Here is a 62,500-nt window from a genome sequence, read left to right on the forward strand (position 1 = left end):
CCTCTTTCACATCTTTACTCATCTCTCATCTCTATCCACTCTCATCTTTCATATCTATTCATTTCTCTCAACTCTCATCTGTCATGTCTATTCATTATCATCTCTAATCATCTTTCACCTATGATCTCTTTTCATCTCTCTCATCTCTTTTCATCTTTATTCATCTGTCATCTCTCTCATCTCTATTTATTTATTTCAGTTCTCTCATATCTGTCATTTCTAGTTATCTCTCATCTCTGTTCATCACTCATTTCTATTCTCTATCATCTATATTCATCTTTCTCAGCTCTATTCATTTCTCATCTTTATTTCATCTTTCTCATCTCTATTCATCTCTCACCTCTTTTTCATCTCTGTTCATGTCTCTCACCTCTCTCTTCATTTCTCTCCTCTCTCACTTTTATTCATCTATTCATCTCTCTTACCTCTCTATCTCTCTTCATCTCTCTCACCTCTCATCTCTTCATGTCTCTCTATTCATCTCTCTCATCTCTGTTCATCTGTCTCACCTCTCTCACATCTCTGTTCATCTCTCCCACCTCTCTCTCACTTTTTTCCCGTATCCATTCATCTCACTCAGCTCTGTTCATCTCTCTCATCTCTATTCATCTTTGTCAAGACTATTCATCTCTCTCATCTCTGTTCATCTGTCTCACTTCTCTCTCATCTCTCTCCATCTCTCCCACCTCTCTCTCACATCTTTCCCATAGCCATTCATCTCACTCACCTCTGTTCATCTCTTATCTCTATTCATCTTTGTCAAGACTATTCATCTCTCTCATCTCTATTCATCTGTCTCACCTCTCTCTCATCTCTCTCTCATCTCTCCCACCTCTCTCTCTCATCTGTTCATCTTTCCTAACTCATTTTTATCTCTATTCATCTTTCTCAACTCTCACATCTCTATTCATCTTTCTCAACTCTCTCATCTTTATTCATCTTTCTCATTTCTGTTCAACTCTTCAGTAATTTTACTCTGAAGATGTTGATGTGTGTTGCCTCCACGAAGTCAGAAGTGATGCTTGTTATGCAAAAATTACAGGATACACATATCTTGACAAACCTAATATTGCTAATCCTTCTGCAAGAGGACTTGGTATTTACATTAAGAATACTATTCCATCAAAGGTGATTGATGACAAACGTGACAACACATGCTGAATATCTTGGTGTTAAAATATTTCTTGATGGTAAAACTATGACCATCATTAATGTATATAACCCACATGATAGTGAAGTGGTACCTAAGTCTCCTGACAGTATGATACATATTGATACTGTCTTATTGTGCTGTCCATTAATGCTCATCATCCTCTCCTGGGCTCTAAGGGAAGCAGCACGGGCAAAAAGGGTAAGGTTTATTATGACTATCTCCAAAACACTAGTGACACTGTACACCTTGTATGCCCCATAGAACAGACTCATTACCAAGGTGGCAATTTAGATTATATGGTTCTATACAATCAGCACACAATCTTAAGCACTGCAGAAGTCATCACATTCTTGGTGATCCTCCCATTTTGCATAAGAAGCCCACCCCAGCCATACCTTCGATATGATCTTGCTGCTAAACATTGTCATGAGTTTATTAAAGGGTTGGCTGCTGGTATGAAGGCTATACTCCTACTAGCCTTGATCATTTTAATGAAACTTTCTGTCAAACATAGGTCTCCATCTTCCAGAGGCAAATGAGCACATCACCTGAAAAAAGATCCTGATATAAAGCTACTAAGAAAGCTTATAAGGTCTACAGTAAATCAGCTAAAGCACTTGGGAAGAAACCCTTACTTAGCTAGGGACCTTGTATTCTATAATAAAGAGCTTAATGAGGTAACGCAAAAAACGTGAAGGGAGATCTTGAGCCTGGGCAGAATCAAATCGACTCCACAACTATGAGTAATATGTGGTGGGAAATCAACAAGGGGCAATAGATACAATGTGACCCCACCCTCATCCAGAAAGGGTAGCTTTGTCACACCTCAGTAAAAGCTGCCAAAAATTCCCCATTATCCATACCCAGGTTCTCCTTTAAGTTAAAAACACAAAAATGAACTTGATTGTCAGTGCTAACTTTTAGATGAGGCTGATGCACCATTGACAAGTCATGAGCTTCTTGCAACCATTAAGACCAGCAAATCCACTGCACTTGGGGATGATGGAGTTACTTATGACATCATCCGACTCCTTGCACTGGCACAGGTAAAGGAAAGAAATCCTCTTCTTGATCTCTTCAACTTAATATATATTTCAGGTATCTTGTCCACTGCCTGGAAACAATCTACCATTATTCCCATCCCAAAATCAGGATCCCCTGATGAATTTAGACCTATTTCTCTGACATCCTGTCTCTCAAAAACTGTGAAATGATTCTTCTCACTCGTCTGCTCCACCAGATCAAAGATCAAATATATCCATCAGTCTTTGGTTTACAAAAAAAGGAAAGGAACACAAATGTGTTTAGCCCGGTACCTAAATGAAAGTAACACACAGACTTCTTACTTCATAAATTTCAAAGGAGCATTCGACAGAGCCTCTCCTACTGCAATCCTCCATGAGTTAACTCTTCTAGGAGTTATGGGCAAACTTCTGCTATGAATAAAGAGAAGAGCAAAGGTATGGTACCAAGGAACCTACAGTGCTTATGGTGAACTAGAGTTAGGCACTCCACAAGGTGGTGTTTTGTCCCCTTCATTATTTAACATACGTATACACTCTTTGCAGTCTCAACAGTGAGTTAGGAGACCTATGCAGCATCACATCCTGTGCTGATGACATTCTCATTCAGGTCTTTGATGGGGGGGATATGTTATCCAGAGGTTCAGCAAAAGTGTGCTTCCCTTAGACACATAATCAATCCTATCAAGACTAAGTACATTTCTAAATCTCATAAACTGGCGTACATTCCAAGGTTAGGTGGACAAGTTATTGCAAAAACTAACTCCTATATGTATCTTGGTGATTGCTCCCCACCTCATGTTCCACAATTCTCGCTTCAATTGTTCAAAACATCAGGGAACATTGCTTGGAACGTTTAAGACCCTTACAATACATAAGTAACAGATACATAGGTGCCTCCCTGAGTCCTAAAGCTGATGTACATTCGCTAAAAAAAAAAAAAAAAAAAAAAAAAAAAAAACTCTTTTACTTTTTTAGACTTAAAAATATGATGCGACGACGAAAACGGTTGGAAAAAGTGTTGTGAGCTCGACCTAATAATGGTATCCCTGAGAGGGGCGTCATTTAGGAGAGGGGGCAGGGGGGCATTTGTCACCCCCCTCCAAGGGCCCCAAGTTTTAACTTTTTCTACTAATTACACCTACAAAGACCTGATTATAGCTTAAAATGCCCCTCATTTTTCTAAATCTTTGTTTTCTTAGCTCTGCTACATTTAAAAATTTAGGGTTTTAAAATGCACAATACTATTAATATTTGTGTTGCCGCTACCAGCTTGGCGAACGCTGGCAAGAATACTGACATGTATGCCCCTAACGCCGCCGTTAACTGGCATCCGTCTGCCTTTTAATTGCTTGGGCAACGACAATATGACGACTGCAGGTATGATCTTGGGGAGAGTCTCTGCTCGTGGCTGCCCAAACATTCTCAATGAGACTAAAATCAGTAATCTCGGGGTGTTGCCGAAATCACGCCATCACGACAGTGCTCGTGTGGATAGGGCTGTTATCCTGGACGAGGTAAAATGGCTCCGACTCGGTGAAGAACATAGTCCTCACCGATGATAGAAATACCTCGTCCAGGATTTCCACATAGGTATACCCAATAAATCTGCCGGGCCCGACATTCGTCGGCTCTCCAACTCCGCTGCTGTGCATCTACTCCAACTGCTCGACGATTTCTGACAGTCTGCGTGCTGCAGACAGCAGAACAAAAGGGGTTCGCATCCCTTGTAGTAGTTATGGATTGTTAAAAAAAAATATATATATATATATATAATGAGAGTAAATAACTAAGAAGAAAATGGCTAACAATAAGGGGACAGGGCAACTAATTACCTACCACGCCCCCTTTTCGAACTCAGTAAGGGGTGTTGCCACTGAGTATCAAAGGGTTTTTACTAACTCATTATATTCATGCACTTCAATGCAGGCTTCCTATTTGTCTTTCATAGAGCACATTGAATTGTAGTTTTGAAAGACACTTGATCATCTTCCTCCGTCGTGTGTATAGGGTGCCCTCTTCTGGCCTTGTCTCTGGTGGATCCAGTTGCTTGGTGTCGTTGGGTCCACAAACGATACGGTTGGCTTCGAAATAACTAATCTCGATGTCTCGGAACCTGATAGTCTCTCAGAGTAAAGCGTAACTGTGACACTACAAATGGTCTACGAGGTCTCCATTGCTAATATGGGCATGATACGATGAACTTGTTATATCAACTCCGAATCACTATTCGAACACATTATGAAGCTTCATTTGTTCCACATCCGAATCAACTCTTAGTGATCGTTTCAGTTTCATCTACTCCCGAGTAAAGATACTTTCTTTCTTTCTTTCTTTTTTTTTTTTTTTTTTTTTTTTTTTTTTTTTATATATATATACATACATATCCTTTGTCAGATCCACGTTAGACTATGCGAGCCCAGTTTTTAGTATGTGGCCAAAGAATGGTCTCAAACCCCTTGAAGTCTTACAAAGCAAGACCATTAGAGTCATTCTTGGTTGCCTAATGACTGTTAAAGTTCTTTTCACGAGGAAAGAAGACCTCCCTTCAATTCACAGTTGTATCACCAGGTCAATACCATACTCGGCATCAGAGTTCTGCAGCTTCAATCCAGACCACAAATTTCCCTTGCTCTGTCTAATGAGATTAATTACAGAGTACGGCATGCCCAGCGCCCTCAATACTTCAGTCTGATACAGTCAAACCTAGAATGGAAGGCCAGAAATGTTCAAACTATTCACAGCTGCAATATGTGGAATATTGATGCTACTAACATTCCAGAAGCAACATTTACTGCACCATGGCATATATCGCATGTATATGTTCATATTGACAAATTAACAGGGCCTAAATCCATGACTTCAGTAAGAGAATTAAAAAGGCCATTACCTGAAACATATAGATGAAATTCTCCATCCCCCTCATAATACACCCTTACTTGCAATTTACTGTGATGCCTATACCGATTCTCACGGAGAAGCAGGGATTGGTTTAATAACCAAACCACACCAGTCAGTAGCCATGTCATCAAAATGGCAGTTTTGGAGGCAAAGTCAATCTCATATCATTGCAAAATGGGCAAGGCGCCCAGGTCACATAATATTACACATAACTTACTTTGTTGCTTGAAAACTGTATCCTATCGATCAAATATCATTGTCCAGAGACCAGCACTTATTGATTTCCTTAATATTATTATAGACACGGGTCTTGTCTTTAATATGATTAGTAATATATATATTTTCTTTACTTTTTATTTATTTATTATTAGTTTATAATTATTATTATTATTATCATTATTATTATTGTTATTATTACCAACTAGATGATATGTAAATAATGTAAGCACAATGGCACAGCCCTTCAGGAATGTATAACCAATGTTTGATTGACAACCCTCTACAAAAATAGAAGCACAGCCAGTCTGGATAGATGCTATAGTGTCTTACCCTAGCATTTTTGAGGGCATGTACACTGCTCTGTAAAAAAAAAAAATCTTATCAAATCAATCTCTATTCTCATCTCTAAACATCTCTCCCATCTATTAATCTCTCATTTCTATTCATCTCTATTCATCTCACTCATCTCTGTTCATCTTTCTTATCTCAACTCTCATCTTTGTTCATTTCCCTCACATTTCTCTCATCTCCATTAATTTCTCACATCTCTATTTATATCTCTCACCTCTCGTACATTCATATCTCTGAACCTTCTATTCATCTCCCTTATCTCTATTCATCTATCTCATCTCTATCTCTCTCATCCCTATTCATCTCTCATCTCTATTCATCTCATCTTTCTTCGTCTCTTTCATCTCTATGGGTCTCTCTCATCTCTATTCATTTCTCTTATCTCTATTCATTTTTCTCATCTCTGTTCGTCTCTCATATCTATTCATCTCTCATCTCTATTCGTGTCTCTTATCCCTATTCATCTCTCTCATCTCTATTCATCTCTCTCATCCCTATTCATCTCTCTCATCTCTATTCACCTCTCATCTTTATTCATCTCTTTCATCTCTATTCATCTCTCTCATCTCTCTCATCTCTCTTGGACTATATAGCTCTATACAATCAGCACACACTACCAAGTATTGCGAAAGTCATCCCATTCTTAGTTAGTGATCACTGGGCATTAGGTATAACCCTCCCTTTTTGCAAAAGAACCCCACCCCAGCCGCGCCTTAGATACCACCTTGCTGCTCAATATCATGATGAATTCATTGAAAGAATTGCCTGCTGGTATGAAGAGTTTACTCCTACCAGCCTGGATCACTTTAATGAAACTCTCTGTCAGCAAGTTGGCAATATCATTACTCAAATACAGCCCAAAAGCCCTGCCAAGCACAGATCTTTATCCTCCAGAGGTAGACCCTGAGATAAAACTTCTTAGGAGGCTCATACGATCTACAGTAAGTCAGCTACGACACTTGGGGAATAAGCCTTATTTAGCTAGGGATCTTGTGTTTTTTAGTAAAAAGATCAATGAGATAATAACACGGAAACGGGAGGAAAAATGTTATGCCTGGGCAGAATCAATTGACTCCATGACAACCATGAGTAATGTATGGAAGGAAATCAGCAAGATTAAAGGCAATACATGCAGTATAACACCCCACCCACATCCAGAAAGGGTAGCCTCATCTCTCCTCAATAAATGGTGTGAGGATTCTTCTCTTGATAGTCTTCCGTTATCCATACGCAGGTGCTCCCTTAAATTAGGCCATAAAAACGAAATTGACTATCAGTGCCACCTCTTAGATAAGGCTGATGCACCATTTACAAGGGGGGAACCCCTTGCAGCCATTAAGACTAGCAAAGCCACTACACCTGGGGATGATGGAATCACTTACGATCATCCGACTTCTTGCAAAGGTACAGGTTAAGGAAAAAAAACCTCTTCTTGATCTCTTCAACTTAACCTACATGGCAGGCATCTTGCCTACCACTTGGAAACAGGCATCCATCATTCCCATTCCAAAACTGAATATAGGCCGATTTCTCTGACGCCCTGCCTGTCTAAAACCTGTGAAAGAATTCTCCTTACTCGTTTACTCCACCAGATCAAAGACATGATCCATCCATCTGTCTTTGGCTTTCGAAAAGGGAGGGGAACACAAATGTGTCTAGCACAGTACCTAAATAAACGTAATGCACAGTCTTCTTACTTCATAGATTTTAAGGGAGCATTCGACAGAGCCTCTTTGTCTCTCTCTCATCTCACTTTGTCTCTCTCTCTCTCATCTCTCTTCGTCTCTCTCATCTCTCTTCATCTCTCTCATCTCTCTTCGTCTCTCATCTTTCTTCATCTCTCTTCGTCTCTCATCTTTCTTCATCTCTCTTCGTCTCTTTCATCTCTCTTCGTCTCTCTCATCTCTCTTCTCTCTTCATCTCTCTTCGTCTCTCTCTCTCATCTCTCTTTGTCTCTTTCATCTCTCTTCATCTCTCTCCTCTCTTCATCTCTCTCATCTTTCTTCATCTCTCTCATCTTTCTTCGTCTCTCTCATCTCTCTTTGTCTCTCTCTCTCATCTCTCTTTGTCTCTCTCTCTCATCTCTCTTCATCTCTCTCATCTCTCTTCATCTCTCTTCATCTCTCTCATCTCTCTTCGTCTCTCTTCATCTCTCATTTCTCTTCGTCTCTCTCATCTCTCTCAACTCTTTTCGTCTCTCTTCATCTCTCGCATCTCTCTTCATCTCTTTCATCTTTCTTCATCTCTCTCATCTCTCTCATCTTTCTTCATCTCTCTCATCTCTCTTCGTCTCTCTCATCTCTCTTCGTCTCTCTCATCTCTCTTCGTCTCTCATTTCTCTTCGTCTTTTATCTCTCTTCATCTTTCTTGTTTCTCTTCATCTCTCATATCTCTCTTCGTCTCTCTCATCTCTCTTCGCCTCTCCCATCTCAATTCGTCTCTCTCATCTCTCTTTGTTTGTCTCATCTCTCTTTGCCTCTCCCATCTCAATTCGTCTCTCTCATCTCTCTTTGTCTGTCTCATCTCTCTTTGCCTCTCCCACCTCAGTTCGTCTCTCTCACCTCTCTTCGTCTCTCGCATCTCTCTTTGCCTCTCCCATCTCAATTCGTCTCTCTCACCTCTCTTCGTCTCTCTCATCTCTCTCATCCTTCTTCATCTCTCTCATCTTTCTTCATCTCTCTCATCTCTCTTCGTCTCTCTCATCTCTCTTCGTCTCTCTTCGTCTCTCTCATCTCTCTCATCTCTCTTCGTCTCTCTCATCTCTCTTCGCCTCTCCCATCTCAATTCGTCTCTCTCATCTCTCTTTGTTTGTCTCATCTCTCTTTGCCTCTCCCATCTCAATTCGTCTCTCTCATCTCTCTTTGTCTGTCTCATCTCTCTTTGTCTGTCTCATCTCTCTTTGCCTCTCCCACCTCAGTTCGTCTCTCTCACCTCTCTTCGTCTCTCGCATCTCTCTTTGCCTCTCCCATCTCAATTCGTCTCTCTCACCTCTCTTCGTCTCTCTCATCTCTCTTTGCCTCTATCACCTCTATTCGTCTCTCTCATCTCTATTCATCTCTCTCAACTCTCATATTATTTTTATATTCTATCTCTATTCATCTCTCTCACCTCCCTCTCCTCTCTCTTCATATCTCTCAACTCTATCATTAATAATTATTCTTTCTGCCTCATGGGAACCAAAGGCACTTGAGCTTGTGTCTACTGCATGTCCATAATTTTCTGGCCAAAACTGAAGGGATTCCATTCTAAACTTACTCCTTTGCAACTCTTCTGCATTTATGTTGTGGTTTGTAAGACAAATTACTACTGAAATATTAAGCATATCTCAAGAATCATCCTTTTCCATGTGCAAAGACAAGTAGAGAGAAAGAGAGAGAGTGCTTGTATAGTTTCCAAGTGCTTTTGTTTAGCCCTTTCAAGTCAAACCAAAGGCAGAAGAGCACGCAACTTTACAACTGAAGATATCAAGTTTAAACGTTATATCTCTGTGGTCAGATATTTTTTAATGGCATCTACTAGTTCACTAACAGAGTTCTTTTCTGATGATTATAATCGCAAATTCCTACAGATAATGCAGAAATGCTTACAAACTAAAAAATCAATAAAGATTTATCATATACAGTCTGCTCAAAATAAAGCTCCATCATAAACCACACAAAATTCATGTCCTTTGATTTGAAGTAATGCAACCAAGGAATAAATGTTATCAATAACAAGGTCAATTAAATACAGATATCTGTGTTTATTGTATTGTGTAAAATGAGTGAGGCGAGGCTGGGGTCACCCTTTATCACAGACACAACTAATCTTCTATCCACATACCCCAGCCTACCACACTTTGTTCCATAGTAATCATAAAATAATTGATAAATGTACATTATATAATTATTCTTCATCCAATATGACAGACATTTACTAAGTGTGAAGGTATGACCAACTCTATCTAGTAATTGTGACAAGATTCCTTTGCAAGATTCCCACTTAGGGTATTAATGACACTATTTTCTTATGTGGAACATATGGAAAGAGAACCCAAGGAAATGTTTTACCAAAACTCATTTTTAACCACAATACTGAAGCAAACGTGCAGGTCTTGGTTGAGTATGCAGTGATGCCTACCTACCATATCCTCAAACTTTACATATGTACAGGGGGATATAGCCAATACCTTGTAGGGACAATTGACCTACAAAGCTATAAGTCCAATGATATGACAGTAAATGAATCATTGGCCAATCTATAAGGCAGGTCAACAACAATGCATTCCTATAAAGGCTTGGTTTAGTATATAGGTAAACTATGTGGGTCCTCCGTTTGGTCCACATGAGGCGGGGAGATGACTGATGAAGTTCCCTGGGTACTGGCAACACCTCAGGAGGTGGCCAGCTGCCCTGACAGTTGCTGGAGGGAGATGCTCCACTTCTGTACACTTTGTACTCGTGCTGATATGTGGGTATGAAATGCTAGCTACTATATTACAGGAACACAAAAGGTCTTATCCTCCCCAACAAGCTGCCAATAATATACATTTATGTCCTTTAGCTCATTTGAAATAAAATGTTTGCAGCAATCTAAAATAACAACATACTAACTTTTGACTTGCATCAAATGGTCAGCTATACATAAAATAGAGTAAAAGAAATATAAAATATATATATATAACAACTGGTCTCGGTTTGCTGAATATTACAGCAATTACGAAACGAAGTCAGACCTTCCTTTGTCAAATCACACGTTCATAAGCATCTCCTGCAGAATATTTGTCTTATGTAAACTGAGAACCACTGTGACCTTAGACTGTCTCTCACTGGTACATCAAGTAACAGCCATTAATGTGTTTCTTTTCCTCAGTGTTCAATGTCTCTCTGAGCACGGCTGATTTTAACTTTGTCTTTGGGTGTTTCAGCCTCGCCAGTTTCCATAGCAAACATTTTCATCTTCTCCTTGAAGGAGAGTTTCTCAGGGCCAGGGGTCTTGGCTGCTGCTTGCTGCGCTTGCTTTTCTTGCAGGCGGCGCCAACGAGGATCCCTGGTGAAAATTAGAGTATGGTATTAGTTATGGGACTCAAAAGTATTCCTTTCGGTAACATGCTTCAAATCACTTTAAATAAGCATAACAAAATCCAGAGCCTCTGCAATAACAAATTGGTGCTTCAACCTATTATGTACAGAAAAAATTCTACATCGAAACTGATGCAAGTAAAAGTAATATTTTTTGGCCACTCTTACCTGTATACTTCCTGAGCACCAATAACACCTGGTGTTCCACCAGTGCGGTTTGGAGAGGAGTTAAGAAGAGTCTCTGCTTCATTGATAAAATTCTGTAAACAACAAAATTCATTAAAAACTGCACATGAAGAGCAAAGTTCTAAAAGGCAGAAACAAGTGCATTTACAGAAGCAATATCTATGTAAAAAAGACACTTGCCTTCTGTATATATGATCTGATGTGCTTGAAAACAGAGAAGAGCATAATTTTACTTCTATGTAGTTAGTAAAACATACAACATAAACCATTCATGTCTTATCTACACAAATACCACAATACAGTGATAGATACTTACATCAGGATCCTGCCTTGGAGTCTTCTCCTGGTTTGCATTATTATCATAAGTGATGTGGGTGTCCATAGTTGTTGTCTCAGAGAACTGGACACGTTTTATTGTAGTGGGAGGACCATCAGGACCCTTTTGTCGATTATTGTTTGAAGATTGTTGTGATTGCTGCTGCATTATGCTATAAGATGACCCTCGCTCAGGAGGCACCGGACTGTGCTGAGCTCCTGGTACTAGTGCGTCCATGCCATGATTGCTGTCAGTACTCTGGTTGTGTTCTGGGTAGCCACCAAGATTTCGTGAACCATTGACAGGACCATTACTATACTGGTTCTGGAATGGAGATCCAACCAGAGTGTCCAGTCTTTGAGTGGCATGATGTTGGTGCTGGTAATGTGAATGCTGCTGCTGCTGCTGCTGCTGCTGCTGCTGTTGCTGCTGTTGCTGCTGCTGCTGTTGCCTTTGTGGCTGCTCTTGTTGCAACTGGAAGCGTCTCAATTGTTCCTCTTGCTGTCGCCTCTGGGCTTCACGCAGGAGTCGCTCTTCCACCTCACTGGCAGCTTCAAGCTCCTGCTGTTTCCGTCGGATCTCATCCACCTTTCTTGCTCTTTCCTCATCCACAGGTCCTCCACCATTCATGCGTGGCTCTTGCCCACTGGTGATGAGAGGAGCATTTCCAGGGAGCTTATTGTATTCCCTTGTTGCATTATTCTCTTGATTATATTTTATATCATCCTCATTTTCTCTGTGATTCTCTCGTTCCTCCACATCATCATCATCCTCATCCTCATCCTCATCATCATCATTATTCATTTCTTCTGCACGGCGCTGGAACTCCTTTTCAAGCCTCAGGGTGCGCAGTCTTTCTTCCTGTTGGGTTGTACGATTTTCTATTCCCTCCAGAGAGGAGATCTGTTCATCTCGCCAGTGTCGCACAGCCTCACGACGTCGACGATCATTCTGTAAGGTAAAAAAATCATAAATAGCCAATTCAATTATAGCACATCTTAAGATCAAGTTTGCATACACCTAACATCACATCAAACAAATGACAAGGTGAAAAAATTCCCTCAATAAGTAATCTGAAGCCAATTACAATATATGACCATTCAAATATTTGTTACACTTGCATAATTAGAACATGCAGAAAAGAAAAGTCCAGAAAAAAACTGATCTACTTACTCTTTCTTTTTCTTCCCTGTCCCATGGGCTGGTCTTGTTGAATACAGACTTGTTTCCTTGTCCAGAGTTCATGTTGTAGCCAACATTGGAGGCTGGACGACTGGTCTGCAAGAGAGGGTGTGTGGAGGTTGGAGGGGGTGGAGGGGGGGGTGAGTCACGGTATCCTTCCTCTGGTGGTGGAGGCCTGGGGGGAGCATCTGTATTGATACCCTCATACCCATACTGCCGCATAGGTTTTTCTGGAGCATCAGGAGAGAGAGGTCCCTGAGGTACTTGTGATTTTGGCTTGGGAGCAGTTGGTGGGGGGAACTTGCCACCTGGGAAGCCCTGTGGGTGACCTGCATACTGGGGGTGAGCATGCTGGGGCTGCTGCTGGAGTCCTGCCATGGTCCCTTGAGGGCTGATGGGCTGGGATGTGGTTGGGTGATAGCCTGGGTGCTGACCTGGGAAACCCTGAGGCCCATTAAAGCCTTCTGGGGAAAAGGGAGTTCCTGGGGAGTAAGTATTTGGCACACGATGAGCCTGCTGTGGGCCTGGCCGTTGTTGCTGGGATGCAGGTGGGTGACCATTGAGGCGCATGCGCTCTTCTCTCCGACGCACTTCTTCTGTCATCTCCATCATTTTAGCATCAGCACGAATGTCACGCTGTGAAGCAGGTCTGGTCATTTCTGCCCTCTGTGGCACCATGTCTTCACGCTGCATGAAGGCTGAAGCAGGTCGCTCACTACGCGGCTCATGCCGTGGGTGGTCAGGGCGCATCTGTTCAGGAGGGCCCTGGGAAGCAGGAGACCCCATGGGCAGTGGTTGGCTGGGACGAGTACGTGTCGAGCCCATGCGAGGATCCTGAGGACCCTGATGGAAATTCACATTCTGATAGTAGCGCTCCTCCTCCACCACAAGGCTTGGGTTGCTAGGGTGCCTACCCACAAGGCCTGGATAACTTCCATCACTGAGATTTTGAGTTGACCTGCCGGGGTTGGATTAATTAGCTAACTGCAGTTCCTACAGCGTTTGGCTGTTACATGACAAACTTAAAGCTTCAAAAAGAATAAAAAAGGTGACAATAAAAACAACTAACCTTGAGCGAATAGGTGGTTGCTGGTGCTGCTGCTGTTGGTGTTGTGGTTGTTGTTGTGGGTGTTGGTGGGGATGGTGAGGGAAGTGTGGGTTCTGAGGCTGTGACAAAGAGGTGTTTGAGGAGGTGCGAGAGTACGAAGGGTTGAAGACCTCCAATGATGCTGGTTTTCCCCCAACACTACTACCAGCTTCACCTGAGAAGAGAATTCCAATGTTCAAAATGTAATGGAGATTTGGAGAGATGAAATTTCACACAGATACAAACATAATACAAATTAATTCCTTCTACACGAACAATGACAATAAATAAACTCACTATTTAATGAGGGGACAGACTTTGACGCTTGCATACGGGGAGCCTGATGGAGAAGGGGCGGTGCAGGGGGTTCCTGGTTGTGTTCACGGAGGACTTTAGATGGCAGATCACGCTCACTCAAGTGACGACCACCAGGGTAACCTTGGGGGAGGGGGGAAGGAAGTGTTAATCCTGCTATATTACTAAAGTTAGCATTGCTGCTCTGTTTTATATGAATCTGGCTTTATGGAGCATGAAGTCTGGTAAGTATGACAAACCTAATGTTGGCTGACATCAAAACTACAACATGTACCTAAACTAATCATATACAAACAGAAAAAAATCCAGAATCAGAATTCATAAAAATCTAACATTTACGGTGTACTACCATATTTTAGCCTCAAAATGCAAAACTTAACAGGATATGACCAGAATGACATGTAACAGAGTAAATTTCTCTAAGCACTCACTTTTATAAATCTATACTTTTATTTGCATATCCTTTTTAGCTCACTGGATACAAGAGGTACTAAAAAGTGTGATAAATGCAAAAAATGATTTCCAATATGAACATGTTTTTAACTACAAGCACTATTAATGCAAGTATCCTAGTCACATCCCTAGTGCTATAATATATTGAATCCATAAGCTATAAAAATAAATACTAAAAAACACACTACAAACAAGACCATGAAAGTGCTAAAAACACACAAAAATAACTGTGGTCAAAAATTTGTATCAGACAAATATATACGGTAAAACCAAATGAAGTAAAACACAAGAAGGAAGAAACACACAAAAATCTGGAAATAAAATGAGATTAAAAAAATAGTTAGTAAAACTGTGCTAAGGTCATGCAGATCCATGCAGGACAGAAGCCCTCTGCTCATGCCACCTCATGTGTTGTCATGGGTATTAATGTTTGTATGAAGTGTAATCTTTAAGATTTATTAAATGAATTTGTATTTCAAGCAAAGATCTGTAATAAAAGTAATCCTAAATAAATGCTACTTATCTTTTTCATTCATTTAATGGAGTTAGAAATATAGACTGGCCACAGATATATTCATGTAACTGTTCCTTGAAACGGAGGATTATGGCAGTTAGAATGGCAAATATCAATGTCTGTCCAAAATCAAAAGTGAAAGACGTGATCGGTGAGTGAGGCAGAGTGGGCATAGCAAGGGGAGATCATGCAGGGCCACAGAGAGAGGGTGCTTGACAGAGAGAAGCAAGAGGTTCTCACTGTGCCGCGGGGGCTCACTCAGTTACCGATGGGGGCGGCACTTGATGCTTGTTGCTGCTGCTGCCGCAGTGTATACTCCTGTGAGGGAGGGGGGGAGGAAGGGGGGGAGTGAACCAGCAAGAGGGAGGGAGAAGACTGAGCAAGTGAGGGAGCCAAGCTCATCTGTTGGCGCAGAGTGGGGCGCCGTCTGGATAAAGCTACCTCAGAGGAAGGGCCTACAGCAGGACGTGAAGGAAGGATGGGGTATGAAGTGCGGGCCACCAACGGGGGCGGAATGGCAGGGTTGGCACTCGCAGCCGAGCCAGGCGTCTGAGAAGAGCCATGGCGCTTCTCAGTGCCTGCATCAGCAGCATTTGTCTGAACTGACACATCGACTAGACTTCGCCACGGTTTAGCATCGTCATGCGTGTGACAGCTGAGATCAATACCACTGTCGGCTGCTAAGTTGGCCGGGCCGGAGCCTCGTCGCACAACCGAGCAGCCTGCCCCATGGCCCGCCCCACGCTGGTGCCGGCGCCACGAGGAGACCGAAGAGGAGGAGGAGGTGGAGGTGTTGCACGAGTTGGAGCTGGCCTCTGAGGGAGGAGTGTAGGTGTACTTGGGAAGATTGGGGTTGCTGCGGGTGTTGTCCACCGTGCGGTGCTCGATGCCCACCTCGACCCGCTCGGAGGGAATGACTGAGATAAGGGGCGGAGGGTAGAGGGGAGGGGTGTGAGGCCCCAGGCTGGGGAGGGAGGCACGCAAGGGGGAGAGCTTGGACTGAGCATAGGCTGGCTTGTTAGTGGGGGCGGATGCCGAGTGGTTCACGTCTGTACCTTCTGGTGCCGCTGCCAGGTTGGGGCTCGACCTGGCCATCAGGGAGCTGTGGGAGGAGGTGGGGGGGAGGGGGTGGTGGCGGGGAGGCTGATTCCAGTCTACCAGCCGCTCGTTGTAGCCGCCCATGTTAGGCGCGGACTGGCTGTTAGTCATGGCGGCGGCGCGGCCGACCTCCTCCGCCCGAGACCGCATCTTCCGCTGGGAGGCTAGAAAGTTAGTAGCCAGCTTAGCGTCACAGACTCGATGGAAGGGTTAGTATCTAGTCTTCCGTTAGCAACAAAAAAGCATTACATAAACTTCATGCTCTGTCTAATTACCGATATGAAACTGAATGCAGTAATCACCCCTGGCTAAATAATTCATTTAATCTTGAATAATCTAACTTCCACACATCTACAAGCTACAAAATACCCTATTCACCTTCAACGGGTCAGGAACAATCATCCTTCTACTCGCATGCAAAACAACAATATTTTTTTATCTTTCTTTAATCTTACTGATCAATCATGCAATCAGTTCGTCTTAGCAAATCTGAACTCAGATCAAAAGTCTAATCATTTGAACATCTGCAATTACGTGGCCTATTATCCCTCCTTTGAAAGCACAATTTCGTCTTTAAATAGACGGCGTATATTGTAGAATATGAAAATAGGTTATATTTACCATATTACTGAATTGTGTCCCTGTAAGGTGGGATTTTTTGAAAGCGTAAATAACATTTCGTGTAACCTGCCTATTAAAATTCTTTAAAATTCCAATTCATGCTTCCTCGTTAGTATATAAATAATAAGCATTAACTCGACCTTTATTGTTGCATTAAAATAATAATACTTAAAATATTTTATGATCATCAGCACAAAACCCCAACTCATTAGTAAATGTTTGTATTATTTTTTTTTCTGCTCTTATATTCTGAACTATTCACCTAAGCATTGTGCTATTAGTAATACTTAGAAAGTACTCAACTTAACAACTCAGTATTCTAGACCAAACGGGCATCGGGGGTCCTTTGGGAGCGCAGGATTTCCTTAGAAGACTTCAACCGAGTCCAGAGCCCGAGTGACTCCCGCCCACCCTGTCCTGCGCCCCCACAGGCCCGCCGCCGCTGGCCCTAACCGCACGGCTCTCAGACATGCTGCCAGCCGTCCCCCGAACAAGCGTGATTGTGCAAGACCCGCGTGCCTGACGTGACTCCATCTGTGACCGACTCACCTCGATTGACCTGCGGCGACGGCTGTGACAGGATGGTGGCCAGGCCGTGGTAGATGGCCCCTTGCCTGGCCACCTGCAGCGTCACAACGGGTCCCGTCTCCATCATGTACTCGGCCGCACGCTCCTGACTGATGCCGATCAAGGACTTGCCGTCCACCGACAACAACTGGTCGCCAGCCTGCAGCCTTCCGTCCTGCAAGAAGGCCTGTCATTAGGAATACCGAAAGGGAACGTATGAGATCATGTTTTTAAAATTATTTACTTATTTAAGTTGGTGATTTATCTATGCACGATATTCTTATTCATCCATGTTCATTAGTTCATGATTGTCGTTTCGTTTTGAGAGTAAGATGCGTTTCCCGAGGCGATGCTACCAAGATTTGATTAAAGAATCCACCTCACAGGAACCGCCGAAGAAATATACTCAATTATGCAAAGATCATGTTGCTGCCGCAGTGAAGAACTCACACATGGAAAAAGAAACCAGGTAAATGAGAAGCAAAACACAGACAAAAATGAAACCAGACTGTCGGGTGATTTCAACGGGTATTAAGTAACGTTGGCCGAGGCAGTGGTACTTCCGCCCCTGACCAGCCAGGCCGCGCCCCTCAAGGCCAGCCTCTGCTTTCTGCGGCGCTGCCAACGCGCTCGAACGCCAGCTACGAGGAGCAACGCCCCCTTCCCTCCCGTCTTTCACGTCAAGGATAAATCCAGCGTCCCTCTTTAATACCACATAATAACGGTAAAGATCCGACCACAGCCCATTACCGCCGCCGCCACCAAGCTCGCCGCGTCCTGGCATTGAGTCCTCCCTCCGGCCATTCCTAGGGCTTCCCTCGGCGCCGCGACCAGCAGAGTACGAGGCTTGAGGGACTGCTCGCTAGGTTGTTCCGGGCGATCTGCGTATCGTCACCTTTTCATCATCTCCTCGCAATAGCCTGAGCCCAGCGGAGGAGGGGCGCATGGCAAGACGCCGTCCCCACCTTGCTTTCCCCATTCCCCCCCCCCCCCCCCGTTCCGGAACCTGGCCACCCTAGGGAGGGTCAGTAGCCGGGGGAGGCGAGGGAAGGGGAGCTCCCGCCATGAATTCTCCCGCATGGCCTGGTCAGGTCAACGTCTCCTCTTGGAGCGGCGCTGCAGCTCAGGGTGAGGCTCCCTCGCCGCACCGCCTCCGAGCACCGCGGCCATGCCCTACCTGCCCTGCTAGAGTAGGAGGGGATGACTGCGCTGGGACCTGGCCACGTCGTGTAGCAAACTCACAAGGAGCAGCCTCTTGGCCCCGCGCACAGTCACAAAGCCCTCGCAAGCGCCTCCTCCCGCCCACCCATGCTCCCCTCCCCTCCTCCCTTCGCCTTCCCGCGCATCGCACTCCTTTCCTTCCCCTTCCCTCTACCTAATTTCCTACCTCTAACCCACCTCGCTCTCGCAGGGCCATGTTCATAATGCACGCGTGGGCTTTTCATGCCGAGCTTCCTGCGCTGCCATAGGATCTGCGCATGCGAAGAAACACACAGTATGCATATATATATATATATATATATATATATATATATATATATATATATATATATATATACACACATACATACACACACACATATATATATATATGTATATATATACATATACATATACATATATATACGTGTGTGTGTGTGTGTGTGTGTGTGTGTGTGTGTGTGTGTGTGTAAGAGTGTGTGAGTGAGTGAGAGAGAGTGAGTGTGTGAGAGAGAGAGAGAGAGAGAGAGAGAGAGAGAGAGAGAGAGAGAGAGAGAGAGAGAGAGAGAGAGAGAGAGAGAGAGAGAGAGAGAGAGAGAGAGAGAGAGAGAGAGAGAGAGAGAGAGAGAGAGAGAGAGAGAGAGAGAGAGAGAGAGAGAGAGAGAGAGAGAGAGAGAGAGAGAGAGAGAGAGAGAGAGAGACCTATTACACATCTATAAACTGGGTAAGGCGGAGAGGGCGGAGCCGCGCGCCACACCTTGGCGGTGCGAGGCGAGGAATCGCACTCGACGAGAGCGGGAAGGGAAGCGAGAGAAAAATGAGAGAAGCGGGAAGTGAAGCGAAGGAAGCGCGAGAGACGAGAAAAGTGAGAGAGGCGAGAGAAGCGGGAAGAGAAGCAAGGGAAGAGCGCCGGGAGCGGCAGAGCAGGTGAGGACAGACAAGTGTGGACGGAAGATGCCAATGGGAAGGAAAGGAAGAAAGGGAAGAGCGCCGGGAGCGGCAGAGCAGGTGAGGACAGACAAGTGTGGACGGAAGATGCCAATGGGAAGGAAAGGAAGAAAGGGAAGACACGGGAAGCAAATAAGTAAGAGGTGGAGAAAGACGAGGTGGGGAGGAAGGCGAATGGGGGGGAAAGGAGGAGGAGGAGAAGAAGGCGGAGGAGGAGGGGAAGAAGGCGGAGGCGGAGGAGGTGGTTGGCGGCCCGCCAGGTTGGCCAGTTAGCGGGTCCTACTTCGCGTGTGTATGTTGGTCACCCGCACCTTGCTTTCTGCTGCCCTCCCTTCCCTCCGCCTCCCTCTTTCTCCCTTCCCTCCGCCTCCCTCTGGGCCTCCTCTCCTTCTCCCTTCCATTGGCGCTTGGCGTTCACGTGTTCTCCCTCTGAGGTTCAGCTCGCCCTCGGGGGAGAAGGTGACGTCATCACCGAGAGGAGGCGCTCGGTCCAGTGACCCAGTCTACTACCCCGTCTCCACGCCCACACCTGAGTACTGAACCCGCGCCCGAGAGAAGAACTGCGCCGCACGCTCGTGGTCTCTTCCTTCCCTCCCTTTAAGCCCTTTCTTCCTCCTCCTCCGTTCCCCCTTTTCTACCCCCCACCCCCGCCATTCGGCCGACCGAAACCTACTCTTCCTGGAGGACAAAACAATGTGCAACCCCCCCTCCAAGACAAAAGCACAGATCATCAAATCTTCAGAAAATCTAGAAGGAGCATAACACCATCATAATCCACTGATACATCATCCTACAAATACAGTATAAAATCTTGGAAAGAAAGTTTGAAAGAAAATGAAAATATACGAGTGCTGCCAGCCCAGGACCCCGAAGAAGTCACTCATTGCTAACTTAACAGACAAAAATCTTCCTCCTCTTACTGAAGCCCCTGCACGTAGGTCCTTGGGCGAGCGGAAGAAACGGCGAGGATCTGAACCGAATCGCCCGCGAACGGCCTTTACTTTCAGATAAAAGGCTTTTGCTTTCTTTGAAGCACACCAGCGGCAGCAACAGTAATAACAAAAGGTTTCACTATTTTCTGAGCAGTCATCAAGACATAAATCACTATTCTTCTATGAGGAAACTTCATAATAAAACACAAATAGGTTCCCAGTTAGTATGGACTGAATTCTTTATCTATTTTTCCACTTCTACATGTCACTTTTTCTTGATGGTCATCCGTAAAAAGGTTTTGAAGTTAATCAGTAAATTCAATAAAAATACAGCCGATTGCTTAGTATGAAGCCTTTAAATACCCTGTAAATGTTCCCAATCGAATCTGCACTGAGTGCTATGTCCTCCAAAATCGCGCTGGAGGGAATTCATATTTGGCATTAAAGAATAAAGTTGCAAAATACAGGTCAAGGTCGGCTTGGATTACAATACAGTTCTCTTGATAAGCGATGACCCTTTTTTTCCTTCATCCTAACAGAAAAGTTGCAGGACACTCACCTGGTCTGCGGCTCCGCCCGGCACCACGCTCTTGATGTAGATACCGAGCTTGTCCTGGTTCACGCCCTGGGGAAGAGAGAAGGCGTTAGAAACATGGGCTTTGTGGAGAGAATCGCCGATGAGCGTCAGGGGCGAGAGAGCTGAGGCCCTCTCGCTGTGGCGGCCGGCGATGATGATGACATGGTGGTGATGGAAATAATAACGACTGATACATAAAACGTCAGTTATCATAAATAGCAACAACAACAATGTCAACTTTCTCTCAAGGTCATCCTATACATATAAATTTGCACGAAAAGATAAATATTCTTCCGACGACATCCACCCGTGAACAAAGCTTAAGAAATAGGCGGCCGCCCACGCAGCCCAACCGAATCCCACGTTTCACACTCCTTCCTCCATTAATACGCAAATAACCAAACGATAAATTAAAACACAACATAAACCACGTATCTCTAAAAGGGAGGTGGTGGTGGTGGAGTAGAAGGAAGAGGAAGAGGAAGAGGAGGACGACTGGACTAGCAGCGGCGATGACCGGGCATGAGGGAAGGGCATGAGACTAGGGGAGGGGGGGGGAGGAGGGGGCGAGGGGGAAATCATGCCCCAGCGTGATGCCCGAGGTATCTACCCCCATCTCCCCGCCCACCAGGACGCCACCGCCGCCACCACACCCCCAACCAGATACAAACTGGAGGGAAAAAATACGCCTATCTTTTTATTTTATTTTTTAAGACTTGCAAGAAAACCGGTCTCAGCTGCTACGAGAGCTTCACCCTTCCCTCGCCGGCGCTGCGCGGTCCCCGATTTCACTTTTATCTCATTAATTATCTGTTAATAATACCATCTTAAAAATACAACAAAACAAATACGCAAGGTTACTGGCGGAGACTGCCGATTGAGAGAACAAGTGAGAGGAAAGCGATAAAAGGAACAGCATGAAAAACCGATGAAGGCCTTTGGGAGGCGAGAGAAATGCCCGAACCAAATCCCGGCATATCATGGCCGAGGGAGCGACGGCCTGGTGTGGGTATCGCCCGGGTATTCTCCGGGACCACAAGGGGGTATAATTACCTCCTTTGTGGCCAGGTCAGCCCGGGCAGGGACCGGGCGAGGTGACAGCCGAGAAACCAGGTCAACGTGGGTCACTTTAAGCAATGGCCAAGACCTTCATTCTCAAATGAATACGAAGACAGTTTAATTTTCCCTGTCTCTGTCTCTTTCTCTTTCTTCCCATACTCCATCATCTCTCCTCCTTCCTTCCTATCCCTCTCTCTTCTTCCTTCGTCCACGCTTTCTCCTTATTCCCTATCCCTTCCATCGACCAGGTGACCTTGCCAGGGTCATGAGGTCCCACCAAAACAGGTGAGGTCACCTGGCTTCCCGCAGGATATCCTTATCGCTCTGCGTGTGTTCTGTGGACCTCAAAAGGAATCCTAAAATAGGCTCGCTTGCAGCTAGATCAGCACCATATATCATGACCTCAATATGGGGTCTTTTACCTGTGTGCGTATGCATTGGCATGTACGTAAGCGTGTATGCGTGTGTGACTGTCTGCTAAAGCGTGTTGGTTCCACTGCAAATCTGCTGCCAAAATAGCTTTGCAAATACGGAAGAACGAAACCAAAAGTCTAGAGACAGAAATAAACGGTTGAGTCAGAGGGAAGTGCAATGATGGAGGGGAAAGAGGGAGAAGACAAAGAGACGAGAGAGAGGAGAGAAGAAGAGAGCGAATAAGAGAATAAGAGAAGATAGAGAGAAAGAGAGGAGAGGGCGGGTGGAGACGTCAGTAACCCAACGTGACCTTCGACCTTTGACGGCACTCTCGCCCTCGTCCTGACCCGCCGCCACGTGCACATCGGAGGGACGAGAGAGAGCAACACACCTTCGCTAAACGGGGAATTGGAGGAGAGGATGAAAAGAGATGGAGGAAGAGGTGTGTGTGTGTGGAAGGGAGAGTGCATGTGTGCGCGAGGGGGGAGAAGGGAAAGGGAGGGAGGGGAAAGGGAAAGGAGAGAGAGAGAGAGAGAGAGGAGAGAGAGGAGAGAGAGGAGAGAGAGGAGAGAGAGGAGAGAGAGGAGAGAGAGGAGAGAGAGGAGAGAGAGAGAGAGAGGAGAGAGAGGGAGGAGAGAGGGAGAGAGAGGGAGAGAGAGAAAGAGAGAGAAAGAGGAGAGAGAGAAAGAGAGAGAAAGAGGAGAGAGAGAAAGAGAGAGAAAGAGGAGAGAGAGAAAGAGAGAGAAAGAGGAGAGAGAGAAAGAGAGAGAAAGAGGAGAGAGAGAAAGAGGAGAGAGAAAGAGGAGAGAGAGAGGAGAGAGAGAAAGAGGAGAGAAAGAGGAGAGAGAAAGAGGAGAGAGAAAGAGGAGAGAGAAAGAGGAGACAGAAAGAGGAGAGAGAAAGAGAGAGAAAGAGGAGAGAGCAAGAGAGAGGAAGAGAGAGGAAAGAGAGAGGAGAGAGAGAGGAGAGAGAGAGGAGAGAGAGAGGAGAGGAGAGAGAGAAAGGAGAGAGAGGGAGAGAGAGGGGGAGAGAGAGAGAGAGAGAGAGAGAGAGAGAGAGAGAGAGAGAGAGAGAGAGAGAGAGAGAGAGAGAGAGAGAGTGTGTTTTCAAAAGTCCACGAGTTTCCCAGTGAAAGGAAGAGGCGTGTACGGCCGGCGAGGGTCAGGGCACCGTCGGGGCGCGCTGACCTTTACCCTGGCAGTGAACTTGGACAACCGAGCCCCATGCCCTGCCCACTTACCCGCCCGTCCGCCCACACGCCCTCACGCACTCTTGAAAGCTTTCTCCTGTTTGCCACGCTCCCCGCTAAATACAACAAGTTACTCTCTCTCGTTGTCTCCTATCATTTCTCCTTCTCTCCCATTTCTTTCTTTTTTATTTCCATCATTTAATTCCCTTCTTCCCCATTTCCGTTTCCTTTATCAAAATGTTTCCCTGTTTGCCTCTGTTTCTTCACCTCACCCTTTTATTTCTCCTTTCCTCTCTATTTCTCCCCCCCTGCCCCCTCTCCCCGGCGGCGTGAGGCTACTCTGATACAGAGGTCACTGGCAGGTCGTGGCGTGGGATCTGGCCGCGTCCCCGCTCGACCCCAACAGAACGGCTTGCATGACCTAACTCATACACGTGTGTATTTGAGCGAACGAGTGAGTGAATGAGTGAGTGAGTGAGTGATTGAGTGATTGTGTGAGAGGTGTACGAGACGTGAGGGATGTGAGACTGACAGATATGAGAGAGAGAGAGAGAGAGAGAGAGAGAGAGAGAGAGAGAGAGAGAGAGAGAGAGAGAGAGAGAGAGAGAGAGAAAGAGAGAAAAAAAAGAGAGAGAGAGAACGAGAGAAAAAAAAAGAGAGAGAGAGAGAGAGAGAGAGAGAGAGAGAGAGAGAGAGAGAGAGAGAGAGAGAGAGAGAGAGAGAGAGAGAGAGAGAGAGAGGGGGGGGGGGGGGGGAGGGGGGGGGGGGGGGGGAGGGGAGGGGAGGGAGGGAGGAAGTGAGAGAGAGAGAGAGAGAGAGAGAGAGAGAGAGAGAGAGAGAGAGAGAGAGAGAGAGAGAGAGAGAGAGAGAGAGAGTGTGTGTGTGTTTGTGTGTTACTTTCTCTTCCATCTCTCTCTTCCCCACGAGCTCCTTGGCCTTCTCGGACAAGGCAAAGGCCAGGAGCGGTGGCTCGACCCGCCTGGCATGTGCCGTAGGACTCGCGGGATCTCGCCTGCACCTAGTTTGAGTTCGTATTGAGCGGGAGGGCGCCTTCTAGATCCTAACGAGAAGCTGGCAGGCAAAGGAGGAAGGAAGGAAGGAAGGAAGGAAGGAAGGAAGGAAGGAAGGAAGGAAGGAAGGAAGGAAGGAGGAAGGGAGGAAGGGAGGAAGGGAGGGAAGGAGAGAAGGAGGGAGGGAATAAGAGGGAGAATGATAGGGAAGGGAGAGGGAGGATGATAAAGAATGGGGGAGGTCGTGAGGGAGGTCCCGCGATGCGAGATACCACGATCCCTCGCACGAAGCCGCGGCAAATCGCCATCGGCAGCCGACCTTTTCATCAAGAACATCTCCTCAGTCACAGGCAGGTCACGACGCGCTACCAGGCTCAGCAGGGATGGGCAGCAGTGGCAGGAAACAGAGTAGGGCTGGTGGGCGTGAAGCGTGATACAGACACCGGAAGAGTCTAGAAATGAGTGGGCCGAATCAGACATGCGAAGGAAGGCAGAGCAGGCACCGTCCCTTCAGAGCCAGGGACCTCGACAAGCCAGGGACCTCGACAAGCCAGGCCCGCACAAACCGAGCGCTCTCTCCCCCTCGATCGGCCTCGGCTGCCATCGCGCGGCTGATGCTGGGAACGAAGGCCTGAAATGTTGTGGGATTCATGTCGATTCCGGACCGGTTCGGCGATGGGCGGAGGAGCGGCTTGTGGCTCATAGCCATGCGGGTTTCTAAGGCTTCCGCCCCACCATAGTGGAGCAGGATGCTCGCTTATACAGGTCACTCCCACTGTGAGTGGGACTGATATATATATATATATATATATATATATATATATATATATATATATATATATATATATATATATGTATATGTATATGTATATGTATATGTATATGTATATGTATATGTATATATATATATATATATATATATATATATATATATATATGTATATATATATATATATATATATATATATATATATATATATATGTATATGTATATATATATATATATATATATATATATATATATGTATATATATATATATATATATGTATATATATATATATTTATATGTATATATGAGAGAGAGAGAGAGAGAGAGAGAGAGAGAGAGAGAGAGAGAGAGAGAGAGAGAGAGAGAGAGAGAGAGAGAGAGAGAGAGAGAGAGAGAGAGAGAGAAAATAAGGGGGATAAACTGAGTGAATTGCAAAGGACGAGGTCAGGCAGATAGTACATCACACGCAACAATGTCGACGCAATTCCGGGAAGATTCTCCGCACAATGCAGATCCTGGAGCAGAACTGATACAATAACACAAACGCACACGCACACACACTCAGTGGTACGTATGACGAAGTATAGCTTCGGGGAACAGCTGTACACACTCAAGGCGGATTCATTTGTAAGGAGAAAGAGGGAGGAGGCCTGAGAGGTGGAGAAAGGGAAGGGAGAGAAAGGAGACGATGAGGAAGGAGAAAGAAGAAGGAGGCCTGAGAGGTGGAGAAAGGGAAGGGAGAGAAAGGAGACGATGAGGAGGAAGACGAGGACGATTTAAAAAAAGGGGACGAGGAGGAAGAGGAGGACGATGAAAGAGGAAAGCGAGGAGAAAGAGATGAGGGAAGAGAATGATTATCCAATGAGCCAGAAGAGGAATGCAAGGTCGGCGAGAGGAGAGGGTGAAGGGGGGGGGGGGGGAGAGGGGGGTAAGAGTAGGACTATTGTACAACGCAGGGTGGGGATATCATGACGTCACATCCGGCGCGTGATCAGGGGGGCGTAACGCAACAAAGGAGTGATCCCGGTGCTGTACTAGACACCTCCTTCACGCCCTCACGCCCTCGCCGGAGGCTTTCGGCCGGCGCACCAGTCATCACGCGCACAACTATGTAAACTCGCGAAGAATGACAATGCAAAAAGGGATGGTCTATTTAATGGTATACTGAACAACAATAAAATAAATGGACAAAGAACACTATATTAAAAACCACAACTAAAAACGAAAAAAATGAAGATATGTCAGCCGAGTGTTGGGAAGCGATTTGGATGGAAGAATGCGTGTGTGTGGGAGGGGGTGGGGTGGGGTGGGGAAAAAAAGTAGAAAGAGAATGGAAGGGGGGCAGAAATAGATGGATAAACAGATAGAAAATGAGAGAAAAGATGGAGCAGGTGATGAAAGGCGATTCCAATGCACATTTGTCATTCCTTACCCTCTCTTCATCCCTATACCTACCTATCTATCTATCTATCTATCTATCTATCTATCTATCTGTGTCTGTCTCCATCCCGGCCCACCTCATGCCTCCCCCTCCTGCCCGCATGCCAACTACCCGCCAGGTGTATCCTCCACGCATCAGGAAGGGCCGCCAGGACGGGCCGACAGGACGCGGATGGCCCTAAACGTCGGGTGCAGGGAGAAGGGGGAAGCGGGAGGGAAGGGGGGGAGGAGGCAAGCCAAAAAGTGGATAACAAATGAAAGGAGGAAGAGGAGGAAAAGGAGGAGGAGGAGGAGGGGGGGAGGAGGAGAAGAAGGAGAAGGAGGAGGAGGAGGAGGAAGGTGGAGGAGGAGGTGAGAGTGATGGAAGTGGGGAGGGCGGAGGAGGTGCAAGGGCTAGATTAGACGGGGGAAAGTGAAAGGATACGCGGAGTTCCTGTCCAAACTACTTGTCTCTCATTACCCCCCCTTCTTTCCCCGGCCGTTTCCTGTGAGTCCCATAGCCCTTCCTATCCCCTCCCCTTACCCATGCCATCCTTCCCCTCTCTCGACATGCCCTTCCTGCCAACCCAAAGAACGACGGAGAGAGGGAAAAAAAGAAAAGAGCTCACGGACAAGGGAATCACAATCGACCCAAACACAAGCACTGAGTCCCGCTCCTTGTCCTAAGCGACCGCAATATCCTTCTGTCCAGAGGAGATCCTGCAACACCACAAACGGATAATTCCGGAAATCTCATTCTTGTGGCGGCAGTGGCAGGAGAGGATGTATCCTGCAGCGTGTGAACTTGGACTGAGTAACAGCGGCAGGTGTGCAATACCTCCGTAGCTGCAAAGGTAGTAGTTATAAAAAAAGGAGGAGGAGGTTGATGAGATGGAGGAGGAGGAAATGGTATTGTTAGTAGTAATAATAGCAACAGAGCAGTAATTGCAGCAATAATACTAGCAACATATCTTGTAATAATATTAATCAATAACAATAGTAGTTTCCAGTGACTCATGCGTGCGTCATACGTTTGTTTTCCATCCCCTCCATTCCTTTCTCCCTCGTCGGGGTTCTCATCAACACTCTTTCCCCTGACAAAAAAAAAAAAAAAAAAAAAATGCGGGCGTGACTCTCCCACGCCCTCAGACTCCCGGAGGTCAATTTAGACCCAAAGCGAGGGACTTCACATTCCCTTCGCTAGTTCACGTTGCATTAGACGGTGCCCTCAATGTGTGCCCACATCCAGGTCCTCTGGGCCGCGACAAATGCCCATGAGGAGTAGGTATCAAGGCGGGAGATGGATGCGCAGCAGATGCGCAGTGGAGGACGAGCCAGGAGTCAGGGATGCGTCTCACGGTGTTCCCCTCCCGCCCCATCCTCTAGTTAGCACCGGAAACATGCACACATACACCCACGAAGACAAAGATTCGCGATCAATTCCATCCTGCCCCTCGATGCTCCACAGATCCTTTCTCTCTCTTACCCTCCCCCTCTTTCCGCCCCCATCCCCTCGCCCTCTCTCTCTCTCTCGTCCTCGACGCCTGTCACGCATCCACTTTGACCGCACCTGCACCTGTGTTGTAACGCCAGCAAGATCCAGGAAACACAGGTGCCGAGGCAGATGTCCCCTCTCCCCCTTCAAACACCTGCACTTTCACTTGCTTTAGCCATAGGAGTTCCTACCTTGTCCCTGCCATTGTCCACGCCTATGCGAGCATGCCCTCCACCCCTTCCCCGCCCACGTGCCGGGGCTTACCTTGCGAATGTGCCAGGTGCGTTGCCAGGGGCAAGCCGGGGTCAGCAGCAGTTCCCCGCGCATGCCCAAAGTGAGCGCCCACAACATGGTCGTGGGCGGCCGCCCAGGCGAAAGCACCCGATGAGAGGCCTGCTCCGCGACGCCCCCAAGCACGCACCTTGGAACGACAGGTGTCCCTTCGACCTTCGCGGCGCACCTGTCTGACTCAGCGAGGGGGCGAGGCCTTCTGGGAACCCGTTCGCCACACGCGCGATGTCGAGGCCGAAACTGGGTCAATGTATCAGTCACTTTCTCCCTCCTCTCTGCCAAGGAAGGAATGTAATGGCGACTCGTGAGGGAAGCCTGGGAGGCAACGGCGCTGCCCCGCGCTCGGGCTCTGTCACGGAACGTCTTAGGAGGGCAAGACGGAAGGTGCCACCGAGAAGGGCACTCGCAGCGTACTGCGGGTCGTGCGCGGCACACCTTCCCTCGTGACCTGGCCGGCACAAAGGTGGCCTGTTCCTCCCCCTTCACCACCCACACGCCAAGGCTTCCTCGCTCCCGGCCCTTATCCCCCTCTCATACACCACCCTACCGACCCTTTCACTTTCTCGAAAGCAATATCAGAGAGCGTGGCACCGTGTGGCACTTGTGTCAGTAGGCAGTCCTGGTACTGAGAAATGGCTCACAGAGAAGACGGCGGCGGTCGCGTCGGAAGGGCGACGGGCGACCACACTGCGGCGAGAACGCGTGTCCACACTGAACCAACAGCCACTTCGCTCCACGGACAGAGCTGGTCTGTTTCACGGCCGCACATGTGCCACCTTACACCCAGGGAGCGTGTACGTAGTGAGTGCCACACTTGTGCACGCACACACACACATACAGATACACACACACGCGGATGCGCTATTATTAATCGCAGCTCGTCGGCGAGGGCGAGAGTAAGTCGAGCGCGCTGGAATGGCGTCGCGGCGAGTCAGACGCACACTGGGTCCTGGACCTCCAGAAGGGACCCTCTGGGGCGGGTCTCGGGCAGCTCCTCGACCTTACATGGAAAGTTGTCCTGAATCTTGTCCTGAGAGGGCGTCGTGCTCGCGCGTGTGTGTTTGTGTGTGCGTTCGTGTGTAGGTGTGTATTCTGTCCCGTCCCCTTATGTGCGTTTGCATTTAGACGCTCTCGTATGTATGCTAGTGTATGTAAGCGTGTCTGTATGTGTGTACGTGTGGGCGAGTGAAGCTACCCTGTTACTACGGTGCAAACGACAACAGCAACGCGGGAGGCGACACTCGGGCGACACCTTGCGCTCCTGCCAAAAACCCGGCTTGTGAGACGTCCGTCTTGTGGTGGCGAAGATAAGACCCGGAGAGAAGACACGGACGGGGGCGGGGGAGGGGGGGGGGAAGTGGTAAAGGTAGGAGGGAAGGATAGGGGACAGGGAGGTAGGTGGGAGGGGCGCAAAACGAGATCAAGGCCGAGATAATGGACGAAACAATGGAAATACGCTGCATTTGTTTGCCTGTAGTGGTGAGAGCAGGGAGGGAGGGGGGGGGGGCATCCTCACGGAGCTGTCGTAGCAAACGTCAGGCAGGGACTGGTAACAAGGAGAGAGGGGAGGCAGGCAGTCGTTGCCGGACAAGGACACACATAGACTAGATCTAGGTATTTGTGGCAAAAGCAAACATTCACACACGAACACTAGCATAAGCACCCTTGTCCCACCGGTTTTTTCACGCTCACGGAAGACCCCCAAAAAATCCGGGACGGGGAGGGGGCGAGGGGGCGGCTGTGACGTGGTCTAACGCAATAACAACTTAATATCCGAGATACAATGGCTATTCTCATTCGCTACCCTATCATTACAGGCAACAGAGCATGGAGGAGGAGGAGGAGAATAAATGAGAAATCATTTATTTCGCATGTAACGGGCGGCAAAAATGCTATCCCACTGCCCCTCCGAGTTGACAGGGAAGGATGCAACGCCAGGAAATATTTAAGCAAATACAGTATAATAAGACAAACAAATGCAAATGAATAATCAAAATAAAACAAAGTAAACAAACGAAGAAAGGTAGACTCCGGTGAGGCACTTGAGGCCCTTCGCGTCCGCATTCCTGCCTAATAACTCAGTCTAATTAAAAGCTCTATTCATACTTTCCCACTTTGTTAATAACTTCCACGCAGCCTTGTGTGTCCCATCCTACTTTACGGGATAGAATCTCTCTGTCGGATATTTTTTTTTTCTGTGCAACTGCCATGAGAACGTGATGTTGCAAGACAGTGCAAGGCTTCTCCTCACCTGGCACAACCGCCCTCGCGGACCCAACATAAACACAAACACAAACACCAGCAAGTACTTGACATAAACAAGGCGATCCGCTCTCTCTTCTGGGGCTCGTGGAGGGAGGAAGAGGAGGGGGCGATGAAGCAAGATGAAGAGGTGAAGCAACGGAGGAGGAGGAGGAGGAGATAGTAAAGGGGGGGAAAGGAGGAGGAGAGGAACAGCAGCAGCAGAAGAAAGCGGAGGAGAGAATATAGGAACAGTAAGTGAGGAGGATGAGGAGGCGGATGAAGAGGCTCGGGATAACACGCAGAAACGCTTAATGCTAAGGCCCAAAAAGGCCAAAAGGCAAGCGCCCAGGGCCCGAAGCGGCTCCCGGCGCGGCCGATACGAAGCAGATCTCCCTCGAGAGGAAGAAAAGCAGCAGATCCTTGAGATCAGATTTCCGAAGCAACGGAGGCGGAGAGGGGCGCGCGGAGGCGTTGCTGGAGGAAAAGGAGCGGTATACGTAGAGGAAGAAGAGGCGACTGCGGTGCAGAGGAGGGAAGAGGGAAGAGGAAAAGACGGGGAGGGAGAACTGGAGACAGAATAGGAGGAGGTGAAAGATCTGACAGGAAAGGCGTGGTGTTGCATCTTCTGAATGTAAGCAAACTCGGCTGGCGAAAAAAGAACGTGTGGAAACGGGACGACAAGCAACTCTGTGCTCGCACACGTGCGTGTGCTATAGCGTATGGGCGTCTTTGTGCGTATGCGTTCATTTGTGTGCGGCGAGACCACCAAAATTGTATACGCATCCATCAGCTGGAAGCAGCGCCGCCACGGACCATAAACAAGATCGCAGGGAACAATGGCCGTTCACCTGGACCGAAGCTGGCCTCACCTGCCCAAACAAACGCCTCCCCTTCCCCTCCTCTCCCACCCCTACCTCTTCCCACACACACTCTTGGACCCCCTAGGACCCCACACCACAGGCTCCTTACCCCTTCCACCCCCGCCACCTTGGGCATTCCGCTTTCCTGCTTTGGTCTCACGCGAGACTTACCGTTCTGAAAACGTTCCACCCCCTTCTCTCGCTCCCTCTCCATCATTCACACACAACTCTACGGAACGACACGCCATTTTCCAAAATCAAAGTAAGTAATATATGAAATAAATATATAATAATACAAGACAACTATCAACATTGCAGAAATTACACTCAGAAACGTGCAACAACAAAAAATAAAGAAAATACCGAGCTTCTCAAATCACAAACACGTAAAAGGCATTTTTACGATGCGTACACCACCTAAAAAAAAAAAAGACAAATCTGGACTAACCCACAAAGCACGTCAGGGAGAGGGGGAGAGGAGAAGGGAAGAGGGGAAAGGGAGGGGAGAGGGAGGGAGGAGAGGAGAGGGAGGGAAGAGGGGAGAGGGAGGGAAGAGGGAGGGGAGAGAAGAGAGGGGAGAAAGTGACCCAGCTAAGCAGACGAGGATGACGAACTCTGCAATTCACGTGATATTCAACAAGCTTGCGGGGGGGGGGGGGGGGGTCGAGGCAGGCAAGGAGGGGGGGGGGGGGGTAGAGAACGGAGAGGTAAAGGAGGTAAGAATGGAGAGAAGAGAGTAAAGTGAGAGGAAAAGGCATTTTGAGTGACACATTTATGTGAAGGTTACATCTGAGTGAGTGAGTGAGAGTGAGAGAGGGAGAGAGGGAGAGAGGGAGAGGAAGTGGGAGAGAGGGAGAGAGAGAGAGAGAGAGAGAGAGAGAGAGAGAGAGAGAGAGAGAGAGAGAGAGAGAGAGAGAGAGAGAGAGAGAGAGAGAGAGAGAGAGGGGGGGAGGGAAGCCCGAATCGTGCCATCACACGTGTATTCCGCCAGTCACCTGCCATTGTGTATCTAATTTCCTTCTTTTCCCCTGCTCCATCTCTCCTTTGGTGTGCAACATGGCGGAGCAACGGCGAGGCGGAGGAGGGTCCCACGGTGCGGGATCTCGCTCTTGCAGAAGGGAAGGAAATAAACCAAGATAAAGAAGAAGGGATATAAAGGAATACAAGAGGAACACCCACGGGGGACTGCCAGTGGAACCAGCGAGAGAAGCCAGCGCCTCGAGGGAAGACTCGTCCTCGCCACTCCTCCTCGTCGCCAAGAAGCGCATTCCATGCCCTCGGACTCGCACCCAGGGGAACCACAGGAAGGAGTGACAGCCGCGGCAAGCAGCTCGTGCACGGTGCAGTGTCTGAAGGCGAGGTCCTGGCGGGTCCTGGGCTGGCGTGGGAACGTGCAGAGGAAGGCGTCAAGGTGAGGACAATAAAAACGCGCAGGTTAATTACATCGGTCACCACCACCGCCGCCAACCGCCACCAACGCTCCCGCCTCCAACAGCAACGCCGCAGCCGTCGAGAGCGTCGACACGGCCGCTGCCTCCCTTTTGTCCCTTGATTCGTTAGGCGCCTCCTTGATGACTCTCACACCCGCATGTATCCGCACGCACTGCGTCGACAGGACGGAGAGACAGCTCGACAGATACCCCCCCCCCCCGCCCCCCCCGTCATTGGTGGCACCTCGAGCGCCCCCGAGGGCATATCCCACAAACAACCAGTAATCGCTTTGCCGTATCCGGACCTCGCTTCGCCTGTTCACGTCTTCGGAATACACGCTTACCGTCCATTCACAATCACTCTTTAACTCCGTCTCGACCACTCATTCTCAACACTCTTACTCTCTTCTGCTTTTCTCATTTCAATCTCTTCCTGCGTCTGCTGCCTCCCTCGCCTGAACACATTCTTCCCGTATGATTGGTCGGCGTGGCCTCCGTGGACGTGATTCGCCGCTGGACTTCGAAGACGTCGGGCGGATGCTCGTAATGGCTGGCATTATGACCTTCACTCCTTGCCTATCCTTCCATCCCTCCCTCTTTCCGACATCGACCTCTCGACCTCCCTTAATGTACCCCTTCCCTTCCCTACTCCGCCGCACTACTCAGCCACCAAATCACGCAGTGACTCGACGCAATCGCCCTCCACATTTGCGACCCGCAAGTCACACAAATGAAGTTTACTGACAATATGCCCCTTCCACCTTTCTCTTTCCCTCCCTCCGTCCTTTTGTGCGCGCGCGCGCGCGTGCATGTGCGTGTGAATGTGTGTGAATGTGTGTGAATGTGTGTGTGTGTGTGTGTGTGTGTGTGTGTGTGTGTGTGTGTGTGTGTGTGTGTGTGTGTGTGTGTGTGTGTGTGTGTGTGTGTGTGTGTATGTGTGTGTGTATGAGAGATTTTCAATGTCCGGAAATTCCAGGCGGGGCTGGAAACGTTCCGGGGAGGAGTGCTTCTGGGGCGAGGCAGAAGGCCAGGGGGAGGATATAGTGGGGGGGAGGTAAAACATTACCTCTTTTTCCCGACAAACTGAACAGCAACGACCCCGGGCTTAACAAAAATACTATATATATATATATATATATATATATATATATATATATATATATATAAAGAGACAATGAAAACATTCCGACGTGACAAGTGTGTGTCACGTCACACACACACACACACACACACACACACACACACACACACACACACACACACACACACACACACACACACACACACACACATATTCACACACGCACATGCACGCATGCCTACATATATATACGTATATACATATATATACGTATATACATATATATACATATATACATATGTACGCACACATATACATACATGTGCGTGTATGTGTATGTATATGTACATACATACATGTATACATACATACATATACGTATATACATATATACACACACATATACATACATGTGTGTGTATGTGTATATATACATACACACATATATACACATATGTACATACACACACACACACACACACACACACACACACACACACACACACACACACATATATACATACACTTGTATATATGTATGTATGTATAATATATATATACACTTATATATATATATATATATATATATATATACACTTATATATATATATATATATATATATATATACACTTATATATATATATATATATATATATACACTTATATATATATATATATATATATATATATATGTATGTATAATATATACACACACACACACACACACACACACATATATATATATATATATATATATATATATATATATATATATATATATATAGTAAATATGTATATATAGACAGATAGAGAGATTCAAAGAAAGAAAGAGACAAGCAGACAGACCAAGATGGAACCAATGAAGCAGGGGAGAAGCCCGCCCAGCGGTGATGTCCTGACGAGTTTTGCAGTTGCCTTCCTCTGCGAATATCACCCGCGTCACCCCCACCCCCACCCCCACCCCAACCAACCCACTCACCCACCCAATGCCCCTTCCTCTGGCTAAACAACAAAACGTTTACTTTAAAAATAAAACGTTTCCTCCTCCAGAGTCGGCGCGTTGGCAGGTCTGAAGATGTGCTCTGAAGCTTTCAAATTTCGCATCGCGAGTAGGCTTCGCGCATGCCCCGACTGCCACAGCTGGCGATACATACCTGTTGTATGTGCAGCTGCTGTACATGCTGGTGTTGGTACGGGAGGGAGTGGCTCTCCTCCTCTTGCTGCTGTTGCTGTCGGTGTAGAAGCGTCTTTTGTGAGTTGTACTGTTGAGAGGACTTTTGTTGTTGAAGTCTAAGCTGTTGCATTTGTTGGTGTTGATGCTTAGACTGCTGCTGATGCTGTGAATGTTGCGTGCGGTGCTGATACTGCTGCTGCTGGCGAGGAGACAGCTTTTGCTGTTCCGGCTGACGATAAGCCGCATTTTCCGGTCTCTGTTGCTGTTGCATGTGATGTTTCCGATTGAGCTCATTGATGTCGTGGTAATTGCTTTGGTTATTCTGGCCGCGGTGAGACCCAGTGCCCTGCTGGGAAATCGCGCGACTGCCCTGCTGGAGGGCCCGTGCCTGCTGCTGGCCGCCGGACTTTGGCTGCTCCTGAGGCCGCAGCTGCTGGTGTTGCTGCTGCTTCTGTTGGCTTGGGTGCTGCGGCGGCGAGGCAGCAGCGTCTGGCGGCGAGCGCTGGTGCTGCCTGAAGGACCTCGAGTCCACCGAGCTGTAGCCGCTCTCCTGACTAGTGGCGTCTGCCTCCAGCGAGGGCAGGGACGTGCCCGCCGCGCTCGGAGGCTGCTGCTGCTGCAGCTTCTGGTTGTCTCGCAGTACGTCGTGGATGACGGGGGCGCGGGCGGGCACCCCCGGGGCGTGGTGGTGGGGCGGGGTGTGTTCGGACGAGGGCATCCGGGGCGAGGTGTGCGCCGAGGGCGGGCCGCTACTGCTGGCGGACGACGACGAGAGCTCCCCGCGGCGGTACTTCACGTCCAGCACCCGCGCCACCTCGCGGATCTTCTGCAGCTGCACGCTGATGTCGCTGATGGCGTCGTGCCCGTGGCGCGGCGCAGAGGCGGCGGCGGAGGAGGCGGCCGAGCGAAGCGTGGAGGTCGGCGAGCCCCACGAGAAGCCCGCCTCCAGCACGTCGGGCACGCTGGTGTTGAGGGCGCGGCGGGCCAGCGACGCCGAGCCGCAGCTGCCCAGGTCGTCCAGCAATGACGACAGGGAGTTGTTCCTCTGGCGCGGCGGCCGCGGCGGCGCCTCCAGCAGGTCGGGCACGCTCGTGTTGTGCGCCGATCGGTGGTGGTGGGCGCGGGCATGGGCGTGGATGATGTCGACGTTCTCGTAGAGCGGCTCCGTCAGGTCGTCGAGGCTGCGCGTGGCCACGGGCGGCCGCGGCGCCTCCTCGTCCAGCAGGTCCGACAGCTCGTCCAGCGAGCGGCACGATCGCAGGCGCCCGCGGCTCATGTGGCCCTCCGCCTCCGCAGGGGCGCGGGCGTGGGCGCCAGGCTGACTGTGGGCGAAATTGACAGGCACGGCGCGGGCGGCCTGCATGGCCTGGGCGGCCGCCGCCTCCAGGCGAGACGTTCTCGCCGCCCATCTCTCTTCACTGCGACTAGTGGGACGCGCCCGCGCCTGCGCAGGGGGCGACGTGTTCGCCAAGTGCCGGCTGCGGGCGGGCTTGGCGGGGCCGACGCCCATGTGGGCGTTGCGAGCTGACTTAGAGGTTGCATTGGTGCCCGAGGGCTCTTTGGTGCGGGGCGGCGTGCCTTGGGCGCCGTCTTTGGTGAGGAGGGGGAGGCGCGGGTGGGTGGGATGGGCGGCGAGGGCGGGATGCGTGTGGGCGGGATGCGTGTGGGCGGTGGCGGGCGGTGGGTGCGACGTGCGCTCGTGCGGCAGCTCTAAACTCTTGCCCGTGCGCAGGAGCGGGCCGCGCGGGTGCCCAGTGCCACCGCCCGGGGCCACCAGGGGGGGGACGCGCCCGTGGCCCCCGTGGGTGGTATCGCCGGGCACTCTGGCACTCGCCTCGGTGCGCCGGAGCCCGCTGGCCGTCCGGTGCTGGGCGTGGGCGGCTGTGCGATTGCGGGGATCACGATGGTCCAGGGAGCGCGTCTTGTCGTAGGCATGCGGGCGTGAGCGGCGCTCGCGGTGACGAGGCTCAGTCGCCCGGCCGCCGCCCGCCTCGCGCTGCCCCTCGCGCCTCTCGTCCTGCGGGGCCGGGACGCCCACCTTCCCCTGCCCGCCCGCGGTGTCCGTGGGCGTGTAGGGTGGCGGGTAACTGTATTTGATGGTTTTGGTGGGCGGCGAGAAGGCGCTGGAGGGGCCGTGGTTGAGGGCGGCATGGGCGGCCTTGAGGGATGGCATGGGTGGGTAGGGCGGAGGTGGGTCCTTGATGGGGGGCGCCGCGTCGAGGCTGGAGAGACTGCCGGGCTGGGAGGGCGCGGGCGTGAGGTCGTAGTAGTCGGCGAAGGGCTGGAAATAGTGGTGGTGAGGGAGGAGGGCGGGGAAGGCGGGGGGGAAGAAGCGCTGGTGGGGGGGCATGCGCGGAGGGGAGTAGGGGGGCGGGGGCTCGGAGCCGGGCGAGGGTAGCACCACCTCGCCGCCCGCCCACCCGCGCCCGCCCTCACTCAGGTACACCATGCTGGCGGGGGCGCTGCTACAGCCTCGCCGCGCCCTTAACCATTCTCCTCTGCGGCGGACGAGCTTGCGCCCTCACGCGTCTCACAGGGCGAAACGAAGACGAAGGACGGGTGCACGCCCTCGCTGATCGCTGGCAGCGGCGGTTCCTGGGGCGTCGCAGGGTGCAACACTTTAGCACATCGTCACACGGGCGGCGGGCGCAACGTCGCTACCACACATCCGGGAATCCACCAAGCAAGCACATGAACGCACAGGTTTACACTCGCGGTAAATCTCATTCATGAAGCCAGTGGGAGGAACGCACACTCAGACCCACTAAAATAACAATAATATTACCACTAATAACAATAACTTCACGTGAGTCACTAGATAAAACAAAGTTCACCAACACTACTATCTCTCTGCCCTTCGCTTCCTCCTGGTACACGAAGCGAAAATGGTCAGCAAGAGAGACACTCGGAATGGTGAAATCGCGGAGCACACCGAATGCGTTGAGCGCTCGTCCGCACGTCCGCTCAGCACCGCGTCCACAGAACAACTGCCCTCCCACCCACGGCTCCGGGCCCACCTGACCCACCCTCTGCCTCCCTCCTCTTCCTCCAACCTCTCCTACTCTCCTCCTCCTTATCTCCTAGTCTCTTATTCTTCACCCTCCTCTCCTACTCCTCACACACTCATATTACTAACCTTCCTGCTCTTACTCTCTGCTTACTCCTCCTCCATCACCCCCTCCCTCCCTTCGTTCACCCTGTCTCTTGCTATAGCCCCGTACGCCTTTCAACGCATCAGGAAAGACCGAATAGTATTTGGAAAACATAATCTCTGGCATGTCATGGATAGATAGATCATGGTAGTGCGTGAGTGAGAGGGGGTGAGAGGGGGTGAGAGGAGACGAGTGGGGGAGGAGGAGCAGGTGAGAGGAGGCGAGTGAGGGAGGAGGAGCGGGTGAGAGGAGGAGAGGGTGAGAGGAGGCGAGTGAGGGAGGAGGATAGGGCGAAAGAGGGAGGGGACAAATAAAGAAAGGGAGAGACTATTGGACTTTGATACGTTAACTGAAAGAGAGAGTGGGGGCGGAGAGGAAGAGGGAGGGGGAGGGAGAGAGAAGGGAAAGATAAAGGACAGAATGAAAAGGTAAAGGAAGAAGGGAGGAATGAAAGCAGAGACAGGCTGAGAAGAACATATATGGGTAAGAAGAAAGAAAGATAAAAGGTAGAGATGAACGGATGGAAAAGAAGAGACTGAGTAAGTCACCGAGCGCGTCTCCCTCGCCGCCCGCAGCGCTGGACGGCCGTCTTGCCACGCGGAAGTCTCGTGGGCTTTTCTCAGCCCGACTGACACACTCCCTCGCGCTCTCTCTTCTCTTTCTACCCCCCCCCCCCTCTCTCTTTCTCTCTCTCTCTCTCTCTCTCTCTCTCTCTCTCTCTCTCTCTCTCTCTCTCTCTCTCTCTCTCTCTCTCTCTCTCTCTCTCTCTCTCTCTCTCTCTCTCTCTCTCTCTCTCTCTCTCTCTCTCTCTCTGTCTCTGTCTCTGTCTCTGTCTCTGTCTCTGTCTCTGTCTCTGTCTCTGTCTCTGTCTCTGTCTCTGTCTCTGTCTCTGTCTCTGTCTCTGTCTCTGTCTCTGTCTCTGTCTCTGTCTCTGTCTCTGTCTCTGTCTCTGTCTCTGTCTCTGTCTCTGTCTGTCTCTGTCTGTCTCTGTCTGTCTCTGTCTGTCTCTGTCTGTCTCTGTCTCTGTCTCTGTCTCTGTCTCTGTCTCTGTCTCTCTCTCTCTCTCTCTCTCTGTCTCTCTCGCTCTCTCGCTTTCTGTCTCTCGCTCTCTCGCTTTCTGTCTCTCGCTCTCTCGCTTTCTGTCTCTCTCTCTCTCGCTTTCTGTCTCTCTCTCTCTCGCTTTCTGTCTCTCTCTCTCGCTTTCTGTCTCTCTCTCTCGCTTTCTGTCTCTCTCTCTCTCGCTTTCTGTCTCTCTCTCTCGCTTTCTGTCTCTCTCTCTCGCTTTCTGTCTCTCTCTCTCTCGCTTTCTGTCTCTCTCTCTCTCGCTTTCTGTCTGTCTCTCTCTCTCTTTCTGTCTCTGTCTGTCTGTCTGTCTGTCTGTCTGTCTGTCTGTCTGTCTGTCTGTCTGTCTGTCTGTCTGTCTCTCTCTCTCTTCCTCTTTTTCTCTCTCTCTTTCTCTTTCTCGTTTTTTCTTTCTTTCTCTTTCTCTCTCTTTCTCCTCTACCTCTCTCCCTCTCCTTCTCCTCTCTTTCTCCTCTCTATCCCTCTCTTTCTCCTCTCTATCCCTCTCTTTCTCCTCTCTATCCCTCTCTTTCTCCTCTCTATCCTTCTCTTTCTCCTCTCTCTCCCTCTCTTTCCCTCTCTATCCCTCTCTTTATCCTCTCTCCCTCTCTTTCCCTCTATCTCCTCTAATCATATCCCCCTCTCTTTTTGTTTACAATTATCAATCTCGCTATCTGTGCGTTTCATTCATTCGCATCCTGTGCGACCCCCCCCCCCCCCCCCCCGCCACCAGGACAGGCTGAGAGGGAGGCGATCAAAAACATCCTCCCCCCACCTCACCCCCCCCGTACCCCAGCCACATGCGGCGCAGCTGGGCGAGAGCGTACCCAAAGGGGTCCCGGGAAGGGGGGGGGGGGGCGCTAGGGTGAAAGGATTGTTTTTCTTTTTACTTCATTTGTCTTTTAAATTTAAAGATAAATCTATATCTCCGTGGCGACTTCTCTTCCCGAATCCTCACGCGGCTCAGTTCCCGGAGACGGCGTCGCCGCTGCTCTGGACTCGCGATTCCCGGAAAATGTAAACGCGAGATCGAGTCGCCCGGAGATGACTCACGCGATGACTCTTCCGGAAACGGCTTTAATTGCGAGGTTCCCGCGTCGGAGATGCAACAGGCGAGAGCGCGGGTTGTAACTCACGGCGCTGGTAATAAAGCGAAATGCTATAATGAAACTGCAGATTGCAAGCACACGGCGATCTTACAACTAGAAAAATACAAATGTGCAAGATGCGAAAAAGATATATAAATATGAATAGATATTTGCAACTTCAAAATTTAGTATAAAAACAGTGTTTGTAATAACAGCGGTCGCAAAAATTATAATGGTGATGATAATGATCACAAAAACAACAACAAAACAGCCATAATAATAATAATAATAATAATTAGTATTAGTATTATTATTTTGATAGTAATAATGATGATGACAATAATAGTAATAATAATACTAATAGTAATATTAATAGTAGTAATATGAAGTGACAGTAGCTGTTATATTAGTAACAAAAACAGAACAGGCCCCCACACACCCCACCCGCATGGCCCCCGCGAACCCCAAGCCTCCGCGCTATCGCAACCTTCCATCTTCGTAAACGCTATATTTACTCTCATACATCTGACCTTGACATATCGAGTTCCATCGCATCATCTACACCATATGCGACATCCCCCCTCCCCCGCCCTCCCCATCCCCCCCTCTACACCCGTCAACCATTCCCACCACCACTACATATGGGTTCTCCGCACACACACTCTCCCCCTCCTCTCTCCCTCCCTCTCCCTCTGACTCTGCCTCTCCCTCTCCCCCTCCTCTCTCCCTCCCTCTCCCTCTCCCTCTGCCTCTGCCTCTGCCTCTCCCTCTCTCCTTCCCCCCCACTCTCTCTCACTCTCTCTCTCCTTCTCTCTCTCCTTCTCTCTCTGCCTCTCTCTCTCTCCTCTCTCTGCCTCTTTCTCCTTCTCTCTCTGCCTCTCTCTGCTTCTGCCTCTCCCTCTCCTTCCCCTCCCTCATTTACTCACTCACTCTTCCCGGTCGCACTAAAAACTAACTGCGTTGAAACAAGAGACATGAAGTACAAGATCGATCAAGATGCCGTCTCTATGTTGTTGTTTTTTCGCGGTCAAGGGACGTCTCCCCTCCTCCTTCCTTCATCATTCCTTCCCTCCCTCCTTTATTCCCCGCCTCTCTCTCTGTCTCTCCCTCCCTCCCTACCTCATCGAGTCCATTACGCACACTATCGGGCACTTGAGGGAAGGGAAAGCAGGTGATGGTGAGGGGATGGAACAACCTTGCTATCGTTTCCCCCCTCCCCCTTCCCCCCACCCCCACCCCCCATCGCCGCCGCCTTCTTGGCCAAGGGATTACTAGCAAAGCTTGTTAGATAGAATCTGGCCGTCCCCCTAAGAGGATTGCGGGAGATGAAAAGGCGAAGCTGCTGCCGTTTGGGCCACGTCTGCCTTTGAGACTCGCCGGGGCGTGCGTGCGCCTGAGTGCGGGAACGAGTAAGGAGTAGTGGGGGAGAGAGGGAGAGAGAGGGGAGAGAGAGAGAGAGAGAGAGAGAGAGAGAGAGAGAGAGAGAGAGAGAGAGAGAGAGAGAGAGAGAGAGAGAGAGAGAGAGAGAGAGAGAGAGAGAGAGAGAGAGGGGGGGGGGAGAGAGAGAGAGAGAGAGAGAGAGGGGGGGGGAGAGAGAGAGAGAGAGAGAGAGAGAGAGAGAGAGAGAGAGAGAGAGAGAGAGAGAGAGAGAGAGAGAGAGAGAGAGAGAGAGAGAGAGAGAGAGCGCAAGTGAGTCTACGCATGCGTTTGTTTGTACGTGTGCATCACTCTGAAGATAAACTGTTTTTGTAAACGGATTTCCCTGCAGAATGCCTTTCACCTCGCTTCCATTTCTCCTCTTCCCTTTTTTTCGTAATCTCAATTTTCCACGCATTGCTTCCATTCTTTCCCTCCTTCCCTCGCATGCCTTTCGGTCTTCCTTCTTCCATGCCGGAATAGGACCCCACGGGACCAGGTCGCTTTCCCACATTTTTCCTTCACACATTCATCTTTTCTCTCTTCTCCTCGCCATCACCTTTTCCTTTCTCCCCTCTGGATTTTCTCCCTCTCCTTTTCCCTTTCTTCTTCCTTTTATTCACAAAAGTAAATAAAACAGAATGAAGACTAAAAACATGAGGCCGTTTGTTTTAATAACTTGGAAAGATGGCGTATAGAAAGGCATATATGAAGTCCCTGCTGGACCGCCCTCCATTCCAGGCGCCTCTGCAACCGCCTCCCGCAGCCAGAGAGCCCCCTACTTGCAGCTTTGAAACTATTCGTACCAAAACGGTATGGATGTTCTGTTTCCTTCCGATGGCTGTTTTGTTTCATGTAGCCACGTGTTCGAATGCCCCCACCCCCCCACGCGTTTCCCCTTTTAGGTGATCGCGCTCTTGTCACGACGCCGAACATGTCTGCACACGTTATGGAGTCATAGCGACGGTGACGAGAGAGAGAGAGAGACTTCGGCGATCGGTCTGACAGGTTTGAACCATGTCCCGGAACTTCCTTCAGATACCAACAAGCTGCGGTGTCTTAACGTGCCCCCGTTCGTAACCCGATTCGTAAACAATGTCCTACTCAAACGCACCTGCGGGCGCGGACTGGGGTCCTGCCAGCGGAACATGTACGCGCGCGTCACGACAGCTGCCCTCAAGCGAGCGTCGACAGAGCTTATTCAGACGTGAGGTCATCTAGCGGGGCACAGCATCCCCCGGAGGCGCCCAGCCAGCCCTTGCTCTCGCAGTACGGACACCTTACCCGCCCTCCCCCTCCACCCCACCGCATTTGTTCAAAACCGGTGATGACTACACACTTACCCGCAGAAACCCCCCGACCACTCGCCCTCCCCATCTCCGTTCTTTATCTGTGAGTCATAGCCGTTTTCCCCGAAGGAAGCGTTCGGCCGCTCTGGTCCTCCCGAGGCATCGGGGGAACACCGGCAGGGCTTCAGGAGTATCCCCAGAGCCACGCCAAAACATGTTTCGCTTATCAACGCCTCTGCGGCGACCGCAACCGAGGAGCGAGCGTTGTGTTGCACTCGGCCCGTGCGTAAGTGAGCGGCGAAAGTACTCATGGAGTACATTGTGTACGCGAGTACCAGTCTAGAGTGGAACACATATCGGCCGCCAGCAAGGTTTCACTTCCACAGACGGGCCCACGGAAGTAGAGTTCGCATTGTCTTTGTTTTATCTATTTATTTAATTCTATGAAATCTGAAGAAACCGACTAAACCTGAATCTCCCATTCTTCTTTCCCTCTTATCAGTCTTTGCTGTTAGTTTCACCATCGTTAACCGGTCACGGGCGCATGCACGCGATTCCTGGCTCGCTCGCTCCTTCCTCTATCCTTCTATCTCTTCCTCCATCCCTCCCCGAGCGACTCCTCCCCCTCCGCCGAACCGCAGACTCGGCGGCCTTTTCCGAGCGCCTCCTTTCTTCGACCTTGCCTCACGACGCCGACGGAGCAGCCGCTGTGGTCAGCCCGTCTGGCCACCGAGCCGCCGCCTCCACGCAATTACGCTTTCTTACGTTCGCTGGCGAGGGGCGCTGCGCTGATGAATGGGGGGCAATGGAGAGGGCGAGAGAGGGGGGAGAATGGGGGGGGGGGTCAAAGTCCGGTGCTGGAGCCCGGCGCTTCGTGAGGATCGCCCTGTTTTGGGCGACGACGAGGAGTCAGTCCCTCACGATGAAGGGACGAACCTTAAGAATGGTAGGGTGTAGTAGAGGCATTGGAAGTAACACAAGAAGAAGAAGAAAAGGGAGGAAAAAAGGAAAGGGTATTCAGAGAAGAGGAGGGAAGAGGGAGGGGACATGATGATGGGTTTCCCCGCCCACCCACCCAACAGCATCGCCCGTTTCGAGAGGCGGTTACAGCAACAATGCGCAGCGACGAACCGCTCTCCTGAAAAGGACTCTAAAGAGATCCTGTGGGGTCCTGCGGCGTCCTTCGGGGTTCCTCCCCTCCCGCTTTTCTCCTTTGCTTTCTTCACCGATATCGTCGCCCGAGTCGATTACTATCACTAAAAGTATGCATGATTTTGCTGCGTGGAATAACAGCTGCATATGGAAAACCTCGGACAAAAAACACAGTAAAAAATATGGATAATTCCTAAAAACGTGAAGGAAAAGACAAACTTAATTTATAAGCAAGCAAAACTCAGTAGAAAGGAAAATTTATACGAAGAAATCTACCAACACTAATAGCAGTACGAGATCTGTATACCCCCAACCCCCTCTTGCCGCAAAGACACCAGGAGCGGGCGCTGCGTCGGTAAAGGAGAACAAAGAAAGCTTGAGGTTTTCTCAGCAGATCAGCAACGCGGACGGCAGGAGAGTGGGCGTGGGCGGTTCCGTAGGCCAGGTAATTACAGGTAACAGTAGCTGGGAGACAGACAGCCCTCGGGGTAATTATCTTAATTACTGAAGACAGAATATACAGACAAGACACAGACACAAGCAAATACACGCATACATATACATATAAATACACCCGCGCGCGCACATAGGGAGTGGGTATAACAGCTTGCACTTCTACGGTTGAGCGTCTTGCAGAGGCCCTTTTCGCCACTCGTTTCTCGTCTCGATGATAGACGCGGGAGCTTAAACAAGCCCGCGTCGCCTCCTGGGTTACCCTAATTCCTCGGCGCATTTTCGGACTAGTTTCGGATTAGTGATAGTAACCCGGAATACCCCCAAAACAGTAATTATTAAACAGAATTGAATAAATCAACATATAAGACACATACATACATACATGTATGTGTGTACGGAAAGTTCGTCTCCAAGGCCTTTCCCCGCAATCCGTAAACGGCCAGCGCCACAACAACGAGTCCGGTCGGCGGCGTCGAGCGCGGGCCCTGCGGTTGCCTAACAACCTTTGGGGTCAACCAGGATTTCAACCCCCTCTCGTACCCTCTGTTATTCTCCTATGTCGGTCCTCGTTCTATCTTCATTTCCCGGTCCAGGACCTTAGTCATTTTACCCTTGAACACACCAGGAAAATTAAAGTGAACCGAATTTAAAAAGCGTGTATAGACAATCGTCCATTTTCGACGGATGGCCTCTAACGATCACAGCTCCTTTTTCTTGGCCGCGACCCGCAAATGACTAATATCAGCGCCGCACCCAAAACGCCTGAGCGAGATGATCTTTCCTTTTCCTTAGCCTCTTCTTGCTCTCCTTCGTTCTCTTCTTCCTCGTCATCGTCTCTTCCTCCTCCTCGATCGAGAACCTAATCACACATTCCCAAAGCTTCTTCAGGAAATGTCTCAGGCGGCTCCTTGTCTACATTCAATCTTCGCCGCGCCTCCTGCCACCCCGTCGGGAAATGCTCCTTACGTCAACGGGCGCGCTTCGGCTGCCGCAGGTAACCACGATCTGACACTCTGGCCGCCCCTCCACCGCCGCCGCCGTCTGCGCCCGCCGCACCCAGCAAACACTCGATACAAAGAATTCTCTATTCGACACACACACACACACACACACACACACACACACACACACACACACACACACACACACACACACACACACACACACACACACACACACAACAAATATATACAAACATACATACGTACGCACATACGCGAACACACAGTCACGTCCACTGACAGACGGGGGACGCTTACTTACCCCCCCCCCCACTTTGTCCTCGAATCACTTCATAATAGCATAGTAATTCTGACGCCCGCCCCCCCTCCCCGCCCACAAAGTGTCCTCCGCCGCATCCAGTGTCTCGTGCGCTGTCCTCGACCAGGCTAATCTGCATCACTCACATCCGCAAACTGCCTCCCGCCCCTCCTCGTCCTCCTCTCTTTTTCTTCCTCCTTTCATTATTGTTTCTTATTCTCCCTTTCCTTCTGTTCCGCCTCCTATTCCTTTCCCTCCCCCTAACCTCTTCTGCTATGTTCTACCTGAGCCACCCGCCAGGTATGGGCCAATTAACATTTTCTTTGTCATCGGAGACATGTTGCATAACTGCCGAGCCGCCGTCACTTGCCAATGCCACAGCACCTTTCCCACATCAGCCTCAGCCCGTTCCTCCACGCAACCAATGACTTCCAGGCAAGGGTGTAAGTAGAGGTAGACAAATCTCCATCTCAGCTTGTGTGTCTATTCCTCTTCTACCCCCCCCCCCCCCCCCCCCCCCGCCAGAGGATGGCAACAGCGACCATGTCGGCTATACATAAATCTACGAATCTACGGCGCTGCACGTCTTGATCTTTTGCTGTTTGGAGGTATCGATCGCCCGAGGATATGGTAATTTTCTATCTAATCCAAATATTCGCAACATTTCTTTACCGAAAATGTGACCTAGAAACAAGTTGGTTACCAGCCTCATCGCCCGGTAGGCGAAGTCCCGAGTGTGAAGGGAAACAATCAGACAGAGGGGGGGGGGGGGGATGCAGAGAGCGTCCGAAGGGCAAACGGACCGAAAAGGTTCCCACGACTCCCGCGTGATCCTTCGCTGCTTTTTTTCCGCGCCGAAGGACTCGAGCTCGGCCACGAGGCGGTCACGGTTGCCCCGCTCGGCGCTGCAACGCGACCGCAATTTCCGGCGATTTCGCACTCGGCGTGTGCGGGACATCCTGCGGGATCCGTGACTGCAGCCAAGCGTCTCCTCCTCTCCCTCCTCCTTGGCCGAGGGTTTCCTCTCACGCCTCGGAAGCCTCGGAAAAAGTTTGGAATCTTGTGTGGCGATTCGCGATAGTGCCTCCCGCGGCTCCTTCGAGACGGCAGCCCTGATCCTCGGCACAGGAATGACACATTCCGCCCATGCGCCACCCACAGCAGCAACTGCAACACCAGAAGAAAAAAAGCCGAAAAACCTGCGGCTCAAAGATCCTGACGCTCCGCCCTTTGCTGCCTCGGCTCTCCCTGCCCTCTGGTGCGGCGCCAAACGCTGAACCAAAGGCAAGATTCCCACATGCGCGTGCGGGCTGCTATGCTGACAGTGCACACGCAGAGGCACACATGTGGATGCTTGCATGTGCCAACGTAGGTGCATATGAATATAACAAGACCATTCCCTCACTAAGTTCAAAATGTGTAATACAGTGACTTTTTCCGCCCATTTCTTAGCACGTAAGTGTTTTGCCTTTCAAGGAAAACGCCGACACCGAAACAGGTGTACAACCATCCCCACATCTACAACCGCCAACTCCCCCCTTCCCCTCGCTCCTCCTCCCCTACCCGGAGCGCCCTCTCAGTGGCCGAAATTGGACCCAAATCCTTCAGATTAAACTTGCAAATGTCTCGCCGAAGGATGGACGCTGACGGACGCCAAGGCCTCGCGGGAGGGGGGGAGGTCGAAGGACGAAGGGGGGGGGGGGCAGTAGGAGGAAGAGGAAGAAGGAGAAGAAGGAGAAGAAGGAGAAGACGATGACGACGACAAAGTAAAAGACAAAGAAGAAGGAAGAAGAGGAAGAGGCAGAGGAGGAACGAAACACAAAGAAAATAAATGGGGAAGTGACACTATAGAAACAAAATGAAGCTGAAGACAACAGAAACAAATACAGAAAAACAATCCTTAAAAGACGGCGTCTCTCCCTCGCCTCGCAGGCCTCCAGCTGGGACCCCCACGGCGCTTCTCGCTCGAGCCGAAATAATCTCATATCGAAGTGGAGGGGGAGGGGGCGATGGCTAATGATTAATCAAATAACAATAAACACTCCAAAATGCATTAATAAAATAAAAAAAAACAGGAATTCATCTCCAGTACAGCAGTTTTTCATGTAAGCAAGACCTATTCGGTCTACTTTTCCCTCTTTCTCCTTCCCCTCCTCACCCCCCCCCCCCCTCCGCGCACCGCATCAATGTGGCCGCCTGGCCTTCAGAAGCCGCACCAGCGCGCCTCTCGGGTGTCGTATCTCTCCGCCGTAATCATGGGCGAAGAGCGAGCCCGTCGTTGCAAATTGCATGATGTACCGCCAGCCAATGCCCTCCCCGGGGCGTCCCCACCTCATCCCTTTCCCCCCGATTGCTTATCCACCCCTCTCTCTATGACCTTTCACTGCAAACCTCCCTTCACCCTTAATTCTCGATCTACTTCCTTGTCCTTGTCCTTCGGCATGCCCTTGTCCTTGCCCTCCCCCCCACCTCCCCTAACGCACCCCCACCTCCCCTAACGCACCCCCACCTCCTCAAGCAGCACGTCCCTTGGCGAGGCCGGGCACGGCGTCGCCCCGGCCGGCGTCCCAGGCGAGGAATACCTGCCCTTTTAAGGCAGGCTGCCAGGACATGGCTATTCCGGTCGTCGCGCCCGCACGCTCAAGAATAGTAATCGTAAGATTGAAAAAAAAAAAAAAAAATCATAATGCTGGAGTCCGTTGGGAATACATGACTTGCGAAGGTCTACGCTTGCTGTACGCTTATGTGTGTATACATCATTATATATACATATATATATGTATATGTGTGTATACATCATTATATATACATATATATGAAAGGAGAAAACACACTACCGTGTTGATACTATGGTATAAAAACCCACACTGTAAAACTAGATTTTCAGTTAAATCTAGTTTTACAGTGTGGGTTTTTATACCATATACATATATATGTATGTGTGTGTGTGTGTGTGTGTGTGTGTGTGTGTGTGTGTGTGTGTGTGTGTGTGTGTGTGTGTGTGTGTGTGTGTGTGTGTGTGTGTGTGTGTGTGTGTGTATTTATAGGTGTATATGTATACATATACATATACGTATATGTATACATATACATATACGTATATGTATATATATATGTATATTTATGTATATATGTCAATCGTTATGGATAAAAAGGAAACCGCCTATAGCACAGTATCGGCTACATTCCTTCTACATAACTGCATACGATCAATCACCTCGCTGTGAGAAGAAGAAAACACACAAGCGAAATTACCCACACTGTTACCTTCCTGCTGGACAGCCACTTAAATCAGGGCGCACCAGCGAACAACCGAAGCACACCTACCTTGTCTCCCGTCTTCTCCACACACACACACGCCGCCATTTCCTTACCTGCAAAAGAGAGAAATGTGTGTTTAAAAGGCCGTAACAAGCAAGCTACGCGCATAATAAAGGTAAGCACACAAGAACAAACGAGAATAAAAAAAATCCTGAGCGCCGACTACCAGGCCGGTGTCCTCACAGCCCCGCGGCGTGACAAAGGCCGTCTCATTACCTGGAGCTAATTGAGGCAGTCAGGTGTGGCGGCTGCAGCCGGCCGCCGCGCTGGGAAGGGCCACCGCCAGGGACCAAGAAAGGGAAAGTATGTGGCTCTACAGTATACACCTATTACATACAAACAAACACATACATACACACATACATAACAAACATACATTACACAATACCTTTTATTTACTATATATATAGATAATTATCTATTAATTAATTATATATTAATTAATTAACGATTATAACTACTTTTTTGTGTATATGTGTGGGTGTGCAATTGAATATCTATATGCGTGTGTGTATATGTGCGTACACGTGTGTATGTGCACGTGTAAGTGTGCGTATACAAGCGCGCGTTAGATTGAAAAGTGAAAGATTCAATTGCAAAAAGAAGACACGAGAAACAATAAAAAGTAGATACATCTACAAAGAAAGAAACTTATATGCAAGCAAACATGCGTCCATAAATGCACACAGCCACAACCACAGACACAGTCGCACAGCCGGTCCCCGTCAGCCTTATCCTGCGCCACACACGACGTTTTGCCCCCCCCCCCCCCTCCCCCCGCCGACCTTCCACCTCTCCTGCCTCTTCTTTTACTCCCATCCATACCCACAACATCCAATTTATGCCCCTTCTCCGGACCCTACCCGTCCCTCTTCTCTCTTTCTCTCTCCCTCTTCTCTCTCTCTCGCTCTTCTCTCTCTCTCCCTCTTCTCTCTCTCTCTCCCTCTTCTCTCTCTCTCTCCCTCTTCTCTCTCTCTCTCCCTCTTCTCTCTCTCTCTCCCTCTTCTCTCTCTCTCTCTCTCTCTCTCTCTCTCTCCCTCTTCTCTCTCTCTCTCCCTCTTCTCTTTCTCTCTCCCTCTTCTCTCTCTCTCTTTCTCTTCTCTTTCTCTCTCCCTCTTCTCTTTCTCTCTCTCTCTTCTCTCTCTCTCTCCCTCTTCTCTCTCTCTCTCTCTCTTCTCTCTCTCTCTCCTCTCTCTCTCTCTCTCTCTCTTCTCTTTCTCTCTCCCTCTTCTCTTTCTCTCTCCCTCTTCTCTTCTCTCTCCCTCTTCTCTTTCTCTCTCCCTCTTCTCTTTCTCTCTCCCTCTTCTCTTTCTCTCTCCCTCTTCTCTTTCTCTCTCCCTCTTCTCCCTCTCCCTCTCCCCCCTCTCCCTCTCCCTCTCCCACTCTCTCTCTATCCCTTTCCCTCTCTCTTTTCTTCCTCACTGCCCCCCGGCTCTCGCTACATTCGTCACACAGCAGAAACTAAATGACAGCTATATTATTTAGTCTGTTGAATAAACTCCCTTTTCCATAGGGGGAAACTGCCATCACTACACAGGAGTAAAGGCTTTTTTTTCCACCGATACCAAGCCACCTGGCCCATTAGCGTTCCTCCTCGTCATGTCCTCTTCCCCGCCTTTGTGCGTATACAAGTACGCATCGGCAGCGGAGGACGGAAGCGTGCGTACGTGAGAATGACTCCCGATATTCTTTTTATTATTATTATTTTTTTTTTACGAGGACGAATATTTCTTTCGATAGAAAATAAGGGCAGATATACATGTGCATAAGGTCCCTCAAATGCACAGGCACGCATGTACACACGCAGGTTTATACATGCTAGTAGTCTTTAAAAAAAAATCCCATAATGCCAGAAACCTTAAGCACGCACAAGAGCTAATCAGGGCACGCCTCGTTCCACACAGCAAATCCTCATACCACAGCAGACAGCCATCCTTCCTGGCGTATAACGAGGACTCCCAAGGACCCAAGAGGACGAAGCCGCACCGCCGAGACCCTGGAACCTCAAGCAGGGGACACAGGAAATACCAAGGGGACGTGATATCCTTCTGGGGTCTAGTAAGAGAGGGCTCGGGTATCACAGTCCCCATGGTAACTCCTTGAGCTTCTACAGTTTCGCATTGCCCGCGCAGAGCTGCAACGGGAGGGCCAGACGAATTGAGAGAAAAGGGAGAGAGGGGGGAAGGAAGGGGAGAAGGAGGGAGAGATAGAGATAGAGATAGAGAGAGAGAGAGAGAGAGAGAGAGAGAGAGAGAGAGAGAGAGAGAGAGAGAGAGAGAGAGAGAGAGAGAGAGAGATAGAGAGATAGAGAGAGAGAGAGAGAGAGAGAGAGAGAGAGAGAGAGAGAGAGAGAGAGAGAGAGAGAGAGAGAGAGAGAGAGAGAGAGAGAATTTTGAGAATAATATCAGGTGAACGAGTAGCTGTGCATGCTAGCGGCACGTACGGCGCCTGCGTGCGGCGCGGTGGATGCAAGTCACCCAGAAGCAATCGGCAGCGCGCGTCACGTCGCAAGCCCCCATCCCGCCCTCGGCACCGTTCGGTTGCACCGGGGCGGGGTCGGAGGCGTCCTCGTTCCCTTCCCGGGACGCAGGCTGACGGGGCGGCCGCAGAGCCATCCGCTGGGACTAGAGTCCTGCTTCGGCGCCGACAGGTGAAAGTGCGGCGCTTAATGGCCGGGGAAGAGGCAGCTGCAAACGGCGGAGGAGGAGCGACAGGTGCTGCCGGCGGTGTGGCATCTGCCGGCCGCCCGCCCCGCCACCTGCGCATGACACACACGCAGACAGACATATGTACATACACGAAGTGCAAACGTATATACTCGTCGTCCTTTCGCTAAAATGAACACAAACGAAAAGGAAAACGGATCCACGTATGCGTTGCAGGGGCGGGAGGGGGGGGGGGGTCATTACAGGCAGCGTGCAGAACACCCGAGGCCACCACCCCCCTCCCCCCCACACCCTCACCTCCATCACCTGTAGCAAGGCCTCGCAACCTTGGAGGTCCCACTGGCCACTTCTCCTGCACGACACCTCCCGTTACTTGTTACAAACACTCGTGCACACAAATACGCACATAGTACATTTACATATCCCCCTTCTCTCTCTCTCTCTCTCTCTCTCTCTCTCTCTCTCTCTCTCTCTCTCTCTCTCTCTCTCTCTCTCTCTCTCTCTCTATCTATCTATCTATCTATCTATCTATCTCTATCTATCTCTATCTATCTATCTATCTATCTATCTATCTATCTATCTATCTCTATCTATCTATCTATCTATCTCTATCTATCTATCTATCTCTATCTATCTATCTATCTATCTCTATCTATCTATCTATCTATCTATCTATCTCTATCTATCTATCTCTATCTATCTATCTCTATCTATCTATCTCTATCTATCTATCTCTATCTATCTATCTCTATCTATCTATCTCTATCTATCTCTATCTATCTATCTCTATCTATCTCCCTCTATCTATCTCTCTCTATCTATCTCTCTCTATCTATCTCTCTCTATCTATCTCTCTCTATCTATCTCTCTCTCTCTATCTCTCTCTCTCTATCTCTCTCTATCTATCTCTCTCTATCTATCTATCTCTATCTATCTCTCTCTATCTATCTCTCTCTCTCTATCTCTCTCTCTCTATCTCTCTCTCTCTCTGACTCACTCACTCACACACACATAAAGCAATCAACAATTCCCAACAACCACCCTGATTATTACGCCCCAAAAACACAAGGACGCTTTAGAATGACAAGAAAATGGCCTTAAAAGTTCCATCGCTCGGCGGGCGTGACCACCCACTGGGGATGGCGGGGGAGGGGGGAGGGGGGAGGGCAAGAGTCTCTTAATACAGCCAAATAAATAATTACCATAAACAATATATCTTAATCAAAATATTATTATCCATTCCTCACGCCTGTTTAACATTTGCTTCTGGGAATAATTTGAGCGCGAAGAGATGAGACAGAGCGAAGGGAGGCAAGACACGGAGGGAAGGAGGGAGAGCGCGAGAAAGGAGGGGACAGAGGAGAGGAGAGAAGGGAGAGGGAAGGAGGGAGAGACCGAGAAAGATAGGGACAGAGGAGAGGAGAGAAGGGAGAGGGAGGGGAAGAGAGAGCCGAGGGAAAGCGGGAGAATTGTAATACAGAATGAAAGGAAAGCGGGAAAAGGAGAGAAAGTGTGGAAAAGAGAAGAGAGAGAGACGGGGGAAGACAAGATCCATAGGAAAAGCCGACATATATATGGGCCAGACGAAAGAATCGAGAATCACACACCAGAGAATGAGGAAGAAGAGCCAGACGGCAACAAAAAAGGGGAACAGAATAATCAGACAATTGCATCCCCCCCCCCCCCCCTCATCATGTTCGGTCCAATCACCGCCATCAGGACCAGGAGCGAATTAGCGCGTTGCCTCTCGTGTGCGTGTGCGTCAGATGGCATGTGCGTACTGGCAGCTGGTGAGCGTAATTCCCTTCCTCCCTCCCTCCCCCTCCCCCCCAAGGCTGAAGAAATAACTTGTATCCCTGGACATAATAAGTAAGGGGAGGAGGGGAGGGAGGGAGGGAGGAAGGGAGGGGGGGATTGGAGGCAGAAGGGAGGGGGAAGGAGGGGGGAGGAATCAAGAGCACGTGACTACGTCTACTACGTGTGTGTGTGTGTGTGTGTGTGTGTGTGTGTGTGTGTGTGTGTGTGTGTGTGTGTGTGTGTGTGTGTGTGTGTGTGTGTGTGTGTGTGTGTGCGTGCGTGTGTGCGTGTGCACACGCGCTCTTTCAACTTGCACGTATAATACTTAAAATAACCTGCAGAACAGCTGGCCCCCGCTGAATAGCCAGGGCGTATTTCACAACAGACAGTGACATTGACAAACGCTTATTGATGCAAGTTCTTGCTTTGCAAACGGTACTCCTTTTCAGAACGGATCACCAGCTTCCCTGATCTCGCGCGCCCATGAACAGCCCAAAATCCCTGATCTCGCCCACCCATGAACAGCCCGAATCACAACCGCCCCACCATGAACAACCAACACAAAGACAGAAAATGCAGGAAAGCGGAAAGCAAACAGGCTTGGCCATTCCGTGATTCCTTCGCCGACTCTGCGGGACCGAGGGGCTTCCCTGGAATCCCAAGCGGTCAGCGAGATCCCGGCCTCGGATCACTCCCTCGGCGGCGTTGAAATCTCCCAGATGATCGCCCGCCGCGCCTGGACTGCCGCAAGCTTCCCCCGTTTCTGACCTACGCCGTCGCTTATTCTCCCTAAGAGTTCTTTATCTGTCTCAATTCCATTCTTTATTCATCCAAACGGTGTTCACGTCGCTGTTCGCCGTGATGACCAGAGCATCGTCATCATGCTTCATCAACCAGCCTCCCAAAGCTCATCCCAGATAAGCATCTCGTGTGCCAGCGTCGCAGCCAGACTCGACTCGACTCCGGGGCGTGAATATCAACCAGTTTTTGTTTACGGAACGACACACACAGACATCTCCTGCCTGCCTCTCTCCCCTCCCTCCCTCCCTCCCTCCCTCCCTCCCTCCCTCCCTCCCTCCCTCCCTCCCTCCCTCCCTCCCTCCCTCCCCTCCCTCCCTCCCTCCCTCCCCTACCGCCTCCGTTTCACCATAGCCTTCCATCCAACATTACTTCTGCCGAAAGCAATGATTAGGCCAACACAATAACAGACCAATTAAATAGTTAAATTATAAACTAATAACAAAATTATGACCATAATCATCACCAATGTATACATAATAATCGTTATCATTGACAATGGTGGTGGTGACTGGTGATTGATCATAATAAAATATTAATAATAACAAAATTAATAATGATAATAATATCAACAACAATATCAATCCCAAGCATTGCAGCGGCCATCGCAAGATCCGGAGGCGCACGAGTTGCAGGCATCTGGCGTCAGGCACGTCACGCACGAGCAAAAGGACACTGTCGCTTTTTAACGGGAACGAAATGTGACATGGCACGCCGATTACTCGCCGGATAACAATGGCTCCTTCGTTATCTCAAGGCTGCTGCCTCCCCCTCCCTCCCTCCCTCCCTCCCTCCCTTTCCAGGAGATTTCTTTCTGCTTCCTCATTTCAGCGTTTTCTTATGTTCTTCCTTTGCCATGGAATCTCCCTTTCATTCCTTCTGTTCCTCTTGTTCCTCTTCCTCCTCGTCCCTCTTCCACCCCCGCCAAAGCACTCTGACCCTCGACCTCCCCTTAAGACCGCGCCCCACCCTCGCCTCCTGCCGTTGTGCACGAGGCGCGGACGGTTACTTGTATGGAGCCGTTCTAATGTAACCCGAAACCATCTCCCTACTCCCCCTTGCCCCGTCCCCCTCAACCCCCTCCCTCCACCAGCCCCCGAGGCCTCAGCGGTTCCTTCCCGCCGGCGATCCATCTGGCGCGCCGCCGCCGGGGACGCCCTCCGAGAGCCGCTGGAGGTGATGAAGCCTCGGCCCGTACACACAACGTCGATGGTCCTCGATTCCTGGCTTTCCCATCAACTCGTATCTCGCTTCAACATCTGCTCTATCTCCTTTTTTACCTACACCCTCTTCCTCTCCTTCCTTTCATCTCGTTTTTCTCTTTCCACATCTTTATCTTTTACTTCCTTGCGTCACTGCCTAAAGCTGCGACATCCTTCCCTACCGCGTGATCTTTGTAGTGATGATAGGTCACGCCAGAGGTCACGTGGTCAAACAAACACTAAGAATGATGAAGGAGAGGAGAGGAGAGAGAATGGAGGATAGAAGAGGAGGGGAGGGAAGAAGAGAGGAGAGGAAAGAGGGATGGAGGGAGGGAGGGAGACTAGAGGAGAGGAAAGAGGGGTGGAGGGAGGGAGGGAGAATAGAGGAGAGGAGAGAAGAGGATGGCAGGGAAGGGGAGAGGAGAGGGAAGGGGAGAGGAGAGGAAAGAGGGAGGGAGAATAGAGGAGATAAAAGAGGGAGGGAGAATAGAGGAGATAAAAGAGGGAGGGAGAATAGAGAAGAAGAGGGAGGGAAGGGGAGAAGAGAGGGAAGGGAAGAGGAAAGGGGGAGAGAGGGAGGAAGGGGAGAAACGAGAGGGGAGAGGGGAGAGGGGAGAGGGGAGAGGGGAGAGGAGGGGGGAAGGAGGTAGAGAGGGAGATAGAGAGGGAAAGGGAGAGGGAGAGAGAGAGAGAGAGAGAGAGAGAGAGAGAGAGAGAGAGAGAGAGAGAGAGAGAGAGAGAGAGAGAGAGAGAGAGAGAGAGAGAGAGAGAGAGAGAGAGGGAGGGGGGGGAGAGGGAGAGAGAGGGAGAGAGAGGGAGAGAGAGGGAGAGTTAGAGGGAGAGGGGGAGAGACAGAGAGACACAGAGAGAGCGAGAGAGAGAGAGAGAGAGAGAGAGAGAGAGAGAGAGAGAGAGAGAGAGAGAGAGAGAGAGAGAGAGAGAGAGAGAGAGAGAGAGAGAGAGAGAGAGAGGGGGGGGGGGGCACCACCCCTCCCCTCTGAATGCAACACACACCCTCTGCGGCGACGGGCCTGAACCCTCTCCCGGACCGAGGTTCAACGCGGTTCAGCGCCATTGTTTTCGTTAGGCTTAAATATTCGTGGGCGCCTGGCTTTGCAAGGCCACTGGCTAATGAATCGCTCTATAAGGCTAATTACCAGGTTTAATCCCTCTGGCCCATCCATCTATCCATCTTCTTTTTGGTTATGCTCTTTCCCTGCCCCTATCCTTATTTGGGGCGTACCAAAAATCGTGTAAATGTAAACCTCAGACTTACAGACAAACACGCACACGCAGAAAAACAAACAAACTGAGGGGAGATAAGTAATACTGAATAACAAAATATATCCAAAGGTATCCAAATTGATTCCTTCGCCTCCCCCTCCCCCTCCCCCCTCCCATCCGTAAGAACCGACCCTTAAGATGTAAACAAGAAACCTCTCAAGATGGCAGCGGCCGGTCCACCTAATAGCATGCCGCGGGTCACACGAAATTAATAATTACCCTTCTCCCCGTCCTGCTCCTTCCCCCCGCCCCCTCTCCCTTATTACCCTTATACCCTTAAACCCTAATACCCTTACGCCCTTCCCTACTCTCCCTTTATAGACCATTTCCAGGAACCCGCGTCTCCCCGCCAACCAAACGACCCCAACCCTCTCCGTGCCATGACGAAATAAAGAAAGAAAACGAAACAGTGGAAACAGACCAGGAAAACGAAAGTAAACGGCAATACCCACAGAATAAAAGAAGAAATGGGGGAAATAAATAAGCAAGAGGGAGAAACACGAAAAGCTCAACGACACCGCTTGAAGGTGCAGAAGGCGTCAGCGAGGCAGGGCAGAGGTAGCACCGGCTGGGCCTACGCGTGACACGGCGACCTGTGTGGTCCCCGCCGACCTGCCACCTCGCAAACAGCAGACGTGACCCGCAGTCTTTAGGGCTCCCCCCCTCCCTCCTCCCCTCCCTCTCCCCCTTCAGGTCTCATTACCTTCCTGCCCTCCTCATTTTCTCGCACTCAGGAGAAGAAATTAATACAATTACAGAGAAATACGTTGAAACTAAATGCAAGAAACAGTTGATAGTAGTTTTTATCCTCGTTTTAAACACTGATTAAAGCTAGTGAGTAATTTATTTCAAACAAATGAAAAGTGAAACAAAAACACAGAACAATATCCCACCAAGCCAACAAAGAGACCACCCACACTGCCGCCTCAGCCGAATATACAGGCACACGCTTTTATACTCACACACTCACAAAAGCTACACGCACACAGACACACACACACACACACACACACACACACACACACACACACACACACACACACACACACACACACACAGACACATACATACAGACAGACACAGACAAACAGACACACACACACAGGCAGACAGACAGACAGACAGACAGACAGACACACATACACACACACATACGTACATACATACATACATACATACATACATACATACAGACAGATACACACGCACACAGACATACAGACACACACACACGCACACAGACATACAGACACACACACACGCACACAGACATACAGACACACACACACGCACACAGACATACAGACACACACACACGCACACAGACATACTGACACACACACGCACATCAACCGAGCCAAGGGTGAGCAGACAAAGCCAAACATACGAAACACAGACGCCAGCCGTAAATCAAAAAAGGAAAAATAATGAAGAGAGAAGAAGAGAAGAAAAGAGATATAGATGGGCAGCTGGTCTACCAAAACGCGGTAGAGGGAGGAAGGGGAGGGAAAGGGAGCAGGTGTCTCCGAACACATTCCCCCTCCCCCTCCCCTTCCCCCTCTCCCCCCTACCTCCTCCTCTCAGGACTACGATTATGAGCCCGGGTTGGTTTGCTTGTTTGCTGTTTCATTAGCCTGGTAGTTCGCGCGACGCCAACACAATAAAACAGACATCCTCCGAAACCACCCTTCAGGGGCGAACGGGTTTAATGAGCTACGATTAAAAAATATATAAATAACAATAACAACAATAACAATAACAACAATAACAATAACAATAACAATAACAATAACAATAACAATAACAATAACAATAACAATAACAATAATAATAATAATAATAATAATAATAATAATAATAATAATAATAATAATAATAATAATAATAACAACAACAACAACAACAACAACAACAACAACAACAATAATAATATTAACAGTAACAAAGACTAATGATAAGGGAATAAGCATGGACACAAGTGGCCAGAACAGGAATGCGAAAGCTGTCGAAGATCACTATGCTGAAGAAAAAAGCAGAAACAAGGAAAGCAAAAGAGGGAAATCGACACGGCGGGAGGGCACGCTCTCTCCGCCGCCTTTCGGAGGCGCCGGGGAGGGGAAGACAGGTTCGGCACGGGTAAGGCAAGCAAGACGGAAGACGGAAGGAAGGAGGGGTAGGGAGGGATGGGGGGAAAGAGAGGGGAGGGGGAGGAGAGGGAGAGGGAGAGGGAGAGGGAGAGGGAGAGGGAGAGGGAGAGGGAGAGGGAGAGGGAGAGAGAGAGAGAGAGAGAGAGAGAGAGAGAGAGAGAGAGAGAGAGAGAGAGAGAGAGAGAGAGAGAGAGAGAGAGAGAGAGGGTGGGTGTAAAAGGTAGGAAGGGAAGGGGGAGAGGACAGGAGGAATTGAAAGGGGGGGGGGGGGGGGGCACGAGAGAACTGGAATGCTTACACAAGAGTTAGGAGCGACCGAGGAAGTTCCATAGGATGAGGCAACCCTCCCGGGCGGGAAGGGAAGAAAAAATCTTATAAGCAGTCAACCACAACATAAAGGAAAAACACGTAAGACACGTGACGCGAAACTCGCCAAAAAGGATAAGTATTTACACTGAAATAAATTTCTCATCTCTTCTGATTCCTTCTAACCTCATCCTTTCTCCCCCTCCTCCCTTCCTCTCCCCCTTTCCTTTCTCCTTTTAATCTCCCCTTCCTCTCTCCATCTCCCCCCCCCCTCCCTCATCTCCCGCCGTTCAGGGACCGAGGAATGCCGCGAGGAATGCGAACACACCCTTGATAACAGCTGTTTCCTCGCCAGGGATTGCAAGGGCCGCCGCACGCGTGCCGGAGGGGCTGGGCTGGGGGGGGGGGGTACGGAGGGAGGAGCTGGACGAGGGATGAGGGAGGGATATGGACTAAACGGCGGGAGAGGCGGGGGGGGGGGGGGTATATGCAGACACAGTGACTCAGAGAGGGGATGGGCGGGTGGATGGGCTCGAGGAAAGATAGAAGGTATATGGACAATTAAATAGAAAACTAGAATATACACATATAATAAACACACACACACACACACACACACACACACACACACACACACACACACACACACACACACACACACACACACACACACACACACACACACACAGTCTCTTTTTGTCTCTCTCTCTCTTTGTCTTTGTCTCTCTTACAGACCCTCAAACGAGAAATAAAGAAAGGTACAAACGATCGAACAAATAACGGAAGTGATGAAGAGTAAGAAAGAAAATTTCGAGAAACAAAAGAAAGAGGGAGGGGACGAAGGAGAACGACTTCATCAAGAGACATCATCGCCGCCGCCGCCGCCCACGCCCACAGCCGCCGCAACGGGAGCGACGGCCACTCGTAAGCCCTTCGTGGAGCAACGCAGCCCTGAGATACGGCTATAAACTTTATGACAGGTTCTGACCTCACACTTAATGTCATTCTCTTCATCTCTCTCTCTCTCTCTCTCTCTCTCTCTCTCTCTCTCTCTCTCTCTCTCTCTCTCTCTCTCTCTCTCTCTCTCTCTCTCTCTCTCTCTCTCTCTCTCTCAATCCTCTTATTTCTCCTCCGATGGCTCTCCGACATTCCTAAACATCCCCTACAAAGCCTTCAAGGTCGAAATCATACTGACAAAATAAGAAACAAAATCTTTATGAGCACCAAGGCATCAACACACACTCGCCGCTCACACCTTTTCCAAAGAAATACAAACAACTAACTAAATGAATAAATAAATAACTTCATTACTCCCTCCCCCCTTTATAGGAGAAGGGAGGCATGCTGTGCACTGATTGCAGCGACAGCGCGAGAGGGATATGGACGAGAGGGCAAGGAAAGAGAAGGGGATAAAGGGAGGGCGTGAGAAGGAAGGTGAGGCGGGAGAGAATGGAAAGAGGAGAGGGGAGGGATATAAAGGAGAAGGTGAGGGAAGGGAGAAAAGGAGAAATAGCTAGGGTTACGAGAGAAAAAGATGAAGAAAATATAGAAGGGAGAAGGGAAAGAAGGGGAGAGAAGGAAGGGAGACGAGGGGAGTGGAGGCGGTGCGAATGACCTAGTTCTCCCCAAGAGGTGTCTGCCCGTGGCTCCTCATGTCTCGAACTCATCCCGAGAGGGAAGAGCGAGTGCGTCGGCGCCGCGGGGAAGCTGTGGCCAGAATTAATCGCGCGTTGCCAACAGACCGGGAACAATCCCTGGGACATCTCAATCTCGATAAAGGATGCGAAAGGCTGATCGAAGGCCGTCTTTCTACGTTGCTACTACCAAGAGGAGAGTCACGGGCGTCAAAATAATCGAAGTAGCTTATAACCACTTCCTTGCCCCACCACTCCCCCCAACCATCGTCGTAGGCCCTGTCATAAATCACATGACTTGGACGCTTCGACATCCGCGACACGCTCCCTGCCCCGTTGCCCTGGCTTTCACCCCCTGCCCTCGGCCCCATGCCCCTTCTCCCTCTCTTGCTCCGTCCCTTTCTGTCTCTGTATGCCTTGCCCCTCCCTCTTCTAATCCCTCTCTGCGTATTCAGATCCCCTTCTCCGTTTGTCTATCAGTCTTTGCTCGTCTGCTCCCCTCTCAAACTACGTTTTATTTCCTGTGTTTTCTCTATTCCTTCTTTTCTAATCTTCAGTCACCATTCCTGAGACCCCGAAAAACCTCCACGATTCTTGCATGTCCTTCAAGGAACCAACTTTAGTCCCTCCGCCACACCCCGCACGCTCCTGTCACACTCCTGCCAAGGATCCTCGAATCCTCAAAAGGAGCTGACCGGAGGCGGAGGCGGTGGTAGTAGGGAGAGAGGGGTGAGGGGAGGAGATGGATGGGGAGGAGAGGGGTGAGTGGAGGAGAGGGCTGATGAGGGGAAGGGGGTTAGATCTCTAGGACGACCGCAAGGAGACGCCAATTAACTTTATGGGAGTACAGACTGCTCCGACCTGTTGGAAATACTACCCGACGTACGTACGCACAAACTCATTGTGTGCATATGTTTGTGTATATATATACACACAAACGTACGCGCGTAAATGCCAGGCTACTCCAAAAAGAAGAGCAGCGTGCACTGCAGCGCGCAGACAAACCAATCAGAACAGTCCTCGTTCCCGCGAGCGGAGAATGCACACCTGCCCATCACGGCGACGGAGGGGCACCGCCAAGTGGCACCTGTGCGGGTCACTCCCACAATCTGCGGGTCATTTCCATTTCATTGATTATCTAGTATAAATAAGCGTGAAGGGGCGGGGGGGGGGGGGTGGAGGGAGGAAGGCGAGAATGAGGGAGGAAGGGTTAGGGAAGGGGGAGACAAAGTTTCTAAAACCAACGGGAGAGCAGAAAGCGATTCATAACTCGCAACGAGAGGCAAGGCGCACAAGTCAAAACAAACAGTCAGCTGACTGAGTCGAACCAC

At 49.6% G+C, this 62,500-nt stretch overlaps 1 protein-coding gene across 2 annotated transcripts; it reads right to left on the reverse strand.

Moving 5' to 3' along the window:
* Window positions 1-9,381: 9,381 nt before the first annotated feature.
* LOC125045129 lies at window positions 9,382-38,125 on the reverse strand. Of its 2 annotated transcripts, XM_047642246.1 has the most exons (10): window positions 35,120-38,125; window positions 20,685-20,750; window positions 17,028-17,220; window positions 15,815-16,021; window positions 13,775-13,915; window positions 13,460-13,652; window positions 12,382-13,348; window positions 11,209-12,159; window positions 10,875-10,966; window positions 9,382-10,674 (listed from the first exon to the last, which is right to left on the reverse strand). In XM_047642246.1, exons 1-10 carry the CDS (start codon window positions 37,586-37,588, stop codon window positions 10,494-10,496), a joined length of 5,460 nt encoding a protein of 1,819 aa, XP_047498202.1. In that variant the 5' UTR covers window positions 37,589-38,125; the 3' UTR covers window positions 9,382-10,493. The 2 variants fall into 2 exon arrangements, with proteins under 2 accessions (XP_047498202.1, XP_047498203.1); XM_047642247.1 differs by lacking the exon at window positions 15,815-16,021.
* Between the last annotated feature and the right edge of the window lie 24,375 nt (window positions 38,126-62,500).

Source organism: Penaeus chinensis, chromosome 36, assembly GCF_019202785.1.
Source record: "Penaeus chinensis breed Huanghai No. 1 chromosome 36, ASM1920278v2, whole genome shotgun sequence".
Taxonomy (NCBI): Eukaryota; Metazoa; Arthropoda; class Malacostraca; order Decapoda; family Penaeidae; genus Penaeus; species Penaeus chinensis.

Excerpts from the sequence above, each read along its gene's own strand:
- LOC125045129 (XM_047642246.1), bottom strand. The coding sequence starts at position 37,588 with ATGGTGTACCTGAGTGAGGGCGGGCGCGGGTGGGCGGGCGGCGAGGTG. Across the intron at positions 20,751-35,119 it reads AGCAGCTGCACATACAACAG|GGCGTGAACCAGGACAAGCT; the intron begins GTATGTATCGCC and ends TCTCTTCCCCAG. Across the intron at positions 13,916-15,814 it reads CCTGGCAGCGGCACCAGAAG|GTTACCCTGGTGGTCGTCAC; the intron begins GTACAGACGTGA and ends CCCTCCCCCAAG.